The sequence below is a fragment of the Notamacropus eugenii genome, chromosome 4, assembly GCF_028372415.1.
Source record: "Notamacropus eugenii isolate mMacEug1 chromosome 4, mMacEug1.pri_v2, whole genome shotgun sequence".
Lineage (NCBI taxonomy): Eukaryota > Metazoa > Chordata > Mammalia > Diprotodontia > Macropodidae > Notamacropus > Notamacropus eugenii.
The window spans coordinates 34389044-34461132 of NC_092875.1; the positions used below are offsets into that span (position 1 = coordinate 34389044).

The window sequence follows — 72089 nt, forward strand, 5'->3', positions numbered from 1 at the left end:
GGCTGTGTGACCTTGGGCAAGTCACTTAACCCCAATTGCCTCATCCTGGGTCATCTCCAGTCATCCTGATGAATATCTGGTCATTGGATTCAGATGGCTCTGGGGGAGAAGTGAGGCTGGTGACCTGCACAGCCCTCCCTCACTCAAAACAATGTCAAGTACAAGTCATGTCATTATTTCTCTGATGGCGTGGTCTTCTTTGGCAACAAAGGGTGAACACACACACTCATGTAAATGTACAAGGCACTGGGGACTCAAAAATGCTCTCAATGATCTTACATTCTATATATATTTGTATGTGCATATATATGTATGTATGTGTGTATGCACATATACACACATACATATAGTCAGGTATTTTGTTTTTCCTTTAAGGGGAAGGAACTGAATCATATTTTATGTTAACATTAAAAAATCTACCCCTTCAGTTTGCCCAATGGGAGCTCACCTAAGGAAGTCAGTAAATCAAATCATTTTAGAGAGAGAATTTCAGTTTAAGATGTGGGTTTTGCATTTTCGGGGAGTCCCCACTAGGTGGCTACTAGACCTAAAATACAATATACTATATTGTACTGTAAAATAGCATTCCAGAATCTCAGAGCTGGGATCACTCAGACAAACAATCAGTAAACATTTATTAAGCGCCTTCTATGATGACCAAACAGGAGAGAACATTATGAAATGCAAAATGGGTAATTTTGATTACATTAAATTGAAAAGTTTTTGCACAAACCCAATGCAACCAAGATTAGAAGGGAAGCAGAAAACTGGGAAATAATTTTTACAACTAGTTTCTCTAATAAAGACCTCATTTCTAAAATATATAGAGAAATGAGTTAAATTTACAAGAATACAAGTGATTCCCCAATTGATAAATGGTCAAAGAATATAAACAAGCAGTTTTCAGAGGAAGAAATTGAAGCTATCTATAGTCACACGAGAACATGCTCTAAATCACTATTAATTAGAGAGATGCAAATCAAAACTACTCTGAGGTTCCACATCACACCTATCAGATTGACTAACATGATAAAACAGGAAAATGATAAATATTGGAGAAGATATGGGAACGTTGGAGTACTAATTAATTGTTGGTGGAGCTGTGAGCTGATCCAACCATTCTGGAAAGCAATTTGCAACTATACTCAAAAGGGCTATAAAAATGTGCATTCCCTTTGACCCAGCAATACCACTTCTAGGGCCGTATCCCAGAGAGATCATAAAAATGGGAAACGGCCCCACATGTACAAAAATATTTATAGCAGCTCTTTCTGTGGTGGCCAAGAATTGGAAATCAAGAGGATGCCTATCAACTGGGGAATGGCCGAACAAGTTGTGGTATATAATGTAATGGAATACTATTGTGCTGTAAGAAATGATGAGCCGGTATTCTTTGGGAAAACCTGGAAAGACTTATATGAACTGATGCTGAGTGAAGCGAGCAGAACTAGGAGAACATTGTACATAGTAACAGCCACAGTGTGTGATGACTGACTTGGACAGACTTAGCTCTTCCCAGCAATGCAAGGAACTAAAACATTTCCAAAGGACTCATGATGCAAAATGCCATCCACATCCAGAGAAAGAAACATGGAGTTGGAACACAGAGTGAGGCAGACTATTTTCTTTTTCGTTATGTTTTGTTGTGTTTTGTTTTTCTCATGGTTTCTCTCATTTGTTATAATTCTTCTATGCAACATGGCTGGTGTGTAAATGTATTTAATAGAAATGTATGTGCAGAGACCATATAAGATTGCATGCAATCTTGGGGAGGAAGCGGGGACGGAGGGGGGGAAAATTTAAAACTTATGGAAGTGAATGTTGAAAGCTAAAAACAAATAAGTTAATAAATTTGGGGGAAAAGATCCCACTATGTGCCAGGTCCTGTGCTAGGCACTGGGGACAGGAAAAGATGCAAAAAACAATCTCTGCCTTCAAGGAGCTTATAGTCTAAGGAGACAACATACAAACAAACATATACAAAGCAAGCCAATCCTATTTAAAGGAAATAATTAATGGAAGGAAGGCATCAGAATTAAGAGGGGTTACAAAAGGCTTCCTTTAAAAGATAAGATTTTAGTTGGGACTTAAAGGAAGCCAGTAAGTTCAGTAGTCAGAGTGGAGAAGAGAGCATTCCAGGCATGGGGACAGCCAGAGAGAATGCCTAGAGAGGAGAGATGGAGGTCTTGTTCATGGAACCCACAGCACGTCAATGTGACTGGATCAAAAAGTTTTGAGGAGTAAGATTTAAGAAGACTGGAAAGTTAGGAGGGGGTTAAGTTATGAAGGGCTTTGAATGCCAGACTGAGCATTTTGTACTTGTTCCTAGAGGTTATAGGGAGCCACTTATTGGGCAAGGGTATGAGGAATTGTGGGGGTGAGGGGGGTATGGCATGGTCTGACCAACACTTTGGGAAAATCATTTTAGTGGCTGAATAGGAGATGAGATGGAGTGTGGAAAGACTTGAAGCAGGCACATCTGCCAGCAGCTATTCTAATAGCTCACGTATGAGGTGGTAAGGGTTTGCCCTAGAAAGGAGGCAGTCAGAGGAAAGAAGGGGAAGTATGAGGAAATGACCTCCAAAGCAATCTAGTCCATTCCATACTGGTAAAGGAAGTCCCACTATAACATATACAACAAGAGACCTTTCAGGATCTGCTGGAATACTTCCAGGGAGGAGGAATTCATGACTTCCCAATGCACCTTTGGACAGTTCTCTTTTTAGGAATTTTCTCTATATCAAACCTGACAAAAGACCATAGTTCTAGAGCTCTAGGTTAAACCCCTCATTTTATAGATGAGAAAACTGAGGTCCAGAGAAATGAAGTGACTTGTCTAAGATCACATAGGTAGTAGGTTGGCAAAACCTCAGCCTCAAAGGTCTCCAAATTGTGCTCTTTCAACCATACCAAGCCACCTCTCCTTAAATCTCCTTTGCACCTTCTACCCATTGTTCCTACTTCCTCCCCAAGTTATGCTCCTGACTTTCCGGACTTTTGCTACCATCCCCCTACATGAGTACTCACCATCCTCCTGATACTCAATTTCCTTTGATATATCTTCTCTCATTAGAGAATAAACTCCTTGAAGGTAGACTCTTTTCCTCTTTACTTATATTTGTGTACTCAGCAATCTGCATATGTCTAGCACATAGTAGGTGCTTAATAAATGCTTGTTGACTTCTATTCTTTGAGTTCAACTAAAGCAAGTCCAATCTCTTCTACAGGGCAGCGCCTCCAATACTCAAGTACATTCCCACTTAATCTTTTCTACTTCATATCCACCATTGCCAATTCCTTCAACTTATCCCACCCAATCTAATCCAACAAATATTTATAAAGGGTTGATTATGTACACGAAGACAAAACGGAAAACAATCCTTGCCCTCTGAAAGCTTACGGGGTAGATACTGGGTAACTGTACTGGGTAGAAACAACATGTAACATGTACTTAAGTTTATATGTTATTGCTTGAGGAGTTAGAGGTTACTAACACCTAAGAAATCAGGAATGATGTCCCATAATAGGTGGCAAACACAGGATTTGAACCTGAATGGAAGTTAGGGATTCTAAGAAGAAAATACAAGGAAGGTGTAAATTCCAAATATGGGAGAATGCCCATGCAAAGGCAAAGCTGTTGGGTTTTTAAAGCTCTTCATCACCTAGCCCTCTATCTCTCCATTCTCCTTACTTTTTTCTCTCATCCCATCTTCCCATGTACTCTTCAACACTGGTCTCATTGATGTTCCTCACACAAGACGCTTCTTTACCAACTTTGAGTATCTGCATTGGTCGTCCCCATGCTTGGAATGGTCTTCCTCCTCATCTCTGCCTCCTGGCTTTCCTCAAGTCTCAGCTAAAATCTCCCCAGTCTTTATTAATCTTAGTGCCTTACCTCTAAGTTTATCTCCAATTTACCTGCCTATAATTTATTTTTCATTGTTTTAATGTTGTCAAACCCATTAGACAATGAGCTTCTTAAGAAGAGGGACCATTTCCCCCCACACCCCTTTTTTGTATCCCCAGCATCTTAACATAGTGTCTGGCACAGAAAAGGTACTTCATAGACGATTGTCTGAGGCCAGAGGTGGGATAGTGAGATCAAGGAATTGTAAGGAGGGTAGTGTGGTGGGAGTGTGTCGAGGAGACTCATTAGAAATAAGTCCCCAAAGATAGGTAGAACCAGAGAGTGGTGAAATTTAAATGACAAGCTAAGGAGTTTGTATTTCATCCTAGACAGAGGGAGACACAGAATAAGAGAAGGTTCTAGCATCAGAAGGAATTTTAGAACTCTGGATCATGGAGGTAGAACACCTTTGGGTGCTGGCGAGGTTGAGGACATAAACATCTCTTTGGATGGTGGGGATGGAGATGAAGGCCATTGGGAATTGAGGAGGTTGTTGAACGTGGAGACCACTCCATATGTTTTAGGAGAGCTATGATGTTCCCCTAAGATAAGAGCAGGGTTAGAGGAGAGAAAGGCTGTAAGCTCTCTGCCAAATTCTATTAAAAAGGAAGGAGAAAGTCCCTGTTGCCAGTCACAGCATGATCTTAAAGAAGCATAGTGCAATGGAAAAATCATTGGCTTCCGAATCAGAGGTCCTGAGTTTGAATCCTATATTAGACATATTACCTATGTGACCCTGGGTAAGTCATGACTTTTCTGGGCTTCAGTTTCCCCCATTTGTAAGAGGAGAATATTGAACTCAATGGCCTCTGAGGTTCCTTCTTAGTTTTAATCTACAATCCTTTGATCCTCATCCTTCATCCTATGATCCCACTCTGGACCTCACTTACCTCATCTGTAAAATGAGGAGGCTGGAAAAGATGACCTCTGTGGTCCTAGGATCCCTTCATTCTTCTAATTGCCTTCCTTGGAGGCCCTCCAGCTATCAGTTGAATTGCTATCCCTACCCTCCTTCCTCACCCCCCCAAAAAAACCCATAAACAAACCAGGAGGTAAAATACTCTCCTATTTTTCAGACTGAATTGGAATGGATTCTCATGTCACATTGTTTATCATTTACGAGCCTACAGGAATAGAGAGGAGCTTCACATTTAATACTCCTGTGACTGCCCCACATCCAATTACCCAGAGAGATTAGGTTGCCCACAATATGAGAACTCCGATTATACTCCAGAAGGACACATGAGCCTGTGAAGGTGCTATATTCATTTATCACAATTGTTTAGGGTGCCTAAATTGGTGCTGCAGCCGAACAAGGAAGGGGTGAAAGCTTAGAGCCAGCTGTCTGGCACTGGATGTCAAGAAAAACTTCCTAACAATTCAAACTGCCCCAAAGAGGAACGGACAACCTGGGGAGGGAGTGAGCTCCCCATCTCTGAAGGTGTTCAAGCAGAGGCGCAATGATGGATGGTTTGTCAGGGGTATTGTTAGGGGAGATTTGCTCAGGGATGGGTTGGCTCTGAACTCGAAGGCCTCTTCCAACTCTGAGATTGTGTGAAAGATAACATAAGCCAGAATACTAGAGGCTTTCAAGGTCATGACATCTGAGGATGAGGTGAAGGAAGTGGGGATATTTAGCCTGGAGAATAGAAGGGATAGAGGGAACACAATGGCCATCTTCAAGTTTCTGAAAGGTTGTGATGGGGAATCAATCAGCAACTAGGGGGTGTGATGGACAACACTGGACCAGAAGTCAGTCCATCAGTCAATGAACATTTATTAAGCACCAACCATGTGTCAGTCAGGCAATAAGCATTTATTAAGTGTCTACTGTGTGCCAGGCACTGTGCTAAGCATTGAGAGAAGCAAAAGACAGCGCATGCCCTCAAGGAGCTCACAAAATAGGAGAGACAATTGGCAAACAAATAGGCACACAGTTATATACAGGATAAATAGGAAATCAATAGAAAGAAACCACTAGGATAAAGAGGGTTAGAGAAGGCTTCCTGTAGAAGGTGGGATTTTGGTTGGCACTTAAAGGAATCCAGGAGGGCCAGTAGTCAGAGCACAGGAAGGAGCGTATTCCAGGTTGGGGGAGGCAACCAAAGAGAATGCCTGGAGTTGAGAGATGAAGTCCTGCTCCTGGATTAGACAAGAGACCAGAGTCACTGGACAGACAAGTACGAGTCAGGGAGTGAGGTGAAAGAAGACTGAAAAGAGGTGGGAAGGCCCAGGTTATGAAGGGCTTTGAATGCCAAACAGAAACGTTTTGTTATCATCTGAAGGTGAAGGAGAACCTCTAGAGTTTATTGAGTCGGGGGATGACACGGTCAGAACAGCACTTTAGGAAAATTACTTGGGTGGCTGAATAGAATGGATTGGAGTTGGGAGAGACTTGAGGCAGGCAGACCCTCCAACAGCTATTTCCATAGTATAGGCATAAGAGAATCAGGGCCTGCACCAAGATGGTGAGAGTGTCAGAGGAGGGAAGGGGGTATATTTGAGAGATTTTGCAAAGATATCAATAGGCCTTGGCCACAGATTGTGGATGGGAGGTTAGAAATAATGAGAAAAGGACCACACCTAGTTTATGAGACCAGAAACTGGGAAGATGGTGATGCCTTTCTCTGTCTACAATATCAGTGAAGTTTAGAAGGGGGGTGAATTTGGGTGAAAAGATAAAAAAGCAAAGGGGTGATATTGGAACATGCTAAAGCCACAGGAAAGGAGAAACATTTCAGGGTAAGAAGGCAGGAGAAATATGGTAGCAAAGCTCAAAGAGTCAGGTACTGGGACAGGAGAGGAATGAAGGATGGCTAGTGTGGGCCCCTTCCTCAAAATGCAGGTTCCAGGAGGAACTCACCCAAGGGGAGAAGAAGGCCTAGCAGGGGTGAAAAGTTGGGGCCTTGGGGTCACATGGATTTATTCTGTAAAACTTGGACTCAGTCAAAAGGCTGCACCCAAGAACCTAGAAGGCCACCTGTGGACTCGAGGCTGCAGGTTCCCCACCCCTGCAATGGGTGAAGGGATATTCTAGGGTGAGAAAGTCAGTCAATCTATAATTTCTAAACAAAAATGTGGGCTTTGAAAACCCCAGACAGTTGTCAACCCCTCAGATTTTTAGGACAAGATTAAGGAAAAAAAATCAGTCACTTTCAGAGAAGATGAGTAACTGTACTGCTGCTGAGCTTGGAGTGCTTTCGAAATCTCATGAAGGGATAAAGACAGCTGCCAAACCTCATAAAGGACACAAAAATCATCCTAAGTGGGGCTCTTCCTAGTCCGTCCTTTTATTCTCTGTGACTAACACTGTGATCAGCATATAGTAAACACTTTATAAACATTTGTTGGATGAAAGAACAAATTATCTCACAAACTAAGTATAGTACACCTGAGTCTGTAATGTCCTCAAAATTGAGTTTGTATTCTTTCATTTCTAGGCAAATAGAAAAGAATGTTGAGCTTGCAGTCAGGAAAGATCTGAGTTTGAATTCTGCATCCGGTCCTTATTAGCTGTATGACTGAGAAAGCCGTTTAACTTCTGTCTGCCCCAGTGGCAAAAATGGGGATCATAATAGGCACCTACTTTATAGGATTGTTGTGAGGAGCAAATGGGATAATATTTGTAAAGTGCTTAGCACAGTTTCCTCATCTGTAAAATACAGAACTGGACTGATATCTCTACCAGCTCTAGAACTATTAGCTTCTTCTTTAAGTAGATCACAACTTCATAGAACCTCTTAGCTGACATTCAAAGTCTCAATGGTTTTTCTTCCCTTTCTAAGTTTGCTAAGGCTTTGCTTCCTTCTCCCATTCCCCCATTCCCCGTCCCTGACTATAAAATATCCAAGACTTTTGTTGAGTTGGCTGTTAGTGCCCGTCCTGGGCAGGTTGCCCACCCTGAGCTAACAGCTGCCTCCCAAGGTTACTAAATAGGCATCCATAGGGTAATGAGGAGCAGTTGCCCAGCATAGGCCTCCCATTTAGAGAACAGTCACCTGTCCCTGGGGCCACTGATGGTGTGGAATTGGTGCCAATGTCAATCATGAGTCAAGGAAAGGCTGTCAGTGAGCTCAGCTGTGTGTGCCCTGGCCAATCGCTGCCTGCCAGATCTTCAACATTAAATCAGAAGCAAGGTTTTTGTTCATCATCTCTGTCCAAAATAAGAGCATGGCAGGGTATTTGCTCCCCACAGAAGCCAGCGCAGGCCCTCCTTAATCTTAGTGCATTCCCTCCGAGACTACCCCAATTTATCCTGTATATATCCTCTTGTTTTTGTGTAGTTGTACTTTCCTTCTTATTAGGGGGGGAGGGGGAATGGGAGGGTGGGTGTTTGTTTTTTGCCTTTCTTTGTACCCCCTGCACTTAGCACAATGCCTGGCAAATGGTAGACACTTAGCTGATTGCTTAATAACCTTCTCCAGTATCTTGGGACCTAGTCTGTTGTGCTATGATGTCCTTCCATAAATCCCACTTGAATATCTAAACTTATATGTTGGGTTCTAGTTTTACTATTTGATGGTATTGTAGTTATACAGAATAACCATTTAGGGGGCATTTGCTAAGTGCTGGGAAATAAGCTAGAGAGATTAATCATTTCTTGTACCCAGGAAAGCATCCCCTGAATCCTGGACATAAGTATTCTGGCAAATACAGAGAAAAAAAGCATTTATTAAGTGCTTACTGTGTGCCAGAGACCGTGCTAACTACTAGGGATACAAGGTCCCAACTCCAAAGCTTACATTCTGATGGGGGAAGATGAAACATAAAGGGGAATTAGAAAGGGGTTTGGGAAAGAAAGAAAAGCATCTGATGAAGTTGGGGGGGGTGGAGAGAGAGATAAAGCTGGTGTGAAAATGAAGAAGGAGCAGTAAGGCTTGGCCTTCTCACAATATGGTGGTTCAAGGTAGGACTCTAATAATGGAGTCATCCTATAGCTGGAGGGTAGGAAGCGAAGGGTGTGTGGAGGTCAAGCAGGTCCTTGAGTCTGGTCCACTGTTAAAACAATATGGTGCAGGGAAAGTGTGCTAGAAATGTGGTCAAAGGACCTGAGTTCAAATCTTACCTCTGCTACTACCCATGTGATGTTGAGCAATTCACAACCTCCCTGGGCTTGTTTCCATCTTTATAAAATGAGGAAGGTTTGATTACATTATATATACACATACATACACACACATATATGTGTGTGTATATATGTTAATATATGTGTATATACACACATATATATATACCTTCCATTGCCAGAATGTGCCTCATCCAACCAGTTTCTCTCCTGATGCAAACTCTTCAGTACCACAAGTCATAGCATAGAGCACAAGTCATAGCAGAATGTGGCCAATTGAGATATTGCAACTGATTCATACTTCCAAGGATTATAAAATAGGAAAATTGCTCGAGTATTCATGATCTTTCTCTGGGAAGGCCCTGGAACGTTCTGGGGCTTGGAAAAACTGATGCACTTACATATATATCTATATCTATATATCTATATATCTAGCCTAACAATCCAAAGGGAAAAACTAAATGGATGAACATATCTATTGCTTATAGGACAATTGATCCATCGAGTAAGTAAATCAGTATATACATTTATGGGATCTAGTCTAACTTGTTCACTTTATAGATGAGGAAAACAAGGCCTAGGGGATTAAAAAGACTTACCCAGGGTTATTTGGGACAAACATTGGAGATTGGCAATAATTTGGGTCCGGAACAAGAAGAAAACATCTTTTTGGATCAAAGACCCATTTTCCCCCCAAATATTTTCAGTAGTATCTGGTTGTAAATACTTGAATACCATGATCTCCAAGGAATCAAAGTTATGGGTGACCCAATGGAGGCACATATGGTGAGCTAAGGTAGGATAGAGCCTATTTCTAACTATGATCTATGTTAAGGCATGGGTTCTTATTGAGAAGATACACAACTGGAAAAGGAGGTGGGCTGGTCATGTGACAAACGTGGAGGATAACAGAGTACTCCACGTGTACCCCCCAAATGAAAAAAAAAATCAACACTAGGACAAGAGTTAGCTTTTTTTGTACCAAGGACTCATGTCAACATCATGGACTCCTTTTCAGAATCATGTTCTTAAATCATGCATAAAATAATTGCATTGCAAAGGAAAATATTGAAATTCTTTCCCACTCATATTTGCTGGACCCCCAAAATCTCTCCACAGATTCTTTTGCAGTCCACCCTTCACCTAGAGAAAGCCCTCAAGCAAGATGGGTAAATCTTCTGGGGAGGATCCATGGGAGAACAGACAGGAACAGAATAAGATACATATTTATCTAATTAAAAATCCAATACATCAGCAATGAACATCACAAATGATCTTGAAGACATACTAAGGGGAGGAAATATTTGGGTCCCATCCTGCCCTATCCAACTTAGTTGTTGCAGTCACAGGATGTAAACATTCATGAATAGGTCTTACAACTTGTTACCACAATAACACTATCTGTGATCATGTGTTGTTCAGTCACACCTGATTGTTCATGACCCCATTTAGGATTTTCTTGGCAAAGATACTGGAGTGATCTGCCATTTCCTTCTCCATTTCATAGATGAGGAAACTGAGGCAACCAGGGTAAAGTGACTTGCCCGGGGTCACACAACTAGTGTCTGAGACCAGATTTGAACTCATGAAGATGAGTCTTCCTGACTCCAGGCTGGGCACTGTACCCATTGTGCCACCTGATGATGCACTTAAGGGCACTGCCCCTGTTGAACATGAACAGTTTGGTTGGAGAAAGGGGCAGAAAAAGAATGTGTATAAAGAAAACTGATCATATATCTTCTTGTGAAAAAACACCTGCGATAGAAACACACTGTCCTGAGGAATAGAAACTACCCTCTCTGATGAACGTCCTAAGGGTTCACTGTTGTTTGAAGAACTATGGGGACTTGTTGTTCTCTAGCGTCATTTAGAGCTAGAGAGAGGAACCCTTCGGTGGCCATGATTGCCTCCTACTGCTCTCTCTAGCTGGAGACAAAGTCATTTGCAACTGTTTTTGCTGTGATGAAAGGACCGGAGCTGACAGTGAACCAAGCAGAAGCCCTTGTTATTTGCAGATCCAAGGAGCATGGCAGCTCTGTTAAAGTGCTTGTCCCTAGGACAGCTTAACACTTTTTCAGTGTCCTGCTAAGGGTGGCAATGAACTAAAAAGAACCTGTCTCTGCTTCATCAGCTTGAGAACCAAAAGGGGAGCAAACCAGCAGAGAAGCACCTTCATCTAGTACAGATTATTTTTTTTAAGGGACTAAGGACACGAAGAGCTGATGTCCAGAAGGATGAGCTGCTCTGGGTATGTGGATTTCCTCACTACTGCTTCTCTCTGCTAGTCTTCTCTAAGCGTGTCCATTCCCCTCACCAGACGCTGACTGTAGTGGAGGAAAAGGGGGATCAAGCTTTGTGACACTTTGATGATTCTAACTTTTGCCTTCTATTGACTAAAAATTATCATTATTTCTGCTTTTGCCTTCCATTGAGTAAATGTTATACTGCTTTTGTTTTTTCATTATAAAATACTTTTATGTTTAAGATCTAGTGGTATCACAGTCACTCATTTCATATAAATAGAGGCTCAGGAGCTACGATGGCAAACAGTGTTAGTGTAGAAACCCCCCAACCCCACTCAGAGTAGAGAGGGAGAGGGTAAAAAGGACAGAGAGAATGAGAGGAGAGAGGGAAGGAGGGGGGTAGGGGAGAGGAGCCAAACCCAGGCCATACTAAGATTTAGATGACACCTTAAGGTTTGTAAGATACTGTACATATGTGATCTCACCGTGTCCACACACACATGCCACGTAGGACATTGGATCTTCCTCTAAGAGAGAATAAACTGTACAAGGAGCAAAGGTATCAAGGTTTTTAATAAGGTTTAGCCCTAAACTTTAATAAGGTTTTAGCCTAAAGCAAACAAGGTGCCAAAAATTGTCGACAAGAATGTTAGCCAACATATTAAAACGTTTCAGGTACAAAAAATTCACCCATAGCGTGTAATGTTGCAATTAAAAAATAAAAATAATATTTTCCCCTCACCATGGAACCCTATCATTCCACAAGCTTTTTTGATTGTTTCTCTATGGAGACACTAGTGAACAAATGGGCCTCTTCTTGGTCCAGGTTCTAATGCCAATGTAATTCAAACATCAACCGCAGGCATTGTTGGGGAAATCTCACATTCTTCTTTATGAATTCTTCTGAGGAACTTTGACGGTGACCTGTTAACAGAACGAAGAGTCAGAAAGTTTCAAAAAGAAGGAATGTGGAATAATGCTCAATCGATGCTGGAGAGAAAATAAGGGAAGACACCTCTCCTTTCCTGGAAGAGGGAGGGAGGTTGGTTTATTGGCATGGAAGCTGTACATGCTGCCAAGATGGTTCCTATATTTTTTTTTTTATCACAAGAGACATAACTGGGCAGGTACTGCATGTGGAAATAATTTGTGTAAAAATGAAAAACATCACTAAAGCTTTATTTTAAATCAAACAGAGGGAACGACATTAAACATTAATTTTTGTCATTCCCTAGAATAACAACTGTTTCAAAAGCCTCTCCAACCAAAGCTATACTTACTGTAACTGTAGTTTTAAGAGCCAAATGCAATGCTGTGTAAATGGGAAATTTTAACTGTTGGTCTGAAGAGACCATTCAGAGTGACAGCTTGGAAGGAGATGGAGAGGCCTTCTCCCTCAAGAGAACTGTTTTGATCTTTATTTTGGGAAGAAAATGCAAAGAACTCTTGAGAAGACATTTCGCTTAGTTCCCAAATGAACTAAATGAGGTAAGACCACGTTCTCAGAAATGAAGAGACATGATCTGCAGCTCCAGAGGAGATCCTGACTACAATCCTTCGAACAGCTAAAATACTGTAAATGTTGATTTGGGCTTCTGCTGATTATGCTATTAACGAACTGTATAAACTGTAACTTTTAATGAAGCAAAGCCTAGGAAATTTGGAGCTTCGACGTTTATAGACAAGAAAGTGTTTGTGGGGAAAGGTTTCTCCAGCTTAATAAATATCTAATAAACTGAATTGGAGGCTCTAAGTTAACTAATTAGTAAGAAAATATCCAAACATACTCCTAGATTATACTAGAACTCAGGATGACTGAGAACAAATATAAAATGGGTTGAATAGCTGGCTAATCAGTGACTAACAAGGAAGATGCCCCTTAATTGGGGAATAATACGTGGCTATCAAATTATGGTCTATTGTAACATAATGGAATATTGCTGCACTGTAAGAAACCATAAATACAGAGAAACATGGCAAGAGTCACTTGAATGGATTCAGAGGGAATTCAGCAGAACCAGGAGCACAAAGGCTGAGACAATACAAATGAAAATAAACATTCAAAAGAATCCAGACTCTTCAGATTAATTGTATAGAGCCATCTTGATCCTGGAGAACAGATAAGAAAAGGGGTTCTATATCTGTGGGACACTGCCTAGGATGTCATTTGGGATTACTTAATTTATTAGGCACCTACTATGCACTGAGCACACCCTGTGCCCCACAAAACTGACTTTATTCTGTCATGCCTTGAGTCAAGAATTCGAAATGAGAGGCAGGGAAATGGAAACAGAACCAGACGTAAGAGTCTGAAGAACTGGGCTGCTTACTATCTAATTCCCACCTCTCAGTGGGTCATTCCTCTGATTCCAGTTCCCCCACCTATGAAATGGGGAGAACGATATTCAACACTTCTCCAACGCAGAGCTGACATGAGGAAACACTGTATAAACATCACAGAAACGTGAGCCGTTAAATCGCAAAGTCTTTGTTCAAGGCACACAGGTCTACCATACATCTTACAAATGATATATTAACCTCTCCCTCAATGCCTTTGTGTCCTTGTCTAGTAGAATATAATCTCCCTGAAGATGGGGGATTCAGATCCTCAGTACCTCCCACAACAGATGCTCAGCCAAGGTTACTGAATTAGAATCTGTGTGTGTGTTCAATCTAATCCTTTCGTCAATCTCACTTAATCAAATGAGATGATGGAGGAAAGGTGCTTTGTAAATGCTACCTAGCAGGATATAAATTGTAAGCTATTTGGGGAAGTGGTTTTAGAGCTATGATTTTTATCTGTGTAGGAAATCCCCTCTGCCAATGGTCTACAGACTTAGAGAGTAACCCGGGGCCACTGAAAGGTTAAGTGACTTGCCCAGGCTCATGCAGCCAGTGTCAGAAGTAGGACTTGCACTCAGGTCTTCACAAGTCTGGGCCCAGTTCTCTACCTACTATTCCACGAGACCCATTTATGATCATCCTCCAAAGCCCACCTATGTTACACTTTTTTCAGCCACTGAGATCATTCCTTCTTCGGGTCTCCTACTAGATCTGGGCCAAGAACTTGGCATTTTTGCTGGAAGTGTGGGAACTCCCTCCAACAGTGCTGATTGCAAACCATCTCTAACTTACAGTCCAAGATAGGGGTGGGGAACTTGGACATCGAGGCCACATGTGATCTTCTAGATCCAAGGGAAGCCCTTTGACTTTTGCTCTGTGAACTTTGGATTCCATCAAAGGGTTGCACTTGAGGAACCAGAGGGTCACATGTAGCTTTGAGGCTGCCAAGTTCCCCACCCCTGGATTATTAGAAGTTCAGAAAAGGAAATAACTTTGCCTATTGGAACCCAGTGATTTCAGTACCAGCAGCAGGATCTGAACCCAGATCTTCCTGATTCCAAGTCCACCACTCTACCTGCTGTGCCAAGATGCCTTAGGAGTCTATACTCTATCACCACAAGATCTGATCATAGATGGCACCCAACGTTAGTGTTCTCTAATTCTGTGTGTATGTGCATGTATGTGTGTGTGTGCGTGTGTGTAGTTCCTCTGACCAACTAAACTGCAAGTTTCCTGGGACCAGTCTTTCTACTTCTTTCGTACTTCATCCAGGAGGTACTTTAAATAATAAACACGTAACATCCTGATTAGAAGCAAGAGGAGGAAGTAAAACGCTCCTGCTACTATGCTTCAAGGATCCATTCTCTAGTCAGCATAGGCCTTCCCTCCACTGGTGCAAGTGGCGATCCATCTCCCATTTATAGCTGCTGTGGCCAAAAAAAATCACTGCCCCCGATCTAGCAACAAACTTTTGTGGGTTCAGCTGGGCTTGCCCTCGAACGCTAAGCCTAGTGACTTACACTGTCGTTGGACTAAGCGAAGGAACTAGGAGGGGGGATATGACACCTACAGCTGCCTAGCAGCCCCAGGATAAAAGACAGAGGCTCTTCTGGTTAGCATTTGATCTGTCTCCAGCTTAGGCCAATTTCACATTCTCCATCCTCACACATTCTTGTGTTCCAGCCAGAGTGGCCAAACTGCTATTTTCTGTCCATGACCTTTTCTCCCTCCTCCACGCTTTTGCAAAGATTACTCCCCATGCCTGAAGTTCTTCTCCTCCTTACCAGACCCTCTGAGAATCCCTAGGCTCCCTTCAAGACTCATGTGAGATGCTGCCTCCTACCCAAGGCCCTTCCTTGTGTAAGATCCAAGGCCCAATCCCTCCAGTCTCAAAGATGCCTGCTACATATTTTGAAGCGATTTATCTGTGTACAAAACGATGTAAACAGCTCACTAATTCTCTCTAAGTCACAGGTTCTGAACTTGGGGTCTATGAACTTGTCTTTTAAAAATATATTGATATTGTAATTCATATTTAAAATGTAAATGTATGGGTAACTGTACTTGAAAAGAAGTGGTTTCCTTGGTCATTTGGTGTATTTTATTCTATGCATTTAAAAATATGATTGAGAAGGGCTCCATAGACTTCCCCAGACTGGCAAAAGGGTCCACTCAGAATACGCAAAAAAGTTAAGAAGCCCTGAACATGAGGCAGCCAGTCGGTGCAGTGGATAGAGCACCTGCCCTGGAGTCAGGAGGACCTGAGTTCAAATCTGGCTTCAGATACTTACTGGCTATGTGATCCTGGATAAGTCACTTAACTCTGATTGTCAAATAGAAAAAAAAAAAGATCCCTCCACATTCCTTGAGGGAAAGGACCGTTTTCGTTTTTTATCTTCGTATCCCTAGTATTGTGATCAGCACTAAACAGGAGTTTAAGAATTGCTTACTGAATGAAAGTGAATATGACAAAGGTAAAATAATTCCTGGTAACCGGGCCCCCCAGGAGTTAGCCCCATACTCACAGTCTTCACTTCTGTGTACGCCTGCAGACCATACTCTCCCAGCTCTCGCCCATTCCCAGACATTTTGTAGCCTCCAAAGGGGGACTGTGCCCCAAACACATCGTAGCAGTTTATCCTACATTTAGAAATTTAAACAAGGTTTGGAGCAAAAGTTTAGAACAAGGCTTCAAAACCCAAGTTTCCTGCCCTCCTAACCTCCACTCCAATAAGGGGTTATGGGATGGTTTTTCTTTTTTTAAAGAATTAAATTGCTTTTAACGAATATCCACATTTCCTTCCTTTCCTTCCTCCTGTCTCAATTGAAAAAGAAAGAAAAGCAAAACCTTTGCAGCAAACGTGTCAGGCAAAATAAATTCCCACACTGGCCATGTCCAAAAACCAAGTGTCAGACAGCGCTCTAAGACCGTGACCTCTGGTCAGGGGGCAGCACGCATGTTCTATTAAGAGTGCCCTGGAACTGTGGCTGGGCACTGGCTCGAGCAGAGTCTTTACAATATTGCCAGCGCTCCAGGGCTGGGGTGCTCTGGGGTGAGTCTGGTGCACAGAAGGTGCCTTGTCAGGGGGTCCCCTCCTTACCACACTGTGCCAGCCTGCAGTGCCTGGGAGAGATAGTTGGCCTTGTCCAGGTCTCTTGTGAAGATGGCTGCAGCCAGCCCGTACTTGGAATCGTTGGCTCTCTCTATTACCTCTTCAATGGTCTTGAACTTCATGATCTGCATCACCGGCCCAAAGATCTGGGGGGCAGAAAGAGTGCTTAGCCAGTCACTCCACAGTAGGCCAGCTCCCATCTGCCTCTCTGAAACATCCACCCATCATGCCTGCCACTGCTGTCTGGGCCTAGCAGAACAAATGGATCCCCCTTTGTCCCCTTGACCAGGCTTCCAGTTACTTCAAGACAGCAGCCACACTCAACATTCAAAAAGCTCACCAGAGCCCTCCCTCTTCCCTCTGCTGGAAGAAAGCAGTCAGTGGGGCTGTGGGCTCACCTCCTCCACAGCGATGGTCATGCTGTCCTGCACATCCCCAAAGATGGTGGGCTGGATGAAGAAGCCCCGATCGGAGGCGGGCCCCCCTCCACACAGCAGCTTGGCTCCTTGCTGCTTCCCTGAATCAATGTAGCCCAGAATTTTCTTATACTGCTCTTTGTCCACCTGCGGAGAGAGAAGCGCAGCTAAATCCCAGCTCCCCGAAGCTGGCCTAGGGCGTCAGAAGAAACCGTGAGCTTCCCAAGGGCAGGGACCATCTCCAGCCTTTTTTTGTACCCCCAGCTGAACATGGTGCCTGGCACATAGTAGGTGCTTAATAAGTGCCAGCTGACTACTTGTGGAACATAACACGCAGACAAACAAGAGGAAACACAAAATAGACAGGAAACAGAATAACCCTACAGAGAAGCCAGCACTCAGGAAGGGCACCCTTTCTGTATTCCCACACCCCTAGGCCCCAGTCTCCCTGGGCTCATGTGAATGAGTGCACACACACGCATGCATGCATGCACGCACACACACACACACACACACACACACACACAGAACAGACCGGCCTTCCCACCTGCAGCCCCTAATTGGTGCAGCTGTCCAAGGGGTTCCCCACACACTCATGCACACATGCACACACACACGTGTACTCATACATACATACATACATACATACATACATACACACACACACACACACACACACACGGAACAGACTGGCCTTCCCACCTGTGGCCCCTGCTCAGTGCGGCTGTCAAACGGGTTGCCCACCACCCGAGCCTTGGCCCGGGCCACGCTCCTCTCCACAAATTCAGAGTAGATGTCCTCCTGCACAAAGGTCCTGGAGCCAGCACAGCAGCACTGGCCCTGGTTGAAGAACAAGGCAAAGTGGGCCTGCTCCACAGCCCAATCCACTGCAGGGAAGAAGGCAGGAAACAGGTGAGATTCCCCAAGACTGTAGGGCCCCTTCAGGCAATTTAACTCAACTCACATTTATTCCCTTGTCATGACCCTCTGTGACCCCATCTGGGGTTTTCTTAGCAAGGATATTGGAGTGGTTTGCCATTTCCTTCTCCAGCTCATTTTACAGATAGGGAAACTGAAGCAAACAGGGTTAAGTGACTTGCCCAGGGTCACACAGCTAGGAAGTGTCACGCTGCCTTTGAACTCAGGTCTTCCACCATGCACCTAGCTGTGCCTTATTCCTATCCACTATGTGCAAAGTGAAACATGGTGTGGCCCAGTGGGTAGAGAGCTGGCCTTGGAGTCAGGGAGACCTGGGTTCAAGTCCTGCCTTGGACACATACAGCTTAGGACCCTAGATAAGTGACAGAACTCCTCAGGGCTCTAGGCCCTAAGCTGCAGAAGTGTCAACCTACATTGGTGGAGGGAGTTTCCTCACCTGGGAGTTCCCTATACCAATAAAATCCCACATCAGGCTTTCTCAAAGGCTGCACGAGCACCACATTACCTGCTGGGGACCCTAACACCCCCTCCCCACCCTCCAAGGGGCTTACTGTCAGCATCCGACATGATGATGTTGGGGCTCTTGCCACCCAGCTCTAGTGTCACTTTCTTCAGGTTGCTGCTCCCTGCAGCGACCTGGATTAGGCTCCCAACCTGCAGAGAGAAGAGGCTTTAGAGATTTCCATACCAAGACTCATTGGATTTATGGCACCAGGCCTGGCTCCAAAGGCTCTCGGCCACTTGCTTCCCACAGGACCTTGGGCAAGGGACTGTATGGCCGTGCCTCAGTTTCCTCATCTGTAAAACCAGAGTTTGGCCCAGATGGTCTCTGAGATCCCTAAAACACTCAAACTGGGACTCTATAAGTTAAGTATTCCTCATATTCCTCACTTTCCCCTCCTTGCTGAAAGCCACCTCCCTTTCCTGACAGCGACACAGACTCTAGGACACTGTTTAGTCAGCCAGGCCTTAGTTAAAAGCTAACATAGTAACAAACTGGCATTTACACAGCACCTGTGCCAGGCCCTGTGCTAAGCCCTTTACAAATATCGTCTCATTTGATCCTTACAACAACCCTAGGAGGGGGGTGCTATTGTTATCCCCATTTTACAGATGAGTAAAGTGAGGCAGTTGAGGCAAAGTGACTTGCCAGGGTCACATAGCTAGACAATGTCTGAAGCATGATCTGACTCCAGACCCAGGGCTCTACCCTTATCCTGCCATGTCCTTCTACATCAATACAACACTTCTACCACAAGAAGGGAGATGTGCTTCACCAATGGTCCTGGTCCATGGATTATTGGAATTGGCCCCCAGAGGCCTCACCACCCACCTCCAGGCTCCTGCCAATCCCTATGCTAGCAACTGGCTACCCAATTACTTTATGGAACTGAGGAGAGAAAAAAAGCTTTGGCCAGCTGTGGGAAATGCAGCCTGCCACACAGCACCCAAGGCCATGCTGAGAGCTCACAGCATAAACTGCTAGTGGATGAGATGAGACTTCCTCCTACCAGCCTGAGCAGCGGCCTCTAAGGCATGAGGCATGATAAACACAAGGCTGGGGCCTGGATCACACATTCCCACCACCAGGCTATACTGTCCCTCTGATGTGGTATGCCCATGCTATCCCTGCCCCCACACCACCTGTTTTGTGTGTGGCAGGCACTCTCTGTATTCCTAGTGCTCAGCACAGTGTCACAGTAGGCATTTAATAAATGCTTGCTGCCTGCATGCTCCAACCTAGTCTAGCTCCCGTAACTCACAGACCCCGGACCTCTTATAACTATATGCAAACAGCAACTTCTTGAAGAAGGGGGCTCCACACTTTGAGTGTCACTCAGAAGCCTCTTTTCTGAGGTCCCCAAGAAGGCGTATCCTTCAACTCTGAGCCAACCAGCCCCTCCTGGTCCCTGGGGGTCCTTACCTCAGTGGAGCCCGTGAACGCCACTTTGTCCACATCCATGTGGGAAGCGAGGGCAGCGCCAGCCGTCGGGCCATATCCAGGGATGATGTTGACCACTCCTGGGGGGAAGCCGGCCTGCGAGTGAACAGCACAGAGCATGAACTGGGTTATCTCTTAATGTCAGAGGAAGAAGGGGTCAGGAGTCCCCCACCAGGCCCAAAAGGCCCCAGGGAGGCTTCTCCCCTCTTCTTAGAGAGGCTAAAGCCAATGTGACAACTTGAGGCAGAAGGGGAGTAAGTCTCCACCTGTCTGTCAACCAAGAACCTAACAGTTCAGCCCAGGAGGGGTTTGGGAAAAGCCCCTTCTGTTCAGCTGTGGGATCCTGAACCCAGAGCTGGAAAGGACCTCAGGGATCATACAAGGGCCTGGCACAAAGCAGGGGCTTAATAGACGTTTGTGAATGAATCAGACCATCTTCTCTCCACTTCCCTCTCTGACCTCTGCTAGTGGCTTGGTCACTTACAGCAGTGGAGACAGAATGAAAGGAAAGGAAGGGGAGAGGGGAGAAGTCAACACACATATATTAAGTGCTCCTTGTATGCCAGGCACTGTGCAAAGAAAGGCATAGATGGTCCCTGCCCTCAAGGACTCACATTTTAACAGGGAGAGTTAATGTGGCCCACCACAGAGGACAGACAAGACAGACGGAAGAGAAGGGAGATAATCTCAGAGGGGACCAAGGGATACTAACGACACAGCTATCATGTTAAAAGAGGGATCTTGTACACCAAAATGTTGATCTGGAAGAGAGGAAGAGCAAAGAGGAGCCAGTCACTCACCTCCTTGATCAGGTTGGCAACGTAGAGGGCAGTCAGGGGGGTCTGCTCAGCCACCTTCATCACGACCACGTTGCCTGTGGCCAAGGCAGGTCCCAGTTTCCAGGCCTGCATGAGCAGGGGGAAGTTCCACTAGAAGAGACAATGTCCAGTCATTTCAGTTGTGTCTAACTCTTTGTGACCCTATTTGGGGTTTTCTTGGCAGAGATACTGGAGTGGTTTACCATCTTCCTCTCCAGCTCATTTTACAGATGGGGAAACTAAGCCTAATAGGGTTAAGTGACTTGTTCAGGGTCACATAGCTAGGAAGTATCTGAGCTTAGATTTGAACTCAGGTCGTCCTGACTCCAGGCCTGGCACACTATCCACAGTGCCACCTAGCTATTGTTTATCTGTTGTTTCTCCATTAGAAGGGGGGCTCTCTGAGGACAGGGCCTGCTTTTGGTCCCTTCCTCCCTCCCACCCCCCACCCCCTGTAGGTGCCTGGGATACAATAAGTATTAATAAACATCTGTCAATCAGCTGATCTCTGGAGTGCTTTCATTCCAGAATGACTAACCTCAGAGTATGGCCATCCTCTGACTGGAAGGGTCCAGAGGTCTGTCCTTCCACTGGAGTGAGCCCTCTTCTCCCCCAATAAAGCCAGCAGCCAGCCCCACCATGTGAAGGACCATGAAGGACCACAGAGCTGTACCAACTCCACATCCACAGGTTCGGCTTGGCTGCCCCTCCAAGAAGAAGCTTCCTAGCCCAAGTTTCTCCCTGAACTGCTTCTCCCAGGGGATCTCAAAAAGGACTGATCTGAGGGACACGCAAAACCAGGAGAAGCCCCAAGGCCGCTCAGGAGAAAACCATGGATACTTTTCCATCCCATCCTGCAGAGGGACTAACCCGCTCAGCCCCAGAAAGAGAGGGGCAAAGAGGAGGGAGAAACAGCATCTGGGGGAGGGGGCAGCCTGACCCAAGGGAGCCGGAGATGCTCAGAAGCATGCTGTGTATGTGGCTTTATACAAAACTCTCCTGTCCACCATGAGTGATGCCCTTCAGAGAACCTATAAAGCCTCTGATGCCTGGACACCTGGCCTGTTGGTGAGATGTTTAACGTCTCAATGAGACCCTGGACACTCCACAGCCAATCTGGCTCTTCTGGACTTGTCTAGGCAGGACCAGATCAACCAATCAGGCCTCGGCTAAGTGGAAGGGACACGGAGACAAAAATAACCACGTACTGACAAAATCTGAGAAAATACGTAAATATGCATACACATATGTATATATACATATATAAAGACAGAGAGACAGATGAAGGGGAGAGGGAGGATGAGAAGAGGAGAGAGAAAGAAATAGGAGAGAAGAAAAGAAGAAAGGATAAAGAGACAAAGAAGAAGGAAGGAGCGAGAGAAAGAGAGGAAGGGAAGAAGGGGAGAAAGAGGGTGGGAGGGGAAGATGAAGACAGAGATGGGGGAGCAGGGAGAGAGGTAGGGGGGAGAAAGAGCGAGAGGGAGAGAAGGAGTGAGGGAGGGAGGGAGGGAGGGAGAGGGAGAGAGAGAGAGGGAGAGAGAGAGAGACAGAGAGAGAGGGAGGGAGGGAGAGAGGGAGAGGGAGAGGGAGAGGGAGAGGGAGAGGGAGAGGGAGAGGGAGAGAGAGAAAGAGAGAAAGAGAGAGAGAGAGAGAGAGAAGGAGAGAGGGAGGGAAGGAGAGAGAGGGAAGGAGAGAGAGGGAGGGAGAGAGAGAGAGGGAGGGAGGGAGGGAGAGGGAGGGAGAGGGAGGGATGTGTGATACCAGCATGATGTGTGTGATACAGATGAGGAGGTACCCGCTGACCACCAAAGGTCAGGGAAGACTTTCTGTAGGTGGTGGCACACGGCTGAGCCAAAGAGAAAATCAGCAGATTCAAAATAAAAGGCAAGAGGCCAGACTGATGATTCTGTGGGCACAGAGGTCCCTGGGTTACGAAACTCCGTGTCCAACACAGATGGGCCCCTTCTCTGCGTTCAATGCCTTGGAGGGCCACTTAAGGCATAAAGAGCTTCACCATCTTACTCAAACCAGGATGCTTCAGGGCAAGACCTGAACTCAGATCTCCATAGCTCTGAGACCAGCTCTCCATTCCCTGCACTATGTTGCATCTCACACATTCAAAACACACACAAAATAGATACCAGGTAGTTCCAGGTAGAGGCCCTGAAAATATCCCTTTTTTGGAAGCACCTTTCTCAGTAGCGTACGGAGCAGACCAGAGAAGGGAAAGATGTAAACAGGCACACCATCCGTCAGCAGACCCATCCCTGTAGCCTTTCTAACCGGGCAGGCCCAGCTGCTGCTTGCCTTCTGACAGCACCAACTTGGAGCTACATTCTTGCCATAATGAAGCATCAGAGGATAACTTCAATGGTGGCCCCCCTCAATGACAGCTGCCCCCCTGGAGCCCTGCCTTTGGGAGCCATAGGGTTGCTCGGTTTTTCTGCCCCATGCCAGGGAAAGCTCAGTTAACCAGAAGCAGAAGCTGCTACCTCCAGGCAAACATTCAGGATTTGTGGGGAGGAGTGGGGTGGGGGGGAAGGGGGAAGGAAGGAGGCATCACTTACTGGAATGATCTGGGCACACACCCCAACAGGCTCATGGCGTGTATAGCTGAAAAAATCTCCATCAATGGGGATGGTCTTCCCATGGTACTTGTCAGCCCAGCCTGCGTAATACCTGAAAATATCAGAGGGTTTAGTTAACGGATTGTCCAGGAGCATTCTAAAGCCCCAGGACAAAGGAGAGACAACAGGTTTAATCCCCCTCTTTCTCAAAGAGCCTTCCTGCTTGGCTCATTCCCCAGAAACAGCAGAAAGTGCTGGAGACTCTGGCCAGGCTCTTGGACTGCCCACAGGTCCTGGGCAACAGAGGAGGTCTAAAAACACCATCAGACAAACCTTCAGAAGCTTACAGTATGGCAGGGAAGATGTTGAAGAAAGAAGCGAATATAGATGAGAAGTGTGGAGACAACTTGGAGCCGCCTTCCCGTCCAGGTTAAGGAGGCACCAGGCACCATGTTAGACAGTGACAAGGGGAAAGATCTGGATTTCACAGATGCATGGACTTCTGGATATGATACTCCCTCCACTGATGCAGATCACAATTCCTTTGTAACCCAAGGGCTGCCTACAGCACTAACAGGTTAAGGGACTTGCCCAGGGTCTCACAGACACAGTATGTTGGAGATGGGACTCAAGCCCAAGGCTTCCTGACTCCAAACCTCAATTCACTAGCACTACATGACCTGTCATTTATATTTCACAGTTATGATCACACAGAGGAAAGGGCTTGAATGGGCCTAGCATACAGTAGGCATTTAATCAATGCTCACTGAGAAGGGAGAAGAGAGAAAGAAAAAGAGAAGGGAGAGAGGAGGGAAAAGAGAGAAGAGAGAGAGAGAAGAGGGAGGAGATACACACACACAAGATTTATGCCCATGTGTGTACATATATATTTGTGTGTGCATGTATTTGACTCAAGCATACCTCACCCCACCTTCTCCATCTGTTCTAAAGGGCAGATTACTCTCCACCCTCCTCCTCCTTCTCAGAACCAGCAAGAAGAGACAGGTTAGTGAAAGTGAAATGTGATGTGCAGTCTAACAAACAAGAAAGCACAGCACCTACTGCATGCCAGGCCATGCCAAGATCACAAAACAGTTCCTGCCCTGCCCTCGGGGAGCTTATGTTTTGCTCCTCCAAATAAGTCTGTTCAATAACCAGGAGATGTTACAGGAACCATGAGCTATTTCCTGAGACTCCGAGGCCCATTCTGGGGCCAGGGCTCCTCAGAAGCTGCCTTCATTCCCCTAGCCGATCTTTCTAGATCAGGGATGGGGAACCTGCAGCCTTGAGGCCACATGTTCTAGATCATTAACATCGGTAGGATGTTAATGTAACGCCCGGAAGTCAAAGACAAAAAAAAAAGAGATAACAAATTTGGCAAGATATTGACAGTGGCTCTCTTTCCACCTATCACCTGGGGAACATCTATTGACTACAGTAGGTGAACACAACAGAAGATGATAATGAAGAGGAGGAAACTGGAGAAATTTTGGAAGACCTGTATGAGCTGATGAAGAGCCACACACGCAGGACCAGGAAAACACTATATAATGATGATAATGACTGGAATGAAAAAACTCTCCAGGGCAGGTGGCCTCCAATGAATGGAAGAGCCAGTCTCAGACTGGGGACATCATTGCCCACTGGGCTCAGGTACCTCTGTTTCTTTGTTAGAAAAAATGGTGAAGGGAGGCACATATTGCAAGATGACTGTGGAGTAAGAATAAAAGGCATAGATAAAAAGTTTTTAACTGAAAATAATTAAGTTTGATGAAAAATCATTTATTAAGCACATTCTAAGCACAAGGTACCATGTTGGGTAGTGAGAATACAAAACCAAAAATCAAACAGATCCAGCCCCAAACGGGGGCTTGTGTTCTACTGAAGAGAAAGAAAAGTTAGATAACATCCATGAGATGTCACTGCTTTTTAAAAATTGTATATTTTTAGATGTGTATTTAAAAATATGTATTAAAGTATACAAAATGTAATACACACATGTGCATATTGTACATGCATAGAAATATGTATATGGGCCTACACATACACATATATACCTATCTGCACACACATGCAATTTTCTGTAACTCCTAAAGAGAGTACCAAAGTGAATCCATGTCCCCCACACCATAATGTCCTATAAGTGGTTTCATGTTGGTCTCTGCAACGCTCCTCTTCAGCACTAGGAGCATGAAGCACATGAGTACCTACCGAAGGCATTTGAGAACCATGTCCAAATCCACAAGGTAGGAGATGGTGTAGGGTTTGCCATTGTCCAAGGTCTCCAGCGTCTGAGAAAAGAAAACCCTGTTCAGCACACAGTCTCTGCATGTGCACGTGTCTGGTGGCCACATGCCTGCTGGCTGTGACCAACTCCTAGTCTTAACACAGGCTTCTGCAGCAAGTGCCAGGTGGATGTGTTTGGATAGTGGGGAGGGAGGGCAGGAGAGGAGGAGCACATACGGCCAAGTAAGCCCGGTCCCTCTCGATCAGGTCTGCCAATCGGTTCAAGAGCCTTCCTCTGTGCGAGGCGTCCATCTTCCTCCATGGGGAGCCCAGGCGAAATGCATCTCTTGCGGCTTTTACGGCCTTGTCTACGTCAGCCTGGGAAACAAAGATCAGGCCCCTGCTCAGACTTTGCACAGGTCTTTTCTCTCATATGTTTATCCTGCTGGCCACTGAAGACCTGGGATAGGTAAGAGGACCCGGCAGCCCACGGCCTTAGGCCGGACATAAATACATGCTCATTGGCTGAACTCCCCCAGTCTTTGCCTGAAAGCCGAAACACTTTCAGTACTAAAGCATTTCAGATCCCTCCATGTATAAATAAAACTAATATTTAGTGCTACAAACACTTCAGGTGTTAAGGATAGATTGTTTTCCCTCACTACTTCCCTTTCAAAATCATAGTAGGAATGACCAGTCTAACCGGTATCTATTTTTAAACAATAAAAAAAAATGTTATCCATTCCCAGAGAAGGAACTGGTGATGTCTGAATACAGACTGAAGCATGCCTTTTTAATTTCAGAAAAAAATTATAATAAAAAACTCAGGACAAAGATATTTGGGACTTCCTGTCTTCGTTGCCCCCCCCCACCCCTACCCCTTCTCAGAAAAAGAAACTGGTAAGACAATACATTTCAAAAGGAGAACAGTTATCTTTCTAAAAGAGACTGAAATGTGCCCAGTCCCTCTCCCCCTCTGCCCCTGCAGGGAACACAGAGTCAATAAAGCACATCCTGGCCTGGTTTAGAGATTCCACACTCGTTATCTGTTTAGGAGGAGGCTCTGTACCTTGTCCCCCTCTGCCACCTGGCAGATCACATCTCCGGTGGATGGGTTGACGGTGGGAAAAGTCTTCTTACTGACAGCATCATGCCATTCATTGTTTATGAAAATCTGCCACAGAAAGAAAAGAAAAGAAACTCCCCATCAGTCAATCAACAAGTGCTTGGTTAAATATTCACCATGTGCCAGGCACTGAGCCTTTAAAGCTCCAGGACTTGCTATTAACAGGAGAGACCCTGAACAAATGCAGCACCTGGACAAGACCTGAATTGGCCTCAGTTTGACCACCCTAGAGGCCCAATCTGGGGAGAGAGATCTTCACTGCATTCAGCAAGTGTGCCAGGGAAGGGAGGCCCTCAGCAGTGTTACTGAAATGTCACAGGATGATATGCTGGAAACCATCGTTAGCTCAGTAGAAGGAAGATCATTTATCCCCTACTCAAGAACTGCAGAATTTCAGAGTCTGAAGGGAAGATATCCTCCATATAGGCATGGGGACCTCCAAGGGGGCTGTGGATGGATTTAAGGGACTCCATGAGCTTGGCAAGGAAAAATTGACACCTCTACCTCTATTTCAATATAACTGGTTTCCTTTCTTATCTTCTGCATTTTTAATGCCTTTAATAACATTACTCTCAGAAAGGGTCCATAGGTTTCACCAGACTGCCAGGAGTCCAGGATACAAAAAGAGTCTAAGAATCTCTGAACTAGAGCAATAAGAACCAAAAAAAAATTCTTTCCATGACTTAGATGACAAGGGGTAGTGATCCAGCCTGTACCTGAAGCCTTCCTGTGGAAGAGTGGAGGAATGAGCTTATCAACAGCACCTACTATGTGTCAGGTACTGCAAGAACAACCACCCTGGGAGGTGGGTTGTTATTACCTGCATTTTACAGATAAGGAAACTGAGGCAGACAGCAGCAAAGGGATGTATCCAGAGCCAGGAAGCATCTGGGGCCAGATGTAAACTTGGCTCTTTGGACTCTGAGTCCTGTGCACTATGTGCTGTCTAAACTCAATCCAAAGAACAGTCATTTTCATTATTAACCGTTATTAATAATGACAGTTCATCTAGCATTTTGCAAAGTACTACACATTTGAGCCTTACAACATCCCTGGACGGGAGATGCTGTTTTGGCTACGGTTGTGGGGCAGGAGGGGTTCTGTATGCCTCGAATCTTTCCCCACTCCAGCCCGTCCTCCTTCCAGTCACCAACAGGGAAGGAGGGAGAAAATCAGCACTTATTAAGTGCCTACTGTGTACTGGGCGCTATGCCAGGCACACTACAATACTATCCCATCTAATCCTCACAACAACCCTGAGAGGGAAAGGCTATTATCCCCATTTTACAACTGAGGCAACAGAGGCAGAGGTTCAAAGACTTGCCGAGGATCACAGAGCTAATGTCTGAGGTAAATCTGAACATGGGTCTTTGTGACTCCAGGCCCAGCACTCTATCCACTGCACTGCCCAGCTGTCTCTAGACACAGTAAGTACATCACCTCCCTAATTCAACAAACTCCAGAGACTCTAGGATCAAATATAAAATCCTCTGTCTGGCTTTTAAAGTCCTCCCTAACCTGGCCCCTTCTCACCTTTCCAGTATTCTTACATCTGACTCCCTTTGATTCAGTGACACAGGTCTCCTCTCCTGTCCTCAAACCCAATGCCCCATCTCCCACCCATGGCTCCCCCTGGCTGGCCCCAGGCCTGGCTTCCTGCCCTCCTTCCAGTCTCAGTTTCTATCCCACCTTCTTTAAGGAGGCTTTCCCCATTATTTTTTTTCCTTTAAATTATTAAGTTTTTATTGACATCCTGTTTTTCACATACCCAGTCCTCCCCCACACACCTTTTCCCAGTCCTCCTTAACCTTATAACTTCCCTCTGAGGCTACCCCCAATTTCTCCTATCTCTGTGTCGCTGGGATGTAGCTGTTTGCATGCTGACTCCCCCATTAGACTGGGAGCTCCTTGAGGGCAGCACCTGGTTTTTACTTTTTATCCCCAGTGCCTAGCACAGTGACTGACACACACAGTAGGAGCCTAATAAATGCTGCCTGATTGATGTCATTGGTATAAGGAGCCCCCAAATGAGGAAACTTCAGCTGAAAATAAATGTAGATGGCCACCATCCCTGTCTTTGAGAGTTGTCTAGGTAGCTAGGAGGTTTAAGTAATTTGCTTGGGGCCACAGCCAGCATGTCTGAGGCAGGACTTGAATTCAGGTCTTACCAACTATGGGTGGCTGGTTCTCTACATACCACACCATGCTGAGAGTATTATTATCCCCATTTTACAGATGAAGTAAGTGGGGCTTAGAACAGTTGCCCAGGTTCACACAGCTAAGTATGGGAGGAACTTGACTTCCAGTCCAAGACAGCTCTCTTTCCATACCTTCTCCACTTCTCTGTCTGTCTCTGTCTCTCTGTGCCTCTTTACAACATACTTGGGGGGGGGGGGGGGGGGTGCAGGTTTGGGCTGGACTGTGCTTGCTTGTGAGCCTGAGTCAGGGGTTGGCACCTAGGTAAAGTGCAAAGCCCAGGATCTGAGATAAGTTACTCACACAAGGAGAGCCGCACCCCCAGTCAGGTTCAGAGTTTCATGCTCTATCAGCATTATATCATATTTGTTCAGCATGCTCCATGGGCTACGATTTCTACAGCAGAGAATGAGAAAGTATATTTCACAACAGAAAAAGTCCTTGGGGGCTAAGAGCTCTCCAGTGACTATCTACAGGGCTTTACTAAGGTCAGAGCAGCCAAAAAAAATAATCATTGTTGTTGAGTTGTTTTTTCCAGTCCTCTACACCTCCCCATGACCCCAACTGGGCTTTCCTTGGCAGAGATCCTGGAGCGCTTCGCCGTTTCCTTCTCCAGCTCATTTTACAGATGAAGAAACTGAAGCAAGCAGGTTAAGTGACTTGCCCAGGGTCACACACAACTACTAAGTGTCTGAGGCCACATGTGAAGTCAGGAAGATGAGTCTTGCAGATTCCCAGGCCCTGTGCTACCTTGGGACCTGAAAGAAGCTAATGCAATCTATGAATCCATTAAAAGAAGGCCAGAACTTAACAAAGTGCTTGGCACCTGCTCATACACGCACCACACCCCATCCCACCTAAGGAGAGCCCCTGGGCCAGCCATCTCTTCATCTCCCACTAGGCCAAAGACTTTATATTATGATACTGAATTTCAGCTTATTCGAGTTGGAGCAAAAGCTCAAACCTGCCTGGAACCTTGATTACCGACTCCTTCATCCACCGTTAGTGACCTCTCCCAGCGTGGTGCCCTCATCTCCAGGGCCCCCCCACTGCAGCGCTCCTGACATGCTGACGATGAACCATGAACAACCTCTCGTTGATTTTGGACATCAAACCAGTTGAATCGTTCTGACTATATTATCATTTAATCTACAGTCTCTATGTTCATAAGAATAGGAGATATTTGGGGAGCAAAGCAGCACACGGCAGGCTGGGCCTGGAGTCAAGAAGGCCCACTTTCTAACGCAGCCTCAGACACATACTAGTTGTGTGACCCTGGGCAGGTCACGTAACCTCTGCCTCAGCTTCCTCACCTGCAAAAAGGGAATAAAGACGCACAGACCTGACCTCTGAGGGGCTGTTGTAAAGAGGAGGTAACACGTGTTTCGCAAACTTTAAAGTGCTACGTAGAAGCTATCATTATCATCATCAAAAGGTTTGCTAAATCCTTCCCTTCACCTGGTGAGCCGGAGCTGGGTATTAAATGAGGTACCACGAATGACTCTAGAGTAAATCTATAGATCACAGATCCAGGCCCGGAAGGGACCTTAGAGGTCACTGAGTCTGACCTGAGGCCACCCTGGCTCCTCTGACCAGCACTGACCTAGGGTCAGAATTTGCTGCCTTTGAGCCCTAGCCACATCGCTCCAGGCCTGAGAAAGCACTGCAAGGTGTTTAGCTCAGGACCACCCTCCTTTGACTCAGGAGTGAAGGTCACCAGGTAAGCCACAAGAGGCAGCCCTCAGATCTGAACCCATCCTTCGATCCCAAATCCAGCCCTCTCCCAGGACCTCTGCCTCTCACCACAGCACTCCCATCCCCTGACTCATGTTCACAGTCAGCTTAGCCCAGCTCAGAGACACCCTGTGAAGACTTGGAGCCACAAAGATGCTAAGTCATGGAGAGAGGGTGACCTGAATCTGTAGAGGGAAACCACCCACACCAATGAAATCCAAGCCTCTGGTTCCCACTCAAGGGTGAACTTTGCTGCAAAGAGCTAGAAAGAGGTCACCAAATAACATACACTTGCAGTCCTAAGCTTCGGGCACTTTAATCTTTTTAAACAAGTCCCACCTAGTAAACACTTGAACCCTGCAGACAACAGGATCAGAACCTTCCCAGAGATTCCAACGTCCTCCCGAGGTCCAAAGGGCTTCAAGCCAAAGGCAGACTCCACCCCAAGGCCCAGATATAGGCTTTCCCATCTTCGGATCTCCACTCCACGTACCAGGACAGGGCAGAGAAAGCTGAATTCAAAAGTAAACGAGTCCTGTCAAAAGAGCTTTATTTTGCTGGCTGAAAGAAACTCATGGAAAGTTCTCCAGACTAGAATTCTGGGCTGCTTTTAAGTAAACGCGAGGTTGGGAGGATACTGATCAGAGCCAAAGCAAAACATCACTGCTTGGAAACCAAGAGAATGAAATCTTAGGGAAAGACCCAAGTGAAGGCTGGCACTGTTTCACAACATTAAAATGTGTTTCCAGGAAGCAGAATCACAGAGTTGGAAGAGAAGTCAGAAGGCATTTAGGTCAGACGTCAGTTACCTCTTAACATGGGGTTTGGTTTTTAAAAAAAATACACATTTTCTGATATCTCAACATCGTTGATTTCCTTTGTAATACTGTGATGCACTTGGTTTAATGCAATTAAAAGCCGGATTTTGAGAAAGTACATCCACAGGTTTCACCAGACACTGCCCAAGGAGTCCATGGGGATGGTTAAGAATCCCCAGACTGGCCCCAAGCCTACCTCTCTCCTCCCCAACCTGCAAAGCACCCTAAAGCACAGGCCCTGGCATGCCCTGGGCTCCAGATACCCCCAGACTCTCTGCCTCAAAGAGGATCAAACAGAAAAATCACATGACTTTCCAAACCCTTTACCTCTCCAGGCTTCAGGGACATTACTCTCCTTTACATAAACCACTAAGGGAATGGGGAAATTTTCCCAGAGATCAATCAGCAATTTGCCTCCATTGTTTCCAGATTTGGCTTCTGAACAGAAGGCTGAAACAAGTTGGAGCTTCCCCACCCCCAGCCCCTGTCAGCCCAAGGGTGCTCCCCTAAAACTCTGGGAATAAGATTATTTTCAAAGCGAGTAAAGATTCGGCTGTCCGGAAATTCATTAATAACCTGGATAGAGGGTGCCCTCCAAATAGGGGTACAGGGGCCAATAAGGGAAGCTATAGCCTTGAGTTGAAAGGGCCTATGCCCATCCCCTCAGTGTTCCTGAGGACTGGTGGCCCCCTCCTGCTCCTCTCTCCAATGGGTTTGGCGACAATTCCACCAGTGAGTTTCTAAAATGCCGCAGACTTACCACACCTCCTTCAACACCATCCTACAATTTCTTGGCTACCTCATGCTCAGAAACCAGTTTTGTCTGGAAAGGAGCACAATTTCCTCAGTTAAGTCAGAAAGCATTTATAAAAGCACCTACTCCGTGCCAGGCATTGTGCTAAGTTCTGGGGATGCAAAAACAGTCCCTGCTGTCTCAAGAGGCTCAGAGTTTCATGGAGGGAGGATAACAAACAAAAAAATTCTGTATAAACAAGTTGTAGATGGGATAAACTGGAGAAAAGCTCTGAGAGAAGGCCTAAACATGGAGGGCAACTTCTTGGAGAAGAAGGGATTTGAGCTAGGGATGAGGGAAGCCATCCCATCACCCCTTTACAAGGGGTCAGAATGTAAGGGGCAAGGAAATAGAGGCCCAAGCCGTGGTCTTATGAATATAATGGCATAAGGGAAGAGAAAGGAGAGCCAGGCTCAGTCAGAAACACCCAATTAGTGCTCCAAGTGACTCCTGAGACTAGACCTTGCGCTGATGGGGAGTTTCCTCATCATCTTTCCTGTGCCACAAAATCAGGAGGGATAAAAAAAAAAGAAAAGAAAAGCAGGTCTAATTTTTTTTTGAAAGGAACAAATACAAACAGTTCAGATAATCATGGGAAACTTTGTACAGTGATTGCTGTCCAGGGAGAAAGAGATGAAGAAAGCCATGAGAGTGGGCTTTGCATTTGTGAAGGGCACCATAGGGCAGAAGCCATGGGTGCCCATGAGTCGCTTTATGATCGATATCTGGAGAAAGTGACCAACAATGCCAGCTGTCTGAAAATCAAACAGGCCACCCTGGGGGGGTAACAGATTTCCTTCTAGGCTAGAGCAGGGATTCCTCTTTGTATGGGGGTTGAATGAGCCTCTCCCACATCTGAAACCCTCCAACTCTGAAGAGGTAAAAGAACACAAGTTACATAATAACTCATCCAGAAGCAATGATCAGTAGCAGGTCCAGATGGCTGCTGTTAGAACATGGTCTTCTTGTAAAGAGCTGGCAGACTCTGGGTAGGAATGTCCCAGAAACTGATGGAGGGTTGTCGAGGATCACAAGAAATCAGATTTCAACCTGGAAGACCCTAGAGGCCAGAGGCCAAATTCTGCCCTTTATAGACAAGGGAAACCGAGGCCAAGAGACAAGAAGGGACTGGCCCAAGGCCTCCCATGCAGTGAGTGGGAAGTTAACCGTTCATGTTTTCTGTGTTAAAGAGGTATAAGGAAGGGCTTCTCAGCCCCAGGGCGAATTTCTCAAACTCAGTTACAGAGTAGGTGGATCTGCTGGGGGAAAAGGACATTTCCTTGCCAAGAATTCTCTATACTAGTCAAATCATAGGTCCAAAAAAAAAAGTACAACTAAAATAAACAGCGAGGTGGCTCCACGAAGAGAATGCTGGCCCAGATCAGGAGGAGCTGAGTTTAAATCTAGCCTCAGACAGTTACTAACTACGTGACCCTGAACAAGTCACTTAATTCCAACCGCCTAAAAAAAACAAAATTAAAAAAATAATCTGGCCAGAAAACACTCACCAGATGTATGAGCAAGTCATTTCACCTCTGCCTGCCTCAGTTTCCTCATCTGTAAAATGGGGATAAAAACAGCACCTCCCTCGCAGGGTTGTTGTGAAGGTCAAACTCGCTTAGTGTAGTGCCTGGCACAAAGGAGATGCTTAATAAATGCTTACTCCTTTTCCCAGAAACCTGTTGAAATAACTTTGAATCATGCATTTATCAACCCTCCTGATATCCAAAAACAAACAAACACACAAAAAAACCCATAAACAAACCAAAACACTTTACAGAATACAAGAGGAGAACCCTGGCCTTTGACCTTTGACATCTAGTTTCAATTCTTCCAGTTGGGGAAAGAATTATCTCAGGAAGGATTTAAATCTTACTGCCCCCTTAAGAGCAGGGCTCCAATCCCACCCAGCTGTGTGGCTTGGAACAAATGACTGAACCTCAGTTTCTTCCTTTGTCAGATGGAGAGCTGCACCTGCCTCAGGAGGCTGCGGGAGAGGATTAAACACTCATCCATCCAGGGTTCTGCTACCTTCTTTTTCTCCTCCTCTTCCTCTTCCTCCCTCTAAGCCCAAACACAGAGCAAATTAGCCCTGCAGATCAACAACAGAGGGGAAAATGTTCCCTTTCACACACAGCGCTTTGGAGCAGATTTTATCTCCTGTTAGCACAGGCAACGACAATGGTGATTAAAATCAAAGTAGTTAAAACAGGCAGGTAGTTTTCTGAGCAAACTGATGGATTTCTGCTTTGCTCATTTTTTAATCGTTTCATTTGACAGGTGTTTCATAAGATCAGAGCTGGACAAGCTCCCCCATCCTGACCCATTTTACAGAAAAGGAAGGTTTGGATTTAATGATACAATGTGCCCAGTGGTGCTCTGGGTTTGGGACAGGATTTGAAATCAGGTCTTTCAGACCCCAAGTCAGGGGCCATCTTGTAACATTTATTCGCACCTAAGTGTCAGGCACAGGCACTGCTCTAGGTGCCAACGGTCAAAACCTGCAGAATTTTGTGATGACACATTGTTTTACATTTTTCTATTTAAATTACACAACCTCTCTCTTTCTGTCTCTTTCTCTCTCATACTGACTTAAGAAAAGACCTGAATAAAATCTCCAGCTCTCTGAGATGTGTTAGAAAAAAAAACTATTTCTCCAACCTCCTAATTCAAGGAGGTATCTTATGCACCACCTCAGGCAGGGACCAGTCTCATTTCACATAACTCCTCTCACTTTACATGCGTATGACCAGGTCTATGTATTTAGGGTCTCCCACCTATTCATCTTTGTACAAGTAATACCTCACACCTCAAATGAACTCCCTCCTCACCCCCTTCTCTAGAATTATTTTTAGCATTCTTCAAAGCATAGGTCTCACTTCCTACAGGAAGTCTTTCCTAAATAACTCCTCTCTCCACTACTTTTGAGAGATCTGTAAAAGGATCTTTTTTCATTTTGCCTAGCTCTCCCTTCGTAGCCCTCGGATACCTACTGCTAGGGAGTCATCTCTTCTATCAAAGAAATTTTTTAAAAAAGAGGAAAAAAATTCAACAAAACTGATCCACAGATCAGAAAAAAAAAAATTGACATTCTAGGTAATGTCACACCTATCCCACCCCCACTTCCCCACCCAGCAAAGAATGGGGAAGGGGCACTTCCCTAAGGTCGATGGTTTTCCCTACTCAAATAACCTACATGCACATTTACAGGTTGTAAATAAATGTAGAATTCAAACCCGGAGGACTGAAACAAAAACTCCTTGAAGGCAGAAGCTGTGGTTTTTATCTCACCATCAGTTCTGAGCCTGGCACCCAGTAGGCATTTAATAAATGTCATTTTTGTTTGGCCCAAGAGGGAGGAAGAACAAAGCAACAATGGGTGGGATATTTCAGTTAAATTTAATAAAATAATTTAAATAGCTTCTAGAGGCTGTGTATCCACTTCTCAGTTATGCTACAGACCGAAGGCATCAAACAACACAGCCCACAACACTCCTCAGAGCAAGTAAAATTTGGGAAGTATTTAACAAATATGTAATTGGAAACATCTTAACAAAAGAAATAAAAATAAAATAAAACATAGATAACATGACATTTTAAAACTAAGTCAACATGGGTCTTTTATGGAAGAGTTCATTTCCCACCATCCCCCCCTCTTTCTATCTGAGCTCAACTGGACTGCTACAGAGGGAATTCTTCTCCAGATAGGGGCTTCCAACTAGAAACTCCTCAGATGAGGGATTATCTGGAAGTGGGTACCAAATTAAACCATCTAGGAAGGTTAGGAAAGCTGGTGATCTGTACACATGGAGGAAAGGGGGCCTAGAAGGGTAAAATCACAGGATCCTTGAAGTACCAGAAGGTCCAGGCCCCAGTTTGTTAATAGTTAAGCCCTAATTACAAGGAATGACTCAACTGTGTAAAACATAAAAAACTAGGCTCTGTTCCTACCCTAACCTTAACTTCCAATAAAGGAAAGGAAAAAAAATGTGGACAAAGCAGTCGGGGACTGCGATGGATTTATTGCCTTTCTAATTTGTGGAGTTCAAAGAAAAGGGTTGGATTTGGAGTCGGAGTCCCTCTGTGACCCTTGGCAACTGGATGAAACTCTATGAGTTGGCATTTCTTTAGCTGTTAAAAAAAAAAAGAGGGAGGTGGAACCCACGACCTCTGATCTCCTATGCCACTAGTCAGTCTGCAATGCTATGTGTCTGCAAGCAGGAGAAATCTGCAAGATCCTCAAACTCATCCAGACCTGCTGAAAGTAGAATGCTTTAAAAAAATATTAAGTCAGAACCCTTTAGATTTTTGTCCTCTGTATTCTCCAGAACGTAGCACAAGATCCAGAACACAGTAGGTGCTTCAGAAGTGCTTGTCAACTGACTGGTTGGAACACAGTAGGTGCTCCTGAACAGGGGCTGCTCTTGTGTAAGAGAAAACCACCAAGTGAAGCAAACTCTCCACCGAAGATCAGCACTTCTTTGAAATCTGTCATCTTAGCTGAAGAGGTGCCTTCCCCAGGGTCACACAGCCAGTGGGTCTCAGAAACAGGACTGAGGCCAGCTCTCTATCCTGGCCCAGAAGACAGTACACGAAGAAATATAAAAGCAGCCTGGATACAGTGGGAGAACAAGGGCTTTTTGGTTCCTGGTTTTTTGGCTGTTTGGTAATGTGCTGGAACAGAAGCAAACTTACGCCCTCTACATGTGCCTCTCCCCTCACTAACTCAACTGCCCAGATAAAAAGTAAATCGGGAGAGGGAAAAAAAAAGAGAGGGAACTTAGAGTTCAGCTATCAATCCTAACACTAAAGAAAGTTGAAGCTGGTTCAAGTTTTCTAAGAGAACAAAAGGTCAGGGTAGTCCATTGTTTCATAACAAAATTGAGAGAACTCACTAGCGTTTCCTCTTTGAAAACAAGACTGATTATTTAAGAGGCCTTGAGCTGTTTAGTCACTGGAGGTGTTTTTTTAATGAAAAGAATCCTGTGGCTTGACTTCTCAATAGGTGGGGGAAGGCTGGGAAAGTGAGGGTTTGGAATTCAAAATTTTTTTAAATGAATGTTAAAAAACAAATAAGCAAATAATGTGTGGGGGGAAAAATCCACCCAAAATGTCAGTTGTGCTGTGGATAGAGAAGTGGGCTTGAAGGAAGGATGACCTGAGTTCCAAACTTGACTCTGATATTTCTCAGGTGTACAACCCTTGAACAAGTCACTTAACCTCTCTCAGACTATTTCCCCATCTGTAAAATAAGGAGGTCAGACTCTATGGATCGTTCTAGATCTAGGCCTAGGATCTAGGATCCTCTGAGCTGAATGACAGAGTGGAAAGAAGGCTGACTTTGGAGCTTGAGATGTTGTGTTCCTTGGCTGCGCGGCCTAGGGCATGTCATATGACTTCCTGGGCCTCAGTTCCTCATTAGTGAAATGAAAAGGCATGGACGGGGTAGTCCCAGAAGTCCTTTCCTTCTCTGGACCTGTGAACTTTTTGGTAATTATGGATACCCCCAAACGGAAATGGGCTTCCTCTGGAGAGAACAGGGTATCCATCCTTGGATGTCAGGGATGTGAGAGAGGATATTGAACCAAAACGCACGTGGCTTCTTTCAACTTGGAAATTTGGTGATTCAGAGATCAATCAATCAATACTTACTAAGCCATCTACTATGTACCAGGCATGCACTAAAGCCCTGGGGATACAAAAGGAAGCAAAAAGACAGGCTCTTGCCCTCAGGGAGCTTATACTCAAATGGGGCAGACAACATGCACATCAATACAGACAAGCAAGCTATACACCAATAAACAGTAATTAGCAGAGGGAAGGCACTGGAATTAAGAGGGGCTAACAAAGGTCTCTGGTACAACATGGGATATTAGCTGGGACTTGGAGCAAGTCGGAGAGGTCAGTAGGTGGAGCAGAGGACAAAATCTTCCATGTCAATACTGGCGTGTTGGGATGAGTGGTGACTCCCTGATCCTTTCCCCTTTCAGGTTCCTGGCCCTGATATCTTTTATAATCTGCTGGAAACAGCCCCTGCTGAAGGGTGGGCTTTACCTAATGACAAGGCCTCTCCTTCATCCCCAAGCCCCAGTCTAAAGTCCAAAGAGGTTCTATTTCTCAAGGAGATGGAAGACATTTGCCTGAGGAGGGGGTTGGCTCCACTGGCTGGAGTGTTTGATGAGAGAAGGGACAAGACCCAGGTAACTGAATCACAGACTTTTCCCACCAGAATAGGTTCTGCTGACCATTCTAGCCCAGTTCCCATCCCCCTCTCATTTAACTGATGAGGATACTGAGGAAGATGGCAGGTACTCAAGGAGGGAAGGCATTCTACCCCTCCACCATCACCCCGGAGGTAAAAGGACAGGAGACTCACCCAGAGAGGGGAAAAGGGGAGAGGGGAAAGGGAAGGGAGAAGAAGTGCTGGAGATAGTTGAGGCCAGAGAAAGGAGAGTGTTGGGTTGGGGTGAGAGAAGGTGAGAATGAGCAAAGAGTACAGCACCAAGAGAAGAAAAAAATTAGCAGTGAGGTGCAAAAAATGGGGAGGGGGAGGGAAGAGGAGAGAAGAAGGGAGGTAGTCAGTAAGCACTGATGAAGCTCCTACTATCTGTCAGGCACTGAGCTCAGCACTGGAGGATAAAGAAAGGAGAGGAAGAAAAGGAAAGTGTGGAAAGGAGGCCCTGAGAGAGAGGGAAGGAGGTATCAGGAAAGAGGAAGATTGGAGGGGAGATAAAGAAAGAAAGGGGGCAAGAGGAGAGGCATAGAGGGGCAGGAAGAGGGGCCGGTGGAGGGGGGGCGGGGAAGAAGGGAGGCAGAGGAGGAGGGGCGGAGAAGAAGGGAGGCAGAGAAGGGGGTGTGCAGAGGGGGGAAAAAGAGACATGGAGTGCAGAGGGGGGTAAAGGGAGACGTGGGGTGAAGAGGGGGGGAAAGGAGACATGGGGTGCAGAGGGGGGGAAAGGGAGACGTGGGGTGAAGAGGGGGGGAAAGGAGACATGGGGTGCAGAGGGAGGAAAGGGAGACATGGAGTGCAGAGGGGGGAAAGGGAGACGTGGGGTGCAGAGGAGGAGGGAGGCGTGGGGTGCAGTCTGGCACCCCGGGCTCCCCCAGCCCGGTCCACCCCGGGGCCCTAGGAGGACTGGCGGGCCCCAGGCCAGCGGGGGCGGGGGGCGTCCCACCTTGTTGTAGAAGACCTCGGGGTTCTCGTTGGGAGTGGGCACGGTGGCCGGAGCGGCCAAGGACAGAAAGCGGTGGCCCAGACGGGGCCCGAGCAGGGCTGCGGCCCGAAGCATGCTGCGTCCGCGGCTGGAGGCCGGAGGCCGGGAAGGAGCAGCGGCCAAGCGCCCGTCCTTCTGCTCAAGCTTGAGACCTGCAACTGACTCCTGGTAGCCGTCACTCAGCAGCGGGCACGGAAAGAGGCGGAGCCCGCTCCGCCGGCACCGCCCACCTTCACTCCTGACCAATGGGAGGAGGGAGCGACATGTGGGGCGGGGCCGAGGAGAGCGCTCGGGGCCGGTGGTGCTGAGACCTGGGTATCAATCAGCGTCCCCCCACCCCCCACCCCCGACTTGCAAACATACCTTAACCAAACAGGAAGAGAAAATTAATGGACCGAATATGCATTTAAAAATATTAGAAAACCAGCAAATAAACCTAAAATAACAAATGAGGAGGCATTAGAAATTAGAGGGGAAATCGATAAATTAGAAACAAAAAAACCCCATAGAAATGAGAGGTGGGTTCATTAAAAAGACCAATAAAATTGATCCACCATTAACTAATGTGACTAAAAAGAAAAGAACAGAAAAATCAATAAAAATGGCAAATGAGAATGTGAAGTCCCAGCAAAGACAGGAGAAAAAAAAGAATGAGAATATGTTTTGCTCAGTTACAGCTAACAAAACTGAGAACACAAAAAAAATGGAATATCTTCCAAAACATAAAATGCTAAAATTAGCAGAAGACTAGTCAGAGACCTTAAATAACCCAATCTCATAAATGGAAATAGATCTAGCTGTAAGGAAAAAAAAATCCTGGCCATTGTGGATTCTATGAACCCCTCGCCAAGCCATTTTGAACCCCATCATCTGAGAAAAGCCTAAAACCTGGATTGGCCAATCAGGGAGAGACTTGGTGGCCCACTCTGAGCTTAATCTACCACAGTCCTTTGTATGCTCTGGCGTAACAGACATGCTTTGCTTTTGCTTGTTGAGTGAATTCCAAATGCCCCTTCCTGTGTCAGCAACTACAAAGCCAGACGAAACTGACCAGGGGCAGTCTTCTGTTTATGACTGTTCATGAGAGGGCGCCTTTAATTGGACAGTAACTTGAATAATGCTAGGTGGTACAGTGGATAGAGCACCAGTGCAGGAGTCAGGAGGACCTGAGCTCAAATCTCATCTCAGACACTTGACACTCACTAGCTATGTGACCTTGGGCAAGTCACTTAACCCCAATTGCCTTATCCTGGGTCATCTCCAGTCATCCTGATGGATATCTGGTCACTGGATTCAGATGGCTCTGGAGGAGAAGTGAGGCTGGTGACCTGCACAGTCCTCCCTCACTCAAAACAAAGTCAAGTGCAAGTCATGTCATCATTTCTCTGATGGCACGGTCTTCTTCGGCAACGAAGGATAAACACACATCTTGAATAATGGGACTTTTTCTTATCTTGGTATTTTATGGACATATGTATGCTATATATAGTCACGTTAATGACAGAAAAAACATAGACATCCTGGATCTGTAATTTCAATTGACATCTTGATATTCTCTTATTGCATTTACAATCTATCCAGTTAAGAAATTCCTTTCTCATCTTATGGTTAACACCTATGGAGACTATAATTTTGGCTGACACAGGCATCCTGAGCAAAGAAGGGAGAGAGGAGTGAGAGGGTATTGCTCTGAAGATATAAGGTCCCCTTTGTCTACCTGTTCTTGGGCTCATTTTTTACAATGAACTCCCACGCATATATTTATATGCATGCTCTGCCAGCTCTGAGAGAAATAAACATATACATGAAGCCTAATTTTGTTTCTCCTTCTTAGAATGAACTCAGTGCTTCACAGGTTATTCTCAAAAATTGAGAATCATTTTTATGAGACAAATATATTCCAGATACCTAAAGTAGAGAAAGATAAAACAAAAGAAACCTACAGGACAATATCATTAATTAACAGACTTGAAAAATTTGAACAAAATCCTATCAAACAGACTACAGAAATTTATCCAAGAAATCATTCATTATGATCAAGTGAGATTTATGCCAGGGATGTACAAATGGTTCAACATTAGGAAAATAATATGATTAATCATTAAAAATGATTAATCACATTTTTTATACTAAAACAAACAAACCCCTACAAGGTATAGGCTTAAAAGGGAACTTTTCAAGCTATCAAGAAAGCATCTATCTAAAACCCAAAGCAAGTATTATATAAAATGGAAATTCACTAGAATTCTTTCCATAAATTCACGAGTAAAGCAAAGATACCCACTCTCCCCACTATTAATTACTCTGCTAGGAGACATAATACATATGATGAATACAAAGAAGCATGGAGAGATCTATATGAATTAATATGGAGTGATGTCAGCAGAGCCAAGCAAACAATATTCACCGTAATTACAACAATGTAAGTAGAACAACAAAACACCAAAAAATCAAAAGTAAATATGACAAAATTATAAAAAACAAGCAGGAATCAAAGGAAGAGATAGGAGAAGACACTCCCCACCCACCTGTTCACAGAGATAGGTAGTCCACAGGTGTTACACATTATACATGTTTTCAGACTTTTTCAACTTATCCATCAATTGTGCCGATTTTTTTCCTCTTAGAAAAATACTATTTGTTATATGAGATGGATCTCTGGGAGGAGGAGGGGGAAGGATGCCTGGGATAATTATGTTGTAAGAAACAGAGACATCAATAAAAATTAATTTTAAGAATAAAGGGAAAAAAGGCACAGGTGGGAGGAATCCTAGAACAGGGAATGTCAGCTCTGCGAGAGCCCTTAGAACAGGGAATGTCAGTTCAGGACAGAGACTTCAAAGCAAAGTGGACAGAGCCATGAGCTTGGTGAATTCAAATACTTTAGGAACCCTCGCAGAGTCTCAGTTTTCTCATATGTACAGTAGAAATAATCTCTTTAATGCCTCCCCCACAGGTTTGTTGTGAGACTTAAACAGGACAATGTACAAGAAAGCACTTTGCGAACATAAAAGCATCCTATGAATATCAGCTATTAATATTATTTGTATTATGATATGATATGATATTTACTATGATAATAGTTATTATATCACTGAATGTCAGAATGGAAAGAGAGTCCTGGTGTAAAGCTCTCTCATCCAAGCCATACCTGGAAAAAACCCTGGTCAGAGCCAACAGGTGGCTATCCAGCCTTTGTTTGAAGATATCCAGACATCCAAGATACATGAGGCACTCCATTCCATTTGAGGATGCTCTAATTGGTTTGGGGTTTTTTTTTCCTGAGGTTTTACTGATTCCTATTTTTTTGCACCAAATATTTCCCCAATCTATACACTCCCTCTCCATCACCATGAATTTTCCCTTTAAATAATTTTTTTAACTGACGTCAAAATCAATTAGACAAAACCAACGGAGGCCTGATTTGACAGCATGTCCATTCCTACAATAGCTCACCTCTATACCTAAATGAGAGAAATGCATTTCATCATCTGTTCTAGGGAAGCGCAACTAACTATTGTAAATACTTTTACTATTATTTTCATTTACATTACTGTGATCGCTTTGGGTATTTTATTCTCCTGGGTCTGTTCCCTTAACTCTGCATCAATTTGTACAAGACCTCCCAAATTTCTCTGAACTTCTCATATATTCATAATTTCATTCAGCGGTCAATTCCTCAATCCATAGGCATTTACTAAGCCCCTTCCTGTGTCAAATACTCTGGTGATAAGAGCTGGGTATCCCAAGACAAAATAGAACAGACCCTGCCTCTCAAGGATTGTGAGGGACTTTAAATTCCAGGGTGCTTACTATTTGATCATAGAGGCATTAGAGAGTCATTGGAGTTTCTTGAGCTGGGATATGACATGATCAGAATTTTTGGAGGGGAGGGGGAAATCAAATTTCTGGCAGTTGACTGAAGTGAATTAGGGAGACTATTACTTGAATTAGTGGGTGGTCACTGTGTGAATAAAAAGGAGAGAAGAAACGACACTAAGACACTTAACCACATATAATTGTTAACTGTGTGACCCTGGGCAAGTCACTAATCCTATTTGCCTCAGTTTCCTTATCTGTAAAATGAGCTGGAGAAGGGAATGGCAACCAGTTTTGCCAAGAAAATCCCAAATGAGATCACAAAGCATTAGACATGACTGCAAAATGACTAACAACTAAGTATGAGATTAAAATTGATCCCATGTAATTTATTTATTGATCCTATTTATAAGTAATTGATTTTGTTCTGCAATTGCTTAAATCATGGTTCTTTGTCTTTGAATTGGACATCTGGTCTATAATAGATTATGTTTAAAAATCCATCCCTTCTTGCCTTGGCAGACAGCATGACCCTGTTAATAAAGGCTATCTTGTGTGCAGATTTGCCTCAGTTTACCTTTTTGTCAAATTTCACTTGAGACAAGTAGAATCACTGGGTCAATAGGTAGGAACACACTTTTCCCCCATAATTACTCATTATTTTCCAGAATGACTAGACCAATTTCCAGCAAAGTGTATTAATGAGCCAGTCTTCCCACAGTCCCTCAAAAATCCACTATTTTTGTCTTTAATCATTTTTGACAATTTTATGGGCATTATAAACCTCATTCTTGTTGGTGCTTTGGTGCATTTTCTTGTAGTTCTTTATAGTTTGGAATTCTTTTTTTTTTTTTTTTTTTTACAATTGTTGATATCATTTTACCACATATCTACCGAGAAGTGGGATAGCTTTAGTTATTGTTAAAAACAAAATAACTTTCTATAGAATCCTTGAAGGGGAACTTAGAGGCCACCCAGTACAGCCCTCTTTTTTCAGATGAAGACACTGAGGTACAGAGAGGTTAGTGACTTGCTCACTAACTAGTAAGGGTCACAGAACTAGTAAGTCTCTGAGACAGGATTGGAACTCAGGTCTTCTCGATTACCAATACAGCACTTTATCCACTTCTCCAAAACCATCTAATGTGGGGGTGAGTGTAGTAGGTCTTTGAATAATTGGTTTCCACTTCAGCCCTTAGGTGTAGTCACAGAGAGCAAAGGGTAAATAGCAGAGGGAATGAGGTATTCATGCATTAATGAGGTTTCACTAACTGTATAGATGCCTAAAGAAGTCTCAGATATTTTCTAATGGCAGCTAGGTGGCTAGCTGGATAGAATCCTGCACCTAGAGAGTAGAAGACCAGAGTTCAAATCCAGCCTTTGATACTTATTAGCAGTGTCATCCTGATATAAGTTACTTTACTTGAGACCAGGTTCTCTCTCTCAGCCTGAGTTCCCTCATCTGTAAAATGGGGATAATAATTATCCCTACCTCCTGGGGTTGTTGTGAGGATCAAATGTGATATCTGTAAAATATTTTGCAGACCTTAAAATGCTATATAAATGGTAGATCTTTCTCCCCCAACTTCTCAAAATGTCTTTAGGGTTGGACTGTTTAGCTATTTTAAGGGCCTCTAGGGATTTGGCCAATTTTTAGCTAGTCTATCCTAAACTCTCCTTCCAATGGAGAGAAATGTTTTCACATATTACCTCTGCTTTCTGTCCTTCACTTTGTTTGACTACACCAAAAAAAGTGGAAAAAAAAAGGAAAGGAAAGAAAGGGATAGAAATCAAAGACCAGCTACCTCCCTACTGTGATACTGAGCTGAAATTGGCCTCCCTTCAATTTCTACCCACTGCCTCCTTCTGCTTTCTGGAGACAAGAAGAACTAACATAATCCTCTTTTAAGCTTTTACCAAAATTTCCTATTTTTGTTCCTATTTTTTAAAAATTTTTACTATGAATCTGACAAACACTTAAAAAAACTCAAAGTAGAGAAGAGAAAGAAAATTATATGTGAAATTATACTATATACAGCTTGTGTTTTTTTTAAATGTACATAAGAAATTCAAGCTGTTATTTTGAAAGTTGGCCTGCTTATTTGTGTTTCTTTCTGATCTTTTTTCCTTTTTTTCTTTTCTTTTTCAGAAATATCATTATTAGCTCTCATAAGAAAACCCTTCTCCCTCTTGGAAAAAAAAGAAAAAGAAAACACTTGTAACCAATAAGCAGAGTAAGCTTTCTCTTCCTTGTAGATCCCTAAGCTCCTGTGGCCCTGTCCTTTGACTGGCAAGTTCCCCCCCATTTTGAAGAAATGTCCAAGTCAGTCACACTCATTCAACTCCTCTCTCAGCTCTGCTCCCTCCTCTATAGATTTCCCCACTGTGTGAGCATCTCCTCTTCTACCTCACCCTCTCTGCCTCCACCCCTTTCAGCTCCCTTTATGTGGTGTCTTCTCCCATCAGAATGTAAGATCCTTGAGGGCAGGGAATTGATTCTCTTTTTGCTTATATTTGTATTCTCCAGCCCTTAGCACTGGTAGATAGCATGGTACAACTGTCAAGCACTCAATGAATGATTATTGACTTGACTTGACAAAAAAAATATGAATACTAGACTTCATATTTTAGGCACAATTCTTCCAGAAATTATTTTAATTAATTTATCTTTATCCTAAATTCAAATATTTCTAACTTAGAGAGAGAGATGGCCCAATGGACAAAGCCTATCATGCCCTCAGAAATATCTCTCCAACATGAGGTATTTGGAAGTAACATTTATAAGAATAATTTCTCTTCTATCCGTTTAATAATTATTCAGTGACTAATTATCTGAAAAGTATTCCCTATTCGCCTCCGATATTCTTTCATTTCTATCTCTCTCAACCCAATGCCATCTTATACAACTGACCCCAACCTATCTCTCCAGGCTCACTGGGCATTTTGCAATCCAGTCAAAGTTATCTTCTTGTTCCACAGATTCTATTGCCTATCTCCATATATTTTCATTGATTGTACATCATGCCTGGAATGCATTCTTTCCTTACATTTGTTTCTTGGACTCCCTATCTTTCTTTAAAATTCAGTTAAGAAATTTTTTTTATATATAAAAAAAGTATCTATCTAAAACCAAAATTTTTTTTAGTTTAGCCATTTTTCAGTAATGTCCCACTTACTGTGACCACTTTTCAGGTTTTCTTGGAAAAGATAGTAGAGTGATTTGCCATTTAATTCTCCAGCTTATTTTAAAGCTGAGGAAACTGGGGCAAACAGGGTTAAGTGACTTGCCAAGGGTCACACCACTAGTAAATGTCTGAAGCTGGATTTGAACTCAGGTCTTCCTGACTACAGGCCTGGAGCTTTATCCACTGCATCACCTGGCTGCCCAATGGCAAGCATCATATTAAGTGAAGATACTCTAGAATCATTTCCAGAACATACAGTTGTAAAGCAAGGATGCCCACTCTCCCAATTATTGTTTGACATTGGTGACAATAACAGTGACAAGAGAAAGAAATCAAAGGCATAAAGAGAGGGGAAAAGGGATAAAACCATCCCTATTTGCTTATGATATGTTGGTTTATTTACAAAATCCCAGGGAATTAGCAAAACTACTGAGACAACTGATAGCTTCAGTAAAGTGTTAAACTGCACACTATTCTCAAAAAGTCAATTTTATATATATATATATATATATATATATATATATATATATATATATATATATATATATAGAGAGAGAGAGAGAGAGAGAGAGAGAGAGAGAGAGAGAGAGAGAGAGAGTATTACAAGAGGAAATAATTCTAAATAACTTCAAAATTCAGAAAGTATTTGGAGATCAAGCTGTTGAGGGCCAGGATGGAGTGTGGTTGACAAGTTCAGGATAGACCTTCAGAGAAACTCTTCTTTGAGACTGTACTTATTATCATCTGGAATGGCTCCATACCCCCCAGATGTTGCTGTCTCCCTGAGACAAACCAGAGAACTACAGAAAACAAGGGATATATAAAATAGATGCTCTCTAGGCTAACAGTCTTTAAGATAATAAGACTGACCACATCAGTAGGAGAGGAGATGAGCAGAATGTCATATAGGCTTGCAGTTTCTGTCTATAAATACCTTGACCCTCAGATCAATAAACGGAATTGGTCTACCTTTTCCCACCTCCCGTGTCTATCTTCTTCACCACATCACAAAGCCATGTGGGGACGCAGGCCATCCACTGCATATGGCGCCCCAACAGGGACCTGATCCAGGAAATGGATTTGTCTTTTGGTGATAGTGGCCCCCTTGGAAAGGAATTCTGAGTTGTGACAAAGCAAAGAAGGTAAGGGGAAGTCTCGAAGAACCCTTGCAGGGCCGTTTCACTTTGTCCAAAGTTCACACAGACACAGTAAAATCTCAGCAATTACAGGCTTATGGGGAGAATTTACTGTGATAACAGAATCAAAAGGTAGATTCTGTTCATAAGAAATCAATACTGACAGGTAAATAGCAAAAGTAAGGTTAACAATGGGTCAGATACTTTTTAAGGGCAGAAACACTCAAATAGAGGTGGATGAAGAGGAGGAAGGGGGAGAAGAGGTGGACTCCTTGTCAGAGGAACCCTTAGCACCCCCAGAACCCTCGGCTTCCACAGAGCCACCATTCTCTACTCCTCCAGAAAGGAGAAAACCAGCAGGTTCTTTATCCAAGGCTCATCTTCAGCCTATATGGCAGCAGCCCCCTAAATTGCCAGTGATAGAAACCCCAGATCCCAATAACCCGGGAGGATTTGCAAGAGAATTCACCCCTCTGGATTTTAAATTTTTACAGGAATTAAAACAAGGGGCAATTAGTTATGGACCATGTAATCCTTACATTCAGTCTCTTCTAGACAGCATTTCTCAGAGAGCCCTGTGTCCCACTGATTGGTGTAATTTAGATAAAATCACTCTTGAAGGAGATTACTTAATGTGGAAATTTGAATTTCACAAAGTATGTTTGGAACAAAGTAAAAGGAATCAAGCCATAAGTTGAATTTGTGCAGAGGATTTTTGAAAATCTTTTCTCAGTTTTTGAATTATTTTTTATTGTCTGTATATGTATTCTGTCTCTTATGTTCTGTGTCAGTGTGTTTGTGTGTTAATCTCTTTCCCATGTCTTCTCTCTTTCCTTCCCCCTCATCCCTTCTCTCTGATGACTGCAGCATCAGGGAAGAGTATGGGAAAAAGAAAGAGAGAAACTAATCTTATATCGCTAAAGGCAGTTTCAGATAAGGTATACAAGGAAATAATGCATGTGCAGTTTTAAGGAAAGCATAAAAGTTTTGGAAAGTTGTTAGTAAAATTTTCTCTCTCTTTCTACCTTCTAACCCTGGCCAGATTGGGAAGGTGGAGAGAAAGACAAGAAGAAATCAGGGAAGTTTTTTCCCTGTATCAGAGAGGCAGTCTGACTAGCATTTTAATTATCTCATGCCTCATCTAAAAGAGAAAAGTTTTTGTGTAATGGGAAATAACCAAAAAGTAGTTATTCTGGTCATATTTTAAATGAAACATGTCACTCCTAATTGAATGTTTAAGACAGGTCAGAATTTGTTATATTATTTGGCACTAAGGCAAATTGGAAAAATGCATAGATCTGAAAAAGACACCTCAGCAGAGATAAAGCTTTTGAACTCTCCAGTAGAACAGAGGGGACTTGGTGCCACTGGATAGTTGTCCAGAAGTCTCCTTCACTTCAGCTGATAGACTCAAAAGGCCTCTTTTTCAAAGAAGTTCTTAAGGAGTGGACACAGAAGTAAAATTTACTTGAGTAAAGGTTAGAACCATTAACATTTTTTTTGCCCTGCAGTCCCAATATATCATTCAGCTAGGACTACAGTGAATTGTATCTCTTATCATCCCAGTGTTGACCTGAAAACTTGGTTAGAGAGAAAAGACAATAGGCTAAATGCATACATTTTATGATTTAATTAATTAATCAATTTCCTATTAAAGACAACGGTAACATAATGCATTATGGAGCCAGAAATGTTCTGGCTACCCAGTGCAGAAATCTTCTGGCTTACATACATTTTGCTGTGAGAAAGGAACTCTCCTAATTAAGCAAACCATAAATTCAGTAAGACAGGACAATTAACAAAGCAATGTTGGTCAGGCCTTGAGATTCCAGCTGGGTAAGAAAATCCCACCAGGCTTCCTGTCCTAAACAGGCCTTTGAAGTTGTTATCTTAACAGAGTTTGACAAAGCTGAAGCTACAACCCAGGCCTTATCACTAAGATGCCAGAAAAAGGGTCTGGTAAGGAAGTCCCATTTGCTTGACATCAAAAGGCATCCTCTAAGTTAAACAAAGGGGACTATTAGGTTCAGGCTCTTCTTAATTCAAACTTTGGCCCTTATTAAAGTCTAAAATTTATATTAAACATTATCACCAGATTAGATCAAGGGAAGAGAATGCTAAAAAATAGTAGGGAATTTAATTTACCCTCCCCAAGGGTAAGGGTTGGGTCACAGCAGTACGAGATCACAAGCCAACCAGCCCCTACATTTAGTAAGCCCAGTCTTCTATTAATAATATTTATATGTGATGGTTTGGAAATATAATTAATGACACCTAAGGTTCACTATTTGTGTTACTGTTGTGCTTCTAAAATGTTCTAGTCTTGTATTGTAAAAATTGAGTAACCCCTGCAATCCAGAAACAGTTAGAGAAACCAATTTCTAATCTGAATTTTGTTGAAACTAAAAGATGTTGGGAAAATTGTGTAAAACCAGTTATGTTATCTTAAATTTTATCAATCCTGCTAACTTTGTCTTATAATGTTTTGGTTTTTGTAATTGTCATTTAGAAAACCAGGTATTGTCACCTTTGCCTGTTAAAGAAGTTTCAGGTAAAACCATTTGGCTAAAAAGTTATTTGGAGTTACTGTTTTAATGCTAAACCTAAAATTGTTCATTGATTACTGTATGTAGAAAGAAAGGAATTCAATGAAAACTTTGTGTAGATCTGCCCATTCAGAACAGTCCTCCTGTCTGCTTGGGGGTTGGCAGGCATGGATGCAGTACCACCAAACTCCTTTATTTTGTAAAATGGCTAAGGCCCCTGGGAAACCATCCCTCTAGGTACTGTCATCCACCCTGAGAAAGAAACTTGATTGGCTTATGCAAATTATAAACAATGAATAGGACTTGCTCAGAAGTTGTAATAAATGGAGAGGATTTTTGGCAATTGGCTTTTACATCTGGATTTAAACTTGAAAAGGAAAGATCTTAATGGGATTCCCTTATGCATATGAATCCTGCTTACTATAACTCCATGAGAATAGGAATGACTATGTGGCTCTGAGCTGATGAGTGAGTTTTGCTGTTTAAGGGGAAAGACATTTGAGACCATAAATATTTTTGTTTTGAGTTTGAATTTGGGTGTGGTTGTTTGCAATCAGTATCTGAGAGAAATACCACAAGCTACTCAAAGGGAATATTTCCCACCTGACTATTCCTGAGTCTGCCTACGAAATAGATACTACATAATTGGAGAATTTTACTCTTATCTGAATTCAAACAAAGTCAAGGATGTTTTATTCTGTCATATTTACTATGTCACATGTCCCTGTTTTCTATAGCAAATCTATGATCAATAGCAAGTGATCAACAAAACATGTGAGCCCCTTTTGTGTAATCTTACTGGGAAATCCAATATTATTTTTATCTGAAATTAGAACATGTTCAGCAATCTAAGTAAACTACTTAAGACTCACCTAAGATGTCCCCATTGTTTACAAGAATTTTATAAGCAGTATTTTTCTGTAATCAGTCTCTTACTGTTATCAATGTGAGAGTATACATTGCACCTTTTTCACTAAAGCATGTTGTGTTATCTAGACTTAAGGACATTTTCATACCAACTAAGCTTTAATGGATTTTAATTTTTAAGGTTTATTTTTGTTTCAAAGTAAAAAGAGAACTATTATTTTAAAGGTTTTCAACTTTCTTTATAAAAGTATAGTGACTATTAACATCAGGACAAATTTTAAACTGTTTTAAAACAAAAGAAAACACTTTTAGAAGAACACAATTTAATTTCTAAAAGTTTTTCTTCCAGAGTAAATGTAATCAGAGAAGGAGAAACTAGCCTGTGAAACAATGATGTACATCTATTCAGTTGTAAGGTTCAAGTTTGAAATCTCTTTTGTTTTAAGACAATACAGTTATGCTAGTGAAGAGTGGTAACTTGTGAGCTATCTTGTCTATGGTAATCTTGCCACTTAACCTGGTTTTTCATACTCAAATTTGTAGCCAGGCCTTCCTGAATCTTCCCACTTAATCTGGCCTTTCATATTCAAATCTGTTGCCCTTGGCCTAGCCTGGCCTTCCTTTGTCTGTTATGCCAGGGAAATTGTCTTTTATTTATATTCCTTTTGTGCCTGTTTGGTCTTTGTCTAACCTCCAAGCCAGGTTTGTCTTTTCCAGAATGCAAGCCATCAACTTCCAGATAACTGCTCAGGCTATGTACCTCTTGAACAGGACCCATCGAGGCAGGGACAGCTCTACATCCAATCTCAGCAGGAAGCAATTTCAGAAGTTGAGACCTTCATCCCTTACCCCAAAAGATGTGGAGTCCCATCCCATACACAACTGCCAAGGCCTATTTTAGAGGGAAACGGACAAGCAGACAGCTTGCTCACACTGACAGTTTTAGAAGCACATTATTCTCACAACCAATTTCATCAGTCAGCTTCCATGCTTTGCAGGCAATTTCATATTACTAGAGAGCAAGCAAGAAGCATTGTAGTAAAGTCTTGTCCACATTGCATTCCATTTTTGCCAGCCCCATCAAATATATCTATCAATCTTAGAGGATACAATCCTATTGAAATATGGCAAATGGACGTCACACGCATCCCAGAATCTGGAAGGAATAAATACCTTCTTGTGACTAGACACATATTCAGGTCATACTATTGCCACCCACTGACTGGCAAATCAACACAATTTGTTATCGATCATCTGTTTAGGTGTTTTGCAACTCTAGTGTTGACCTGAAAACTTTGTTAAGAAAAGGCAACAGGCTAATGCATACATTTTATGATTTAATTAATTAATTGATCAATTCCCTATTAAAGAAAACAGTAACATAATGCATTATGGAGCCAGAAATGTTCTGGCTACCCAGTGCAGAAATCTTCTGGCTTATATACATTTTGCCGTGAGAAAGGAACTCTCCTAATTGAGCAAATCATAAATTCAGTAAGACAGGACAATTAACAAAGCAATGTCAGTCAAGTCTTGAGATTCCAAGCTGGGTAAACATATGTCCCAGGTGGTAAGGAAATCCCACCACTAGTAAGTGGCAGGCTTCCTGCCCCAAACAGGTAACTGATGCAGGAAAGGGCAAACAATGTTCAATAGAAACCCAGGATGCCTTTTTTTTCTTTACCATTAATATGCCATAACATAGTATGTGTCTATAGATAATAAGATACAAAGGAAAGTCCCATTATTCAAGATATGTCATAGGTTAAAGGTCTCCCAAGGAGTGCAGAGTCAGCTTTGGCTGGCTTTTGCTGACATAGGAAGAGGCATTCTCTGAGTTTGCTTCAGAGAGAACAAAGAGATTATTCCAAAATTTTATATTAAACATTATCACTAGGTATTCCATAAATTACAAAAACAGATAATGATCAAGCTTAAATTAGTCAAGCCTTTACTAAGTTCTGTGTGTCATACAGAATACAGCATAGAACTGGCATCCCATATAATCCTACTGGTCAGGCCATTGTAGAACATCCCAATCATAACATAAAAACTCGCCTCCAAAAAGCAAAAGAAAGGGGAAGAAGGCAAAAGAATAAGGAGAAGAGTTGACATGGTGTTGTATACCTGACACCAAATAGAGAGAGGCTTATGCCTGCTCAAAAAAAGTTTCAAAAAGGCAAAACACACCTCACTGATTGGAAAAAAGTGAAGGTGAAATGGAACACAAAGACAGGCCCTGGGTTAACATGGGGGTGAGGGTAAGCTTGTATTTCCACAGGAAATGGTGAAGAAACGATCTGGATGCCAGAAAGAAACATCCAACCTCTGCCATGCATTGGAGAAGATAAGGATCGAGGAAAAGAGGAAAGAAAAAAGGCCAAGACTACAACGAATCCATTGGACTGACCTGACAATGGAGACACTCATTGTGCTTCTGGGCACCCTCCAGCTGACCACTGCAGCAGAAGGAACTGATTGAGAGGAAGATAGATGGACTTTTTGTACATAAGCCGCCTTGGGTTACGGGTGGTAAAATAGGGAGGGAAGACAGAGGAGGTAATTATGGTAGCACATGAGTCTAAGGTCTTTGGGAAACAAATTGATATAGATAGAATTTTTGCTTTTATGATTGGGAAATAACAAGCTTTAATTGTACTATCAATGAATATATTGGTTTTCATATAGCTAACACTAGCGTTATATCTGTAATTGTGTCCTAGGTTTGCTTTAATGCCTATCAACAGTAAAGACTGGTATCTGTCTGTATCTGATCAAACTTTTAATCAGTTAATGTTGAAAGTAAGACAGAAAAGATGTATAAGTTGCATTATAAGCTTTGTGGGAGCGTTGACTTCCTGTTTCAACTGGCTCATCCGTACATACAATTTAATGGATACTTTAAGGGAAACTATTGTGGCGGCGGGAAACAAAGTTGATGTTTTTGAAACAAGATTGTTCATAAGATGTGATTATAGGTTCATTTCTATTTGTGTTACTCCTGTCTATTATAATATCTCTACATATAATTTATAGATCGTGCCTCCAAAGGAAATTTTGACCCCATGAAGCTGCAAGTGTGATTTGGGATTATGGTGCTAATACAAATCCCTTTGCATCCCTGTTCCATTGGCTCATGTCTATATTACCTCTATCCCTTTGTTTCTCTGTATGGCCACCTATTCATAGGTGCCTTCTCTCTCATGGAAAGGGGGAATTGTTGAGGGTCAGGGTGGAGTGTGGTTGACAAGATCAGGATAGACCATTGGGGAAACTATTCTTTGAGACTGTGCTCATTATCCTTCGGAATGGCTCTCCATGCCCCCCAGATGTTGCTGTCTCCCTGAGACAAACAAGAGAACTTCAGAAAACAAGGGATATGTAAAATAGATGCCCTCTAGGCTAACAGTCTTTAAGACAATAAGACTGACCACATCGCTAGGACAGGAGATGAGCATAGGCTTGCAGTTTCTGTCTATAAATACCTTGACCCTCAGATCAATAAAGAGAATTGGTCTATCTTTTCCTGCCTCCCGTGTCTTTCTTCTTCACCACATCACCAAGCCATGTGGGATACATCAAGCTACCCTTAAACCACACAAAAAAACTTGTATAGATTTCATGACAAAGTGCTCCCTAAAGAAATAAAAAAAAAAAACAAAACCAACAATTTGGGCCATGTCAATATAATAAAAATGATGATACTGCCAAAGGTACTTTGCACTTTAATGCTATGCCAATCAAATTATCAAAGAGAACTTTGAAGAATTTGATTAAATAATAATAAAATTCATTTGAGAAAATAAGAGATCTAGAATATCAAGAGAAATTATGAAGAGAGGTAGGGATGAAAGGAGACTAGTGCTTCTAGATCTCAAACCATATTATAAAGTGGTAGTTACCAAAATCATTGGCAGGGGAGGGGGGGATGTAAAACCAAAATGGTGGAGTAAGAAGCAATGCAGTGAGTTCCTCTCCACAAACTCCTAACTGAGCTGGAAAATGTACCAAGCCAAATTCTGATAAGGAAATCCAGAAAAAATTATAATTAGTCCTTTGTCCAGTCCAGTTTGGAATATAGAGACTCCAAAACATTTGTGAATAAAATACAGCTTGGGCACAAACTCAACTAGAATTCCTGGAATAGATGAAGTAAGAGTTTTTTTAAAAGAGTCTAAAATGTTTTTATAAATTGAATGAGTGCTTGAGGTGGAAAAGTAGGAGAAAAATGAGAATTATGGAGGAAAGAATTAGATCCAAAGGACCCATGATGAGAAATGATATCCACCTCCCGAGAGAAAACTAATGAACTCTGAGTGCAAATTGAAGCATATTTTTTCCTTTCTTTATGTTTCTTGCTTTTTCTTGGTTTTTGTTTTTGCAACATGGCTAATAGAGAAATATGTTTTACATGACTCCATATGTATATAATTGATATCATATTGTTAGCCTTCTCAATGAGCAGGGGAGGGAGAAAATTTAGAACTCAAAACATTTTTAAATTAATGTTAAAAATAAAGTAATTTTTTTTTTAAATGAAAGAATTAGAGAGAGAATTGACAGCCTGGAACAAGAGCTGCAAAACTTGGTCTAAATAACAAACTCCCTGAAAATTAGAATAGAATAGAAGTAAGTTACTCCATGAGGCAAAAAGAAATATTAAAACAAAGTCAAAAGGCTAAAAAAATAGAAAAAATAAGATATCTCAAAGTAAAAACAAGTGACTTGGAAAAAGGATTGAGGAGAAAAAATTCAAGACTCACTGGATTATTTGAATATCATGACCAGTAAAAGAGCCTAGACATCTTATTTCAAAACATCTTCAAAGAAAACTGCCTAGATCTCTTAAAACCAGAGGACAAAGTGGAAACAGAAAGAATTTACCATCTACCTTTTGGAATAAAACCCCAGAATGTCATAGCCAAAATCTAAAACTTCTGGGTCAAAGAAAAAATATCCAGAGCAACCAAAAAGAAAGAATTCAAGTATCAAGGAGTAACATTAAGGATCACACAAGACTTAGCAGCTACTGCCAGAAAGAAGTGGAGAACTTGGAATACCACTTTCCAAAAGGCAAAAGTTGTAGGCTTATAGGCAAGAATAGCTTATCCAGCAAAACTGACTATAATGCTACATGGAAAAATATTAACCCTTAGTGATAGAAATGACTTCCAAGCCCTCCTGAAGAAAAGATCAGAGCTGCAAAGAAATTTTGAAGTTCAAACACAGGAGTAAAGAACAACATAAGAAGGTAAATATGAATGAACAATGATGAAGGACTAAATAAGGATGAACTCTTTACATTCAAACATAGGAAGATGATACATGTGTCCTCTCTGATCCCTATCATTATGAGAGTTCTCAGACAAGGTCTAGTAGTAGTTCTGTTATGTCTTGATGATCTTGAGAACAGATAGAGTGGGGAAGAGGAATACCCTGGGGTTTGAGATGAAAGAGGGGAAGAGAGGTTAGGGAACATTAACTCACATAATAGGGTATGGAGACAGCTAGGTGGTACAGCAGATGGAGCACCCAGGCTGAAATCAGGAAGACTGATCTTCCTGAGTTCAAAGCTGAACTCAGATATGTACTAGCTGTGTGATCAGAGCAAGTCATTTAACCCTCTTGCTTCAGTTTCCTCATCTGTAAAATGAGCTGGAGAGGGAAATGGCAAAACACTCCAATCTCTTTGACAAGAAAACCACAAAAAGGGTCATGAAAAATCAGATACAATTGAACAACAATAACAGATGAGGGTGCACAAGTAGACATCTTATACAAACAAGGTAGAAGGAATAGGGGGAGTCACTGACATTAAATTGAAAGAAAGAAGAATATATACATACACATATACACATAGCTGGGTAGATAAATCCATTTGATTCACCAATGAAACAGGAGGGAAAGGGGGGAAGAATGGAGGGGGAATTGGATGGGGGGGGTAAATTAATAAAGGGATGAATCCTAAGCAAAATAAAAGCTCAGGATATACACAAATATTTATAACTCTTTCTAAGGTGACAAAGAATGGGAATCCAAGAGGGTGCCCATTAATTGGGGAATGGATGAACAAGTATACAAATGTAATGTGTTGAACTCTTATCAGTGTAATGACCAACCAGAATTCCAGATGTCTAATGATGAAATATGCTATCCACCTCTTAATGGAGGGGTAAAAGACTCAGGATGCAGAATGAGGTAAATTTTTTTTTTATTAACTATAAATGGGTTTTATTTTTCTGGTGTGCTCAATGGAGGGGAAGGGTTTGGGGGAAAGATAAGAAGGTAGATCTTGGCTGATTAAAACAAAATACATACCAAAAAAAAAAGAAAAAGAAAACTTGAGAACTCTAATCAATCCAATTACCAGCCATAATTCCTGAGGACTCATGATGAAATATTGTATTGATGATGCATTTTTTTGTTTTAGTATAATCAAATGCCTCTGATTGAATAATGTGATTAAAAAAGATCTTCCCCACCCATTAATAGGACTGGGAAGATTTGTAGGAAGGCTCACACCTTTTGTTAATGAGGCACTGGTTCTCAAGGGTTATGATGCTCTCTGGCTCTAAAAAATGTATAAATACTCTGAGGTGAGGTTTTACTTTGAGGCTTATTGATTGGAAGTGTTTGGCCAGACAAGACTCTGGGAAGCCTCTAAGAAGCCCCCAGGCTTTGAAAACCCAGATGTTGGTGCTTCCCTTTCTAGTAACTATGGTCAGATAATTAGATCTGTCTGTTGATCTCTAATATATATATATGGTCAAAGAGTTGGAAGCCTGTCCATCAGTCTTTTTTTGTATTCTTGTATTTTTCTATTGGTGAATGATATATATGCTTAATTAAAGGAGATTGCTAACCCCTCAAAAATTATCTTTCCTTTTAGAAAAACAGATCAAAGAACCTGTGATAACAGGCCGTTCTCAGTATGTCAGGATATTTTCTGCTACAAATATGCTGTCCAATTCCTGACAAAGAAGATTATAAGTACAGACCGAGACATTTTTTAAAGATATTGGCAATGAGAAATTTTGTTTTACTTAATTATACATGCTTGTAACAAGACTTTTGTTTTACTTGTTTTCTCAAGGGGGGAGGCAGGAGGCAAGTGGGAAGGAGAGAAAGCTGATCTTTAAAAACAAAACAAAATTCCATTTTTAAAATGATTGGTTAAAATAAGTGTAGATCCACTAGACAAGACAGAATCAGAAACAATGAAACTTAACAGTGTTTGATAAATGGGAAAAACATAAATTACTTTAAAAAGAACTCCCTATTTGATTAAGAAAAAGATCTGGGAAAAGTGGAAAGCAATCTAGCAGAAATAAGTTCAGACTCAACATCTTATACTATATTCTATAAAACATTATAAATAGATACATCATATTAATATTAAAAAATCGTGCTATTAAAAAATTGGGGGAGGGCGGAGCCAAGATGGCGGAGTAGAAAGACTCATATACACATAGCTCTGAACCCACAACCCATAGAACATCTGTAAAAAGGAACTCACGGCAAATTCTGGAGCAGTAGAGGCCACAGAACAGTGGAGAAAAAGAGATTTCTGTTCCAGAGGGACCTGCAAACCTCTCATAAAAGGTCCGTCGCGCTGCGGACGCGGAGCCCAGCCCAACGCTGCCGCGGCCGCGGCACGGAAAAGAGTAGATCTGAGCGGGCTTCAGGGACGGAATCTCCAGTGGCCCCGCGGGTCCCTCCACTCACAGGTGGCGGGGGTCAGTGAGAGGGTCTTTTTGGTGGGTCAAGAGAGGAGTGGGGTGCCCCCATAACTCAGGCCCCCTCAGGAGGCAGCAGCTGAGGCAGCAGCAGACCAGGGCTCCCCAAGCAGGCAGGAGCCTGGATCCATTGTTGAAGGTCTCTGCATAAACCCCCGGAGGGAACTGAGCCTGTGAGGCGGCCCTGCCCCAACCTGAGCACCTGAACTTGATGTCACACTGAATAGCACCCCCGACCAGCCAAAAGCCTTGAAGCTAGGGAGCAGCATTTGAATCTCAGACCCCAAACACTGGCTGGGAGGATCTGGAGGCAAAGTGGGTGTGAAGAGAATATTCAGAAGTCAGGTCACTGGCTGGGAAAATGCCCAGAAAAGGGAAAAAAAATAACACCATAGAAGGTTACTTTCTTGGTGAACAGGTATTTCCTCCCTTCCTTTCTGATGAGGAAGAAGAATGCTTACCATCAGGGAAAGACACAGAAGTCAAGGCTTCTATATCCCAGCCCACCCAATGGGCTCAGGCCATGGAAGAGCTCAAAAAGGATTTTGAAAATCAAGTTAGAGAGGTGGAGGAAAAACTGGGAAGAGAAATGAGAGACATGCAGGTAAAGCATGAACAGCAAATCAGCACCCTGCTAAAGGAGACCCAAAAAAATGCTGAAGAAAATAACACCTTGAAAAATAGGCTAACTCAATTGGCAAAAGAGGTTCAAAAAGCCAATGAGGAGAAGAATGCTTTCAAAAGCAGAATTAGCCAAATGGAAAAGGAGGTTCAAAAGCTCACTGAAAAAATAGTTCTTTCAGAATTAGAAGGGAACAGATGGAGGCTAATGACTTTATGAGAAACCAAGAAATCACAAAACAAAACCAAAAGAATGAAAAAATGGAAGATAATATGAAATATCTCATGGGAAAAACAACTGACCTGGAAAATAGATCCAGGAGAGACAATTTAAAAATTATGGGACTACCTGAAAGCCATGATCAAAAGAAGAGCCTAGACATCATCTTTCATGAAATTATCAAGGAAAACTGCCCTGAGATTCTAGAACCAGAGGGCAAAATAAGTATTCAAGGAATCCACAGAACACCACCTGAAAGAGATCCAAAAAGAGAAACTCCTAGGAACATTGTGGCCAAATTCCAGAACTCCCAGGTGAAAGAGAAAATATTGCAAGCAGCTAGAAAGAAACAATTCAAGTATTGTGGAAATACACTCAGGATAACACAAGATCTAGCAGCTTCTACATTAAGGGATCAAAGGGCATGGAATAGGATATTCCAGAAGTCAAAGGAACTAGGACTAAAACCAAGAATCACCTACCCAGCAAAACTGAGTATAATACTTCAGGGGAAAAATTGGTCTTTCAATGAAATAGAGGATTTTCAAATTTTCTTGATGAAAAGACCAGAGCTGAAAAGAAAATTTGACTTTCAAACACAAGAATGAAGAGAAGCATGAAAAGGTGAACAGCAAAGAGAAGTCATAAAGGACTTACTGAAGTTGAACTGTTTACATTCCTACATGGAAAGACAATATTTGTAACTCTTGAAACTTTTCAGTATCTGGGTACTGGGTGGGATTACACACACACACACATGCACATGTGCATGCACACACACATAGAGACAGAGTACACAGAGTGAATTGAAGAGGATGGGATCATATCTTAAAAAAATGAAATTAAGCAGTGAGAGAGAAATATATTGGGAGGAGAAAGGGAGAAATGGAATGGGGCAAATTATCTCTCATAAAAGAGGCAAGCAAAAGACTTATTAGTGGAGGGAAAAAGAGGGGAGGTGAGAGAAAAACATGAAGTTTACTCTCATCACATTCCACTAAAGGAAGGAATAAAATGCACACTCATTTTGGTATGAAAACCTATCTTACAATACAGGAAAGTGGGGGATGAGGGGATAAGCAGGGTGGGGGGAAGGATGGAAGGGAGGGCATGGGGAGGAGGGAGCAATTTGAGGTCAACACTCATGGGGAGGGACAGAATCAAAAGAGAAAATAGAAGTAATGGGGGACAGGATAGGATGGAGGGAAATATAGTTAGTCTTATACAACACAACTATTATGGAAGTCATTTGCAAAACTACACAGATTTGGCCTATATTGAATTGCTTGCCTTCCAAAGGGAAGGGGTGGGGAGGGAGGGAGGAAGAGAAGTTGGAACTCAAAGTGTTAGGAACAACTGTCGAGTAATGTTCTTGCCACTAGGAAATAAGAAATACAGGTAAAGGGGTATAGAAAGTTATCTGGCCCTACAGGACCAAAGAGAAGATGGAGACAAGGGCAGAGAGGGATGATAGAAGAGAGAGCAGATTGGTCATAGGGGCAATTAGAATGCTTGGTGTTTGGGGGCGGGGAGGGGATAAAAGGGGAGAAAATTTGGAACTCAAAATTTTGTTAAAATGAATGTCAAATAAATAAATAAAAATGAGGAAAGACAAATTGGGGGAAAAATGAATACACACCATTCACAGCTATAGCTAGGAAGCTAGGACATATATTCTTCATCAGACAAAGAATAGAAACAATTACAAAAAATAAATTAGACAACTTTGCATGAAACTGAAAAGCTTTTACACAAACAAAATTAACGCATCTAGGATAAGAAAGAAAGTAGTCTAATAAGAAAAAAGTCTTTGTTTCAAATTTCTCTAATAAGAGTTTAATACCTAGGATATACAAATAATTAAAAGATATATTTAAGACTAAAAGGTATTCCTCAATAAATGGTCAAAGGATATATACAATTCTCAAAAGAATTGTAAGCTATTAAAAGTCAAATGGAAGAATGCTCTAATTCAATTGCAAATAAAAACAATCTTGAGGGTTCTACCTCAAAATCAACAGATTGTCAAAGTTGGCAAAAGATGGGAAATAGTCAAACTGAAGAGGTTGTGAGAAGATAAGCACACTAAAGTATTATTGATGGAACTGTGAATCAGTATGCCATTTTGGAAAGAAATTTGGAATAAATAAAGTATCCATACTTCTTGACCCAAAGATTCCATTACTGAGCTTTTAATACAAAATGACCTTTGATCAGAAGAAAGTCCCCAAATACATCAAAGTATTTATTACAACAATTTTTTTGATAGAAAAGAATTAGAAATAAAACAGATGGCCATTGATTGGAGAATGGCTAAACAAATTGTGTACATGAATATAATGAAGTATTACTGTGCTGTAAGAAATGATCAGTGTGATGAATCCAGAGAGGCATAGAAAGATTTACATGAATGAATGTAGAGTAAAGTAAGCGGAGTCAAGGAACAACACACAATGACTAAAAAAATGGAAAAAATGATCATATATACACTAATGAAAAGTGAATGCTGCAAAATTATAAACAAGCATGACTTGAAAAAAGAAATATGGGAAGACACTCCTAGTCCCACTCTTTGCAAAAATGGGAGGTCCAAAATTATTGAATGTTGCATATATTTTCACACATTTTTGATACATTGATCAATTTGCTGATTTTTTTCTCTTTGTTTTCTCTTTTTGTCTTATTTGGTATATGGAATGATTCTCTGGTAGGGGAACAGGAAGGATAGTGGGGGAAACTATGGTGATTAAAAAAACATCAATCAAAGCAGCCCAGGCACCATCTCCTGAATGAAGTTTTTCTTAATCCCCCCAACTGCCAGCACCCTCCCTCTCAAACTACCTTGTATTGAACAACTATGCATATATTTGTATTTATTCACTTTATGCTGAATATATTTAGATGTATATTTATTATCTGCCCCTTGATCTTTGCAAATAGGGATTATTTCATTATTTATATTTGTATCTCCAGAATCAAGCACATTACCTGGCACATAGTAGGCACTAATAAATATTAATTGCTTAATCGAAGGTATGGTCAGTCATTTCCCTGATCAGAGTTCTGAAGTCTTTCAAGGTTGTTTTTCTTTACAATGCTATTGTCAGTGTAAAAATCGTTCTCCTGGTTGTGCTTACACGTTTACAAAGTCTTCCCAGGTTTCTCTGGAGCTGTGACTTATATAATTTTTTCATGGCTCAATATCATTCTATTATATTCATATGCCATAGTACAATCTTCTGTCAATCCAGTGTGAACCATATCCCAAAGATTTGGTCCAAAGAAACAAACAGTTTCCCCCTTAACCAAAGGCTTGCTCAAAAGAACAAACAGAATGGGGTTCATCTTAACAAAGGTATAGTCCAAAGAACAAACAGGACCAGGTTGTACATATACTTACACATGTTTATTTATTCTCTTTAAGCCAGAGAATCATGTGTGCATGGTCAGACTAATTCTCAGAGAAAAATCAAGCTGAGAAGACCATTATACATGTAAAACAATCCCAACTCAGGATGCCTGCATCAGTCAAAATTATAGTCTCCACATGTGCTAACCATAATTTGAGAAAGGAATTTTCTTAATATGATAGATAAGTGTCAAAGTATCCATTGAAATCACAGATACAGGACATTTGTGTTCTTTCTCTCATTAACATGACATAACATAACAGTGCTCATAAACAACAGGGAAGAGGGGTGCCATTACTCATGACCTATTCTTGATGAATCCATAATGAACTATGACTATTGTTTCTTTTTCTATATTTCTAGACAAATATAGAAAAATTCCATATTTCACCAACTGTCCTTTGATAATTTATTCTATAATTTTGCTGATTTCTAAAGAGTAAATGCTCATGCTGAAAATTTACCAGTTGGTTCTTGAAAGCCAGTTTGAGCTGGCTTCAGCAAACCTCTGCCCTTACTACACCAAAAGAGGGGAGACACTGATTTTGTCAAATTAAGTAAATTAAAAGAGGAAGAAGGAGGCCTAGAAAACCGTAAGATATTTTTATGTTGCTCTCTCAGAACAGGACAAATCTAAAAGAAATATAAACAAAATGGAAAAAAGTAAACTGAACAAACTATTGGAGAATTTAGAGATGAGAGACATATCATCTCTCCAAATGGAACGTTGAAGAACATGCATATTTTTCAGCATCATATGGAACTTTTACAAAACTGGGACACATACAAAGAAATTGTGAATAATTTTTTTTTTCTCTTTTCTTGACATTTTTTTTTTTTATTTAGCTTTTAACATTCATTTTCACAAAATTTTGGGTTACAAATTTTCTCCCCTTTTCTCCCCTCCCCCCCCAAACGCCAAGCATTCTAATTGCCCCTATGACCAATCTGCTCTCTCTTCTATCATCCCTCTCTGCCCTTGTCTCTGTCTTCTCTTTTGTCCTGTAGGGCCAGATAGCTTTCTATACCCCTTTACCTGTATTTCTTATTTCCTAGTGGTAAGAACATTACAGTTGATCCTAACACTTTGAGTTCCCACTTCTTTAGCTCCCTCCCTCTCCACCCCTTCCCTTTGGAAGGCAAGCAATTCAATATAGGCCAAATCTGTGTAGTTTTGCAAATGACTTCCATAATAGTTGTGTTGTATAGGACTAACTATATTTCCCTCCATCCTATCCTGTCCCCCATTACTTCTATTCTCTTTTGATCCTATCCCTCCCCATGAGTGTTGACCTCAAATTGCACTCTCCTCCCCATGCCCTCCCTTCTATCATCCCCCCCCACTCTGCTTATCCCCTTATCCTCCACTTTACTGTGTTGTAAGATAGGTTTTCATACCGAAATGAGTAGGCATTTTATTCTTTCCTTTAGTGGAATGTGATGAGAGTAGACTTCATGTTTTTCTCTCACCTCCCCTCTTTATCCCTCCGCTAATGAGTCTTTTGCTTGCCTCTTTTATGAGAGATAATTTGCCCCATTCCATTTCTCCCTTTCTCCTCCCAATATATTTCTCTCTCACTGCTTGATTTCATTTTTTTTAAGATATGATCCCATCCTCTTCAATTCACTCTGTGTACTCTGTCTCTATGTGTGTGTGCGTGTGTGCATGTGTGTGTGCGTAATCCCACCCAGTACCCAGATACTGAAATGTTTCAAGAGTTACAAATATTGTCTTTCCATGTAGGAATGTAAACAGTTCAACTTTAGTAAGTCCCTTATGACTTCTCTTTGCTGTTCACCTTTTCATGCTTCTCTTCATTCTTGTGTTTGGAAGTCAAATTTTCTTTTCAGCTCTGGTCTTTTCATCAAGAATGCTTGAAAATCCTCTATTTCATTGAAAGACCAATTTTTCCCCTGAAGTATTATACTCAGTTTTGCTGGGTAGGTGATTCTTGGTTTTAGTCCTAGTTCCTTTGACTTCTGGAATATCCTATTCCATGCCCTTTGATCCCTTAATGTAGAAGCTGCTAGATCTTGTGTTATCCTGATTGTATTTCCACGATACTTGAATTGTTTCTTTCTAGCTGCTTGCAATATTTTCTCTTTCACCTGGGAGTTCTGGAATTTGGCCACAATGTTCCTAGGAGTTTCTCTTTTTGGATCTCTTTCAGGTGGTGTTCTGTGGATTCCCTGAATATTTATTTTGCCCTCTGGTTCTAGAATCTCAGGGCAGTTTTCATTGATAATTTCATGAAAGATGATGTCTTGGCTCTTCTTTTGATCATGGCTTTCAGGTAGTCCCATAATTTTTAAATTGTCTCTCCTGGATCTATTTTCAAGGTCAGTTGTTTTTCCAATGAGATATTTCACATTATCTTCCATTTTTCCATTCCTCTGGCTTTGTTCTGTGATTTCTTGCTTTCTCATACAGTCCTTAGCCTCCATCTGTGCCATTCTAATTTTGAAAGAACTATTTTCTTCAGTGAGCTTTTGAATCTCCTTTTCCATTTGGCTAATTCTGCTTTTGAAAGCATTCTTCTCCTCATTGGCTTTTTGAACCTCTTTTGCCAATTGAGTTAGGCTAGTTTTCAAGGTGTTATTTTCTTCAACATTTTTTTGGATCTCCTTTAGCAGGGAGCTGATTTGCTGTTCATGCTTTGACTTCATGTCTCTCATTTCTCTTCCCAGCTTTTCCTCCACCTCTCTAACTTGATTTTCAAAATCCTTTTTGAGCTCTTCCATGGCCTGAGCCCATTGAGTGGGCTGAGACACAGAACCCTTGATTTCTGTGTCTTTGCCTGATGGTAAGCATTGTTCTTCCTCATCAGAAAGGAAGGGAGGAAATGCCTGTTCACCAAGAAAGTAGCCTTCTATAGTCTTATTTCTTTTCCCTTTTCTGGGCATTTTCCCAGCCAGTGACTTGACCTCTGAATATTTTCCTCACACCCACCTTACCTCCTGATCCTCCCAGCCAGTGTTTGGGGTCTGAGATTCAAATGCTGCTTTCAGCCTCAGGGCTTTGGGCAGGGGCAGGGCTGCTATTCAGTGTGAGATTAAATTCAGATGCTCAGGTGAGGGCAGGGCCGCCTCTCAGGCTCAGTTCCCTCAGGGAGTTTATGCACAGACCTTCAACAATGGATCCAGGCTCCTGTCTGCTTGGGGAGCCCTGGTCTGCCACTGCCCCTCAGCTTCTGTCTCCCGAGGGGGCCCGAGCCATGGGGGCACCCCACTCCCCGCTCGACCCGCCAAAGGGACTCTCTCACCGACCCCCGTCACCTGTGGGTGGAGGTACTTGTGCGGCCGCTGGAGATCCAGTCCCTGAAGCCCGCTGGGATCTGTTCCTCTCGGTGCCGCGGCCACGGCAGGGCTGTACTCAGCTCCCAGTCCCGGCGCCCAGTCCGCAGCACGAAGGACCTTTTACGAGAGGTTTGCAGGTCTCTCTGGAACAGAAATCTCCCTTGCTCCAATGTTCTGTGGCCTCTGGGTGCAGAATTCGCCGTGAGTTACTTCTTTGTAGTTGTTCTATGGGTTGTGGGTTTGGAGCTATGTGTATGTGCGTCTTTCTACTACGCCATCTTGGCTCCGCCCCTCTTGTGAATAATTTAAAAAAAAAAAGAAATACTAGACATCCTTTGTAGATAATAATGCAACAAAATGATCTTAATGTGGGAAACATTAATAAAGGATATACATCTAAATGGAGACTTGTGTTTGTCCTTCGTTGCCAAAGAAGACCATGCCATCCGAGAAATAATGACATGAGTTGCACTTGACTTGGTTTTGAGTGAGGGAGGCTGTGCAGGTCACCACCCTCACTTCTCCTCCAGAGTCATCTGAATCCAGTGACCAGATAGTCATCAGGATGACTGGAGATGACCCAGGATGAGGCAATTGGGGTTAAGTGACTTGCCCAAGGTCACACAGCTGGTGAGTGTCAAGTGTCTGAAGTGAGATTTCAACTCAGGTCCTCCTGACTCCTGCACTGGTGCTCTATCCACTGCACCACTTAGCTGCCCAAATGGAGGCTTAATGGCATTCTCAATAACAAATGACTCAGTTAACAAAAAGCAAAAACAATTTAAAATTATGAGAAAAAGAATAACATTGAAATCAGATATCCAAAGCTCTAGGAAACAGCTAAAACAACCTCCGATAAGGAAATATATTCAGAGGAAAAGTATATCTTTTCCCCAACAAAATAGGGAAAAAGGAGATTAATTAATTCAGTATAAAACTTTTAAACAATAAACAAACTCAAAATAAGTACAATAGAGGGCATCTTTAAAATCAGAGAATAAATAAAATGGAGAATAATAGAAAGAAAAAACAAAGCTAAAATCTAATTCTTCTAAGAGACTAAAAACAATCAACAAAACTTTAGCTAACTTGATCAAAAGGAAGAGAAAGGAAAATCACATTACTAAACAATAAGGGGAAGGGGGAAAAGAGTAAATATTTATATAATACCTACCACATTCCAGACACTGTTCTAACTTTACAATTATTATCCCATTTGATCCTCCCCATAATCCTGGAAGTTAGGGGGTGTTATTATCCCCATTTTACAGATGACAAAACTGAGGCAAACAGAGGTTGTCAAAGGTTACATAAGTAGTAAATATCTGAGGCCAGATTTGAATGTAGGTCATCCTGGCTCCAGGTACCATATAGCCGCCCCTGACAAAAAGGATAAAGACAAAGTCAAAATCTAGCATTATCTCAATGGAGAAACACTAAAAGTTTTCCCAATAAATATATTCCCAATAAATAAAGGCAATTTTCCAGGGGAAGGAAGGTCCTAGCAGCATGCGAGAAGTAGAAAGGCTTCATGTTGGAGGTGGTCATTGAGTTGTGTCTTGAAGGAAACTAACGATTCTAAGAGAAAATGAGGAGGGCATGTATCCCAGGTAAGTGGGACCCAGTGCAAAGTCAAGTAAGACAGGATATGGAGTTTCATGTATGAGGAGCTGGAATTTATTGAGCTAAACCTTCTCATTCCTCTCAAGCCATCTGTGGCTACCTCTCCCCTACCCTCTCAGCTAAGAACTTCACCGCATAGTTCACTAAAAAAAATTGAGACTATTTGCCAAGAGCTTCCTTTTCTCCCTTCCTCCTTATCTTACATCATTCACACTCCTTCCTCCACAAAGGTGGCCCTTCTTGCTAAGGCAAACCCCAATATGTGCACAAGTGATCCTGTTCTATCCCCTCTTCTCCAGAAGATTGTCCCCTCTATCATCCCTATTCTCACTTATTTTCAATCTCTTCCTTATCTACTGACTGCTTCCATATTGCCTACAAATATATTCATGTCTCTTCCATCCTCAAAAAACCCTTACTTCATCTGTCCATCCCAGCTAGTGATCAACCCACATCTCTCCTTTTGTAGCTAAACTCCTTGAGAAAGTTGCTTATAGCTGTTGCTTCTACTTTCCTTTGACTCTCTTTTTAATTCTATACAGACTGGCTTCTGACCTCATCATTCAGCTGAAAATGCTTTCTGCAAAGTTACCAGTGATCTTCTCCTTTTTAAACTTTTATTGATGGTTTTGTTTTTACATCACCAACATTTAAAGATAAGTCCCACTTTTGAGAAGTCTCTTCTAACAAAATAAAAGTTAAGTAACAGTAATTCTGTATCAGTTTAAATAAGTCTCTAACTTTTCCCATAAGGACTCCTTTGGCTGCATCCCCAAAATTTTGGAACGTTATGTCATTGTTGTCATTATGTCTAATGTCTCTCATACTGGTGGAAGGCACCCTCAGATTTCACTGGGATTTTTAAAAATTAAATTTGTTTTCAGATTGACATTCCTCTGATCTCCTCCTCTACCTTCTTCCCATTAAGAAAGCAAGCAAAACAAGACAAAATCATTACAAGCATGCATACTCAAGTAAAAAAAGTTCTCACATTAGTCATGTAAAAAAAAATATGTTTCAATCTGCCCACTGATTTCATCACCCTTTTATCTAGCTTTGGGTAGCATGTTTCATCATGAGTCCTCTGAACTGTGGTTTGGCTTTCTCCAGTTATTTAAATCTATCTCTATTTGTGTAAATAGTGTTTTGTAATCATGTTCACATACTTCCTGAGTGGGCTTCTGGGTAAGTAAACTCCCACCTGTGGCTATTGTAAATAGAATTTCTCTCTATAGCTCTTCTTGCCAGATTTTGATGTAATATACCAAAGTGCTAATGATTTGTGTAGGTTTGTTTTATATCCTACAATTTTGTTGAAGTTGTTAATTGTTTCAATTAATTTTTAAGCTGACTCTCCTAGGTTTTCTAAATACATTATCATACTTCATCTGCAAAAGTGATAATTTTCTTTCCTCTTTGCCTATGCTTATTCCTTCAATTTCTTTTTCTTGTCTTATTGCTATGGCTAATATTTCTAGTACTATATTGAATAGTAATGATGATGATGGACATCCCTGCTTTACCCCTGATCTTATTGAAAAGCCCTCTAGCTTATCCCCATTATAGATAATGCTGGCTCTTCATTTTAGACAGCATCTACCTTTCATATTAAGGAAAGCTCCATTTATTTCTATGCTTTCAAGTGTTTATAACAGGAATGAATGTTGTATCTTATCAAAAACTTTTTCTGCATCAACTGTCATAATAATATGAATTTTTCTGTTTTTATTATTAATATGGTGAATCATATTTGCAATCTTTCTAATATTGAACCACCTCTTCATTCCTAGTATAAATCCAGCCTAGTCATAGTGTATAAACTTTGTGATATCTTGCTATAATCTCATTACTAATATTTTGCTTAAAATTATTTCATCACTATTCATTGGAGAAATTGATCTATAATTTCCTTTCTCTGTTTTGACTTCCTGGTTTGGGTATAAAGACCAAATTAGCATCATAGAAGGAACTTGATAGGATCCCTTATCTTTCCTATTTTTTCAAATAGTTAATGTATTATTATTCATAATAGGAGAAATGCACATCAGGACAATTCTGGGACATTAACACAGTGAATTGGCAAATATGAGAAAAGATAAAAATGGTCAATGTTGAAGTCATCAAAGGATAGAGGTATGCTCCCAAACTGTTGGTGAGGCTGTGAATTGACCCAACTATTCTGGAAAACAATTTGAAATTACAGTAGAAAAGAGTATAAAACATTCATGCCCTTTGACTTAGAGGTCTTACAATGAGGCATAAACCCCAAGACAGTCAAAGGTCATAAAATAAAAAGGTTCTAAAAATGCTAAAAATCCTCATAGTAGTTCTTTTTATGCTAGCAAAAACTGGAAACAAAAGATCCCCACCAATTAAAGGACTCAACAAACTGGGATACATGAATGTGACAGAATATGACTTGCTATAAGAAATGACAAATGTGAAGAATTCAGAGACACATATCAAGGCTTTTACGAATTGAAGAAAGCAGAACTAGGAAGTCACATACACAGTGACTATAACAGTATAAAGTAAGAGAACCAAAAGAAAAAAGAAACTGAATGCTGGGTAATAAGAATGACTAAGCTTGGGTTTATAGAAGACCTGGGAAAATAGTCTCCCTCCTTTCAATTGCAGAGTTTGGAGGCTTTTTCTGTGTAGAATACTGCCCATACTGAAAGATATGATCAATATATTGGTTAATTTTGTTCAATTTTTTTCTTTTTAAAATTTTTGCTACAAAGCATGATTACAAAGCATGGAATATATTCACAAACAAATGTGATGTAAAAATGAAATTAAAATAAGACAAAATTTTCTTAAAATAATTTGCTTCCAATGGAAAAATAATGAAACCTAAGTTGGATTCAGCAATGAAATTTTCAATAAGTATGAAGTACGTACTATGTGCAAGGCAGTGAGCTAGCCACTGTGGATAACAATACGGAAATGAATAGCCCTCAAAGAGCTTAAATTCTATTGGATAGTGGGTCTCCCATGTATGTACCAGTTTCTTTAGACAATTCTCTTTTTTCTCTTTCTAGGAATATTTTTCCATTTTGTGTCTTCAGAATTTCATTCTTTTAAAAAAAATTTCAGGGAGCCAAGATGGCGGAGTAGAAAACCCACATACGCTAGCTCCAAACCCACAGCCCATAAAATATCTGTAAAAAAGATTCTGGAGCAACAAATTCTGGAGCAGCAGAAGCCACAGAACAACGGAGCGGACGAGATTTCTGTTCCAGAGAGACCTGACGCGAAAGGCCCATCGCGCCCCAGACCGGGAGCCGAGCCCTGCCCTGCCTTGGCTGTGCAGCACCCAGAGGAGAGCATCCGAGCGGGCATCAGGGACAGAATCTCCAGCAGCCGCGCAGGTCCCTCCACCCATGGGCCCCAAAGGTTGGTGAGAGGGTCTTCTCGGCTTGCCAAGAGGGGAGTGGGGTGCCCCCATAACTCAGGCCCCCTCAGGAGGCATCAGCGGAGGCAGCGGCAGACCAGGGCTCCCCAAGCAGGCAGGAGCCTGGATCCATTGTTGAAGGTCTCTGCATAAACCCCCTGAGGGAACTGAGCCTGTGAGGCGGCCCTGCCCCAACCTGAGCACCTGAACTTGATGTCACACTGAATAGCACCCCCGACCAGCTGAAAGCCCTGAAGCTATGGAGCAGCATTTCAATCTCAGACCCCAAGCACTGGCTGGGAGGATCTGGAGGCAAAGTGGGTGTGAAGAGAATATTCAGAAGTCAAGTCACTGGCTGGGAAAATGCCCAGAAAAGGGGAAAAAAATAACACTATAGAAGGTTACTTTCTTGGTGAACAGGTATTTCCTCCCTTCCTTTCTGATGAGGAAGAACAATGCTTACCATCAGAGAAAGACACAGAAGTCAAGGATTCTGTATCCCAGCCCACCCAATGGGCTCAGGCCATGGAAGAGCTCAAAAAGGATTTTGAAAATCAAGTTAGAGAGGTGGAGGAAAAACTGGGAAGAGAAATGAGAGACATGCAGGTAAAGCATGAACAGCAGGTCAGCACCCTGCTGAAGGAGACCCAAAAAAATGCTGAAGAAAATAACACCTTGAAAAATAGGCTAACTCAATTGGCAAAAGAGGTTCAAAAAGCCAATGAGGAGAAGAATGCTTTCAAAAGCAGAATTAGCCAAATGGAAAAGGAGG

The 72089-nt window shown here is 42.3% G+C and overlaps 1 protein-coding gene across 1 annotated transcript; it reads right to left on the reverse strand.

Moving 5' to 3' along the window:
- Positions 1–11770: 11770 nt before the first annotated feature.
- On the reverse strand, positions 11771–39678 carry ALDH2 (aldehyde dehydrogenase 2 family member). The gene is made up of 13 exons (XM_072600435.1): positions 39422–39678; positions 26649–26753; positions 25817–25957; positions 25565–25644; positions 23354–23465; positions 20769–20897; positions 19951–20064; positions 18578–18680; positions 17790–17974; positions 17070–17234; positions 16660–16817; positions 16084–16198; positions 11771–12139 (listed from the first exon to the last, which is right to left on the reverse strand). Exons 1-13 carry the CDS (start codon positions 39533–39535, stop codon positions 12107–12109), a joined length of 1554 nt encoding a protein of 517 aa, XP_072456536.1. The 5' UTR covers positions 39536–39678; the 3' UTR covers positions 11771–12106.
- Positions 39679–72089: the final 32411 nt, after the last annotated feature.

Bases quoted from the DNA above. Each gene is read 5' to 3' on its own strand.
- ALDH2 (XM_072600435.1), bottom strand. From the start codon at position 39,535: ATGCTTCGGGCCGCAGCCCTGCTCGGGCCCCGTCTGGGCCACCGCTTT. The intron at 23,466-25,564 runs GTAGGTACTCAT...TGATATTTTCAG, and splicing joins ATGGTTCTCAAATGCCTTCG to GTATTACGCAGGCTGGGCTG. The intron at 12,140-16,083 runs GTGAGTATGGGG...TTCTGTTAACAG, and splicing joins CGTACACAGAAGTGAAGACT to GTCACCGTCAAAGTTCCTCA.